At 48.3% G+C, this 70,863-nt stretch overlaps 1 protein-coding gene and 1 pseudogene across 1 annotated transcript; one reads left to right on the top strand and one right to left on the bottom strand.

Annotated features, from left to right (window-relative positions):
* The first annotated feature begins 24,924 nt into the window (after positions 1–24,924).
* Positions 24,925–27,860, top strand: LOC134413984 (serine/threonine-protein kinase PAK 3-like). Its single transcript, XM_063147989.1, has 4 exons — positions 24,925–25,039; positions 25,883–25,982; positions 26,428–26,483; positions 27,822–27,860. Exons 1-4 carry the CDS (start codon positions 24,953–24,955, stop codon positions 27,858–27,860), a joined length of 282 nt encoding a protein of 93 aa, XP_063004059.1. The 5' UTR covers positions 24,925–24,952.
* Positions 27,861–36,907: 9,047 nt separating this feature from the next.
* On the bottom strand, positions 36,908–37,726 carry LOC134413979 (cytochrome b-like; annotated as a pseudogene).
* Between the last annotated feature and the right edge of the window lie 33,137 nt (positions 37,727–70,863).

Raw genomic sequence — 70,863 nt, 5'->3', positions numbered from 1 at the left:
CCCTACTAATTCAGGAAAAGACTTCCCTCGAGAAAAGTGAAAAAACCCCAGTTTATTTAACAAGTAAAGTATTCACAAGCATGAAAAATGAGTAATATTAAATAAAACCTCTGACAGTGGTGGAGATGGCAAATTCAGAAAGTCCTTTTTGTGGGTTGTAGTTGGCTCACTCGGTCTCTCCTGAGTCCCTCTGGCGCTGGAATGCAGTGTCCCAGAGCTTGGTGGGCCACAGGTGTGAGCTGCTGCCGGTGTTTGTCTGGGTTTTCAGTCCAGAGCAGGTTTAAACAGTTCCAAGAAAAAGGAAAGCCACAGTCCAAGGAACTTCTCTTCCTAAGCTAGCTAAAACTAAATTGCTAGACCTGGGCTGTGAAGGCATCGGGAAATTTCCAAATCTGGGCACTGGCGGTCCCAGCAAACACCAGAGCTGGATGATGCTGGTGCCAGAACCTGCAGATTTCCAAACTCTGGCTTTCTGTGCCAGCAAATCCCCGTATTTGGGCTGTGCCAGCACCAGGAAGTTTTCACACATGGGCGCTGGCACTGCCAGCCAACACCAGATCTGGGTGGTGTCATTGCCAACGACAGAAATCTGCCAGATTTGGGCTATGCTGGCACTGAGAAATCTCCAAATCTGGGTTCTGGTGCAGGAAACACAAGATGTGGGGGTGGTGCCAGACCCAGTAGCAGGAAGCTGCCACAGGTTTTGGGTTTCTGTGCCAGCAAATTGCTGCACTTGGGCTGTGCCAGAATAGGGAAATTTCCAGATCTGGGCACTGGCAGTGCCAGCATACAGCCCATTTCAGGCTCCAGGCTCCAGGAAGGACTGGGTCTGGATGCCTTCCTCTTTTCTTTCCTTCTTTCCTTCCATCTTTCTTGGGATCCTGCTGCCAACAAACTCCAGATTGGGCGGTGCTGGCAAGGGGAAATTGCCAGGTTTTAGCTTTCTTTGCCTGCAAATTCTGGACATGGGTGGTGCCAGAAGAGGGAAATTGCCAGATGTGGGCACTGGCAGTGCCAGCGCACACCAGATCCGGGTGAGGGATGAGCCGGCACTGAGAAATTGCCAGATGCTAATTTTCTGTGCCAGCAAACTGCTGGAATTAGGCTGTGCAGGCATCTGAAACATTCCCGATCTGGGTACTGGTGGTGTCAGCAAATCTGAGATCGGGTTGCTGTAGGTACCAGGTCTTTGCTTGGTTTTGACTTTCTTTGCCAGCAAGTTGCTGCACTTGGGCTGTGCAAGAATAGGGAAATATCAAATTCTGGGAAATGGCAGTGCCAGCAAACACCACATTTCAGGAAGGATTGGATCTGGACCCGTTCCATCCCTGCCTCCCTCCCTCAACAAGGTGCCAGAGGGGCTGGAGAGCAGCCAGGCAGAAAGGAACCTGCAGGGACTGATGGACAGCAGGCTGGACATGAGCCAGCAGTGTGCCCAGGTGGCCAAGCAGGCCAATGGCTCCTGGCCTGGATCAGGAATGGTGTGGCCAGCAGGAGCAGGGCAGGGATTCTTCCCCTGCACTCAGCACTGCTTGGGCAGCACCTCGATTGCTGTTTGTAGTTCTGGTGCCCCCAATTTAGGAAGGACATGGAAGGGCTGGAGCGTATCCAGATATGGGTAACAAGGCTGGGGAGGGGTCTGGAGCACAAGAGCTGTGAGGAGTGGCTGAGAGAGCTGAGGTTGTTTATGCTGGAGGAGAGGAGGCTCAGGGGAGACAAGGTGGTGTCAGGGCATGGATTGGACTTGATGATCTCCACAGCCTGTTCCACCCTTGCTGATTCTGGGATTCTCTGAAACCACCCTTGGAGCAGTTGCAGGAGGAGCCCTGGGCCTCCTCTTCAGCAGCTCCAGCAGCCCAGGTCCCTCAGCTTCTCCTGCCAGCCCCAAAGCCCATCCTGTCAGTCCTGCAGAGCCTCTGCAGCCCCTCCTCACTGCCCAGAACAGGGAGCCCCAGAGCCAGACACAGCAGCCCAGATGTGCCCCCCTGGCCTGGGGTGCCGCTGGCAAAGGAGCAGCACCAGCCATTGCAGGAGCCTGCAGACAATTGATCTGAAGGCCAAAGCTCCTCAGCTCCTTCTGAAAGAGCAGGAACAGTTCCTCATTCCAGTGTGGTGGAATGCTGGGCACCACAGCTCCAGGTGAGGACTGGACACAAGTTTGCTCCCACTGAGTGCTGGGATGGGTTCTGCAGGAGCTCTGGGCTCCTGTGCTTGCCAGGCACAATGAGGAGAGAAGGAGCCAAGTGCACTGATGTGGGAAATGGATATCTAGAAATCTTTTAGGGCCTAGTAGAATGCCCACAGAGTATGAATCTGTATATAAACCTTGAAACAAGAAATGCTAACTTAAAAATGCCATGGAATAGGACAGATATTGTTGAGAGAGAAATGGAGGTGAAAAAAAGTTCCAAAAGATGGCCTTGCAAATAAGATTTTGGAAAAACAGAGCTATGAAAGATGCATTGTAGTAGGACCCACGAGGGGCAGTTTTAATAATTGGCTTTAAGGCATTCACAACGTGGCATGGCAAAAGGCTGATAGACCAAAAAAACTAATTATAATGTATTATAATTAGGAAATAGTTGGCTTCTGATTGTGATGGCGTGAATTATAACATCTGTATTGTCTCACCCTTCTCATAAGACTGAAAATTGAATAAAAGTTTTTAAAACACCTCTCAGTGTCCCCATCTCTAGGTCAAGAAAAGAGTATTATCCAACACACTGAAACACATTTGCCTCGAGCATAACCCAGCCTGGACCAAACACACTGCAAGGTTTCCCCTGTGGCCCATGTCTCGAAACATCAGGTCTGCTGTTTGACAACTCAGGTTGGTTTGGTGTCAAGGAGTTCCCTCAGAAATACTGGGTTTGTCTTCCTCTGTGCCTTCCCCTCAGCAGCCTTGGGGATGCTCCTGTGTGAAGCCATCTGTCTCACACAGTCTCAGACAACTTCAAACAGGATATCGTGCAATAAATCATTTCCTCTGAAGTGTTCCAACAGTCCATTTCCAGCAATAGGAAATTATTACTGATAGATGAAAGTGGAAAACCCCCAACAGTTTATTATCAAACAGAATCCCCCCATGACACGCGTTCCAAGAAGGCGCCGGGGTCTCTCTGGGAAGAACAGGAGCTGTCACGGAGCAGTTCCAGCAGCTGATGGAAGCTCGGGGACTCATCCGGTGTCGGCTTTCTCCCATGGCAGAGCTCCATGGAGCGGGCAGGGCAGTGAAGCAGCTGGGCTGGAGCCCTCGCTGCCTTGTCTCCCCGGCGTGGCTCAGCTCACAGACTCTCGGGCTGGGAGCGGGGCCGCTCCGCTCCTGCCGGCACCGTGTCCCTGGGCTTGGACAAACAGTTTCCTGCCAGGAGAGCCCTGCACACTGCTCCACAGATCTTTCATACAGGCCCAAACCAACTCCAAACACTCTGTCAGCTGCAGCAGCTTTTCACAAAGGGCTGCAGCAATCCAGGACAGCTGCAAGTGAGTGTCGGAAGGCTCTTGTCTTGTTCCTGACAGCAGAATTCTTGATGATCTTGTGCAGTTTTATTCAGATGTAACATGAGAGCTGAGGTTTTTTGTTAAAATATTTAATGCTGAGTAACAAGCCTTGGGAGCATGAGGTACAGGACTGATGTGTGAAAGCATGAGCATATCCTCCAAAGTGGCCAGTTTAATTGTCCATTTTATTACTCTTGTATTTACTCCACACTAATAAGGAAAACCAAGCTCTGCTTGGAGGCAAAACAGGCATGGGATACACTCTGGTCCCTCGCAGGCTCAGCAGGGCTGGCAGTGACACAGCAGGCAGTCTGCTTCATTGTGAACCACTACAGAGCTGCATCCCAATCTGGTTTAAGTAGTGTGGTATTATTAAGAGCTCCTTTTCTGCATGAGATACAAAAAGGAGATCCCAAATGATCTTCATGCAAGCATGCAGTAAAGAACTGGTGCTGCTATCCTAATGAAGCGTTTGCTTTGGCAATTACACTCTTCCCATTCATCTTTCGATGCAGACACTTCAGGTTTTCCCCCACACTCCTGCAAGGCTGGCAGTGGCTGTTTCCCAGTTCCTGTTCTTCCCTAGAGATGGTGCAGTGTCTGCTTTGAAACAAAGAGCCCTGAGATCTGAACAGCTTGAAGGAGCATGAAGTGCTAATTAAGTGCTCATATTGGTAACACCCAGGTCTGACCTTCCCAGAGCTCTGAAGCAGCAGCAGCAGGACCATGCATCATTCCTGTTGGTGGATGTTCACGTTTCTGATGTGCAAGAGCAATGACTTTGAGGAGGGACAAAAACGCCCCTCTTCAAAGAGTGGGTGTGCAAGGAGATGTGAAGTTTCACAGCCTTTCCTCGGATATTTTAGAAAGATCTAAGAGAATATTGTGGCATGGGGTAGGTCCCTAATTTTGTCTCCAGAGGAATCCCCACAGGGCACATTCACTCTGCTGCTGATGGCAACCCCATAAGCTCATGGACCAGTTTTCCCTGCAATGTGCCACCCTGCCTGGGCTTTACTAGGCCGGGACTGGACCCAGAGCCAAGCAAACACATGCAGCCAGGTGACATTGTGTAACATCAGAAGCTGGCAACCATGAGGACTTTGCTGTCAAAAGGTTACAGTTTGCACTGGGCCCAGAAGTGTTTTTCCCTAAGGCAAAGCAAATTGAAATGTGAAGTTTCAAAGCTTCAAATGACTATGAAAGGAAACTGCAGAATAATTTCTGGAAGGGCAGCATTGTCAATGATCATGCAGTCCACCAAGAGCTGGAGCTGAATCCAGAATTGCTTCTTCCAGCTGTGCAGGAATTCATTCCACTGGCAAGCACTGGTCCATGGGAACAAATGATCCCCTAGCTCTGGGCTGAATGGCACCCAGGCTGCAGCGCAGATTGGAGGAACCCTTGTCACTTGTTATTGGCCTCCCAGTGCACTCATCCTTCTGCAAACAAGGTGCAAACAACGCAGCTGGAGTGCTGTCCCGGGTAAATATACATACAGGTGATTTTGCCAAAGCAGTGCATCTTTTCCCAGTGAAATCCATGACCTCTTCTTACCTATGGAATTGTGATTGAAGACACCTGTGAGCCAGATCTGTGGGAGATTGCAAAGGAGCAAAGCTTTGGGATTTGGGCACACTTCTCTTGGTTTCTTTGCTCAGTCCTTTGGTGAGCACAGAACACACCTAGGTAGAAAACCTTTGACTAGACAGGATCTTTTGGATCCATTGTCCCTCAAACAGGTCAACAGGTGACTCTGTTGTAATGCTAAGTAACAAAGAGCAGCACAAATGACACAAAGAAACCATGGCCAAAGAGGAAGAGGAGAGGCCCAATGAGGAAAGGATGTGGTGAGACACTGGCACACCGAGTGTGCTGCACTCCCATAATCTCTAGGCTGGCAGGTCCTGGTCTCACTTTCTCCTCTTGGTTTTTTCACTTTTGTTTATTTATTTACTTTTTTTCATCATCAAAATTAAATATATAGAATTAAAAACATGTCATCAAAACTTAAAGACAGAATCAAAACACATTAATTCAAAACTACATCTAAAGATCAGAACATATGTACATCTGTAACTATGAAGCCTAATGCATCAATCCTATTCTTCAAACACTCTCCATACAGGCGGCAGCTTCTTCCTGAGCTTGGAGGACAGAGAGCTCTTCTGGATGGGAGGCGAGGACTTTGTGGGTGAGGGAACATCGGAAGTGTCCGGAGAAATCTTCTTGGTAGGACTGTAACCAGCCAGATCTGCAAAATGGAGACACAAAGTTTAACAGAGAGGCAAAGTTTAACAGAGGCCACCATGCAAACCTAAAGCATCTGAAGCTCCATAATTCCTGGGACACATTTCCTGGAAATGTCCAAACAGCTGCACAGGGAAACATGCTCCTGCTGGCAGACACTGAGGCAGGCCAGGGCAAACCCTGAGCCACTTGCCCAGAGCTGGCACAGGCACAGCCTGGCCTCTGGGCTGCCCTGGGACAGCAGGGAGCCCAGAGCCCTGTGCTCCCCAGGAATGGCTCAGCTGCACATGCACCCTCCTGCTCCTCTGCCTGCCCCACAGCTCAGCAGCCCCACAGCTCCAGGGGCACTGGCAGCAGCACAGCTCCTTGCAGGGGCACGTGCAGAGCACAGCTGTTCCCTGGCAATGTGCACAGCCTCTCTGGGCTGCCACAAGACCCTTCCTGCCAGCAGAGACTGGCCAAGCTCTCCCCTCACCTCTGTGTGAGGCTGAGCCATGATTGCCTTCACCTTGTCCTCAATCTGGAGCAGCTTCAGGACCCCCATGCCATGAGTAGGAAGGGCAATGGAGAGAACAGGGGCAGATGCACACCACAGAGACATGCAGCAGGACTGAGGATGTTTTCACCCATGTATCCCCAAATCTGCAGAACTTTGGAAAACAACAAATGCAGGGAAAACACGTGGTGGGCTGTGAAGTTGCAGAATATCCAGCAATGCAGCCTGTTTCTTCTGTGGGGCTTGGCAATGGATCCATCTGAATGTTTTACCCTATTGGAAAGCTGAGGAAAGGGTGGCAGGCAGTTTAGCCAGGCTGTCCTGTTCTAGAGAGTGTCTCTTGGGAACTATCAGGCCCAGCACCAACATTTAAGGCAGCATTTGCTCCAACTGTCCCATGGCAGTCAGCCTGTGAAGGTGCCTGTAAAGTGATTTATCATCTCAAGGTTAACATGAAACATCAGTTTGGATAGAAAGTAGAGCTCTAAGGCCATGACAGTCATACAAGACTCCTTTGGCAGGAGCTGCACCTGCTGTGCAGGCTGTGCCACACCCAGCAGATTGTCCCCCATGTGCTCCACGCCCCAGCAAGGACCCTCCTCATTTCTCAAGTTAATGGCATCATGAGGAGACATGGTTTTCCCTGGGCCTCTGTGGTTAGCACTGTGAAATACCAAACACTGCTCACAGCTGCAATTGCAATTGTCCCTCTGCTCACAAAAGCACAAGGCTCTATCCTTGGCCTTTGCAGGCACTTTCCCTTCCCCATCAGTCACCACATCTAGGAAAATCTGACAGGCTGGGAGAACTGCAGGAAGCAGCAGGAAGCTGAGTCAGAGGAGCTTTAGTTTGGATATCAGGAAAAAGGGTTTTTCACCCAGAGGGTGGCTGGGCACTGGAACAGGCTCCCCAGGGCAGTGGTCACAGCACCAAGCCTGACAGGGTTGAAGAAGCATTTGGACAACAATCTCAGGCACTTGGTGTGACCCTTGGGCTGTTCTGGGCAAGGGCAGGAGCTGGACTCCATGGTCCTGATGGGCCCCTTCCAACTTTCCCTATTCAACACTTCTGTAATTCTGAGAACTGATGGGCTGCAGGAGGGCAGAAATAGGTGACAAGAGGAGAGAAGTGAGGTTGGTTGGAGAATCAAGTCACTGAGTCCACAGAAGATGCAGGATACAGGACCCTTCCCTCCCAGCATTCCCATTCTCTGTCTCATCCCTTCTCCCTCCCCCACACACAAAGGTGAAGAACATCACTAAAAGAAGAAGAACCTACTTGACTCCCATGTCCATGAGAGCAGTCATTGCTCGTGCAGGAGTCACATTCTCCACCAGGATCCCCAGGGTCTGACTGCCTGCTTTCTGAACAAATTCTGGGGAGTTGGACACCATCTGGAGAAGGACCCGAGCAACCTCATCCACCTCAGAGTCCATGTCCTTCTTCAAGGTCACAGAGAGCTCTCCCAGAGTGACAATGTCAGAGCAGGACACCTTGGAACCGAGGTTAGTCACCTGGGGAAGCCATGAGGGGAAACATAAGAATCACCTTGGAAAGAAAACCAGTTGCCTTCAACAGAAGTCCCAGGAAATGACAACACTTCCCATTGTGTCCAGAGGAACATACAAGGACAGAAGAGCAGGAGAGCACAAGCACAGAAAGGCACTTACTCTGGCACCAATTTCTGGCTTCAGACCTGCTTACTGCAGGCGTAAATAAAAATTTCATTAAGTGTTCTATTTAACCCTTCTTAAATGTCCACATCTTTGTTTTTAGGCCCTTTTACTAGAAAATAAATAAAGAGCTGCTTTCAAATCATGAAGGCAAAAGTCATGAAGATAAAAGAGTCAGGTGCTCCTGTTCAAAAAAGCAACACCAGCAGCTGAAGCACTCAGCCAGGAAACAGAAAACACAGGCTCAGGTCTACAGAATAATTTGCAGCGTTGTATTATAGCTTGGGCAGAGACTGGGACTCTGGCAACTAACATCATTAGTGTCTCAGTTTCTGCATTTGCACATTGCATTATGAAGGCACCACACTCAAAGATGAGTGTCAGATACCCGAGCTGCCAGTAAATACAGCTGCATGTGCCCACAGATCCTACAGACAGCTGACAGACATTGGAAATATCAGGTCTAAAACCAGAAATTTAGGCAGACCCTGAGCACACATGGAGATGAGCAAGCACATACCTACTCTACACACTGTGTATGAAGTATGGGGGACAATTCAGAACAATGTTCTCACCTTGCTGGCAACTGCCAAGCAAACCTCACCAAGTCTACAAAGCAGGACCTCTGAATGGGACCCAGCCAGGTGTTTGATGGTGAAGAGTCCCTTCTCCTTAAGCTCCCTGAAAGGCAGAAGATTGATTTTTTTCTCCACCAAGGCAGCACCCTCTGAAATGACCAGGCTGGCAGCTCAGTTGAGCAATGGGAGGTGCTTTTCAAGGAGCGCTTAATGAAATCGTGGAACGCGTTGCCCCAGGATGCTGTGGCTGTCAAAAGCACACACAAACCCAAGAAGCGAAGAGAGGGGTTTCAGAGTGGCCATTTGAGAAGACAGCCTTTCTGAAATCTCTGGCACATGAGGCTCCTCTGTCGCTGCTTCCTAGGAGCTGTGAGACCAGGCCATGCTGCTGTTTGTTGTCACCTCCCTGTACCTGTCCCTGAGACACAGTGCCACCGGGCTGTTATTGGGGCATTTTCCTTCTTTGTCAGCCCCAGCAGGCATTCAGCAGGGAGAGTCTGCACTGCCACTCTGGAGCTGAGTTTCCACTCTATGATCTCGGCATCTCTGTCACCCGCTCCACTCCCCCTCACACATTCCCCAAAAAAGCAGCAGGATGTCTGCAGGAACCACCTCAGCCTGCAGGAAGGCCAAGTGGGTCCTGGCCTCTTCTTAGCCACAGCACAGCTTTCTTTCATCCCAGCATGGAAATATAAAAACTGTATTATCACATCACACAGAGGGCAAGGAGCTTTTTATTTTGGCTGCAAGTGTCCACAGGGCATTGGGGAAGAGGAGAAGAAGAGTGTTTTGCAGCAAGCAACCTGGCTACTTAGGCAGGATGGTAGAAAAAGTGTCTGGAAGCTGCTTTTTAGGACTTTGGTTGTTCTGCTGAAGCTTCTGACAGAGCTGATGGGCAGATCCCAGAGCTGTGGAGAGTTCCTGGGAAATTTGTCCTTGGATATGTCTACGAATGCTCTCCCAGCCATGAACTGCCATCTGTGTCCTGTCCATATGTTACTGCCTTGACTGTTGAGTGTCTGAGGTGCCTCTTGAGGCTGCTATGGACCTCCTTCACCAAGGAATGCATTGTGATACAACATCCCTTTCTGTTTATGTTTGGGCACTGACAGAGCCTGGACCACTCTGGCTGGAGCTTGGGCTCTGGCAAAGAAAGATTGCTGATGAGAGCAGCTCGTGGTCCTCAGCTCTTCCCTGCTGCTGGGACAGACAGACATGGCCATGGGGACAGAATGGAGCTGCCCCATCTGCCAGGTCACTAAGAAGGATGTAAATTTTTCTCTGCCCCGTCACCACCAGTTCTGCCTGGGCTGCATCCTGCAGTGGGCAAAGAGAAATCCATCATGCCCACTCTGCAGAAGAATGATAGAAGCTGTCAGGTTTTCTGAGTAGGATGAACAGGACTACATACAATTTGCCACCAGCTCCCCCAAACAATTGCTAGAGTCCAGCAGGGAGAGAGCCTGGCCACCTTGCTGAAAGCAGCCCCCGAGACCCTGTGATGGCTGCTCCATCTTCCCCACAGGGAACACTGTCCCCAGCTGAGCAGGGGCTGCAGGACCAGAGCCTGTGGACGGTCTCCTGCCCAAGGAGTGGGCCGAATTTTTCAAATAACAATGTCATCTACTGGACCAAAGGTGCCCCTGGCTGCAGCAGAAGCTGGAGGGAATATGCCAGCACCAGAGATGGCTGGTTAAGGAATCCATAGAGCAGCATCCTGCACGCCCTCTGTGCCTAGGGTCAAGTTGCCAAAATCTTGGTGCCAGTACTGTAGCTTCTCCTCTGTAGCAGTCTGAATTGCTGCTAGCACAGTCCAGGGTAGAGAAGCAAAAAGGACCTTTGCATAATCTCCACAGATGTTTTATTCAGCTGTGCAGGGAGATGTTCAGGTCCCAGCACCCACACACAGGGGGTCCCACTTTGTCTCCATAGGGGCCTGGGGGCTGACCCTGATCTCGGGGCAGTACAAAGATAAGGAGGCCGATCAGGGAATAGGGAAGGTGTGGCTCAGGAACGCAGGAACAGACAGGAAGATAGGAAAAGACAGATAGGAACAGGGGAAGGAGCCAATGGGGTCTAACAGCTTTTTGAGGGAAGCTTCTTGTGTCTCCCTAGACCAGGGAATGCCCCCCCAGGGTCTCCACAATTCCCCATGTTTTATATTATTAGGAAAGCTTCTCTGAAGGATCAACTGAATCAACACAAAATGACAAAAACAATCAAAAGCACTCATAAGAAAATTTTTCAAAATGCAAAGAGTTCTGAGTTCCCAATGTGCCCACAGATCTCTTGGAGTGTCTCAGATCTGGCAGGAGGGATGCAGGGTTTTCTTAGCACAGTTTATCAGGAAACTGAGTCACACATACTGAACCTCTGGTCCATGGCCTGCTCACTGCCATCGTGCAGCAAGGAGGCCCAGAGGCTGCTGTGCTCTGGGCCTGTCAGGGATGAACACAGCGGCTCTGTGGCCAGTGCCAGCTCCAGCTCCAGCAGCTCACAAGAGGAGACTCCTTCCAGAAGCTCTGCTGGCTCCAGTGTGGCAGACCAGCAGAGCCCACTGGAAGCCCCCCTCCATTGCAGCCGCCCCCAGCTGCGCCCATCATCGCTGCAGAGCAGGAGCTGCCCCAGAGGAGCCGCGGCAGGAGCTCATGGCAGTGGCAGGTCCCTGTGCCCAGGGCAGAGCCACAGAACCTCTGCTCCTGGCTGGCACAGGGGCTGCTCACCCCGGTGTCCCACCGAGAGGAGGGATCCTGGGCCCCAAACTCTGCCCAGCCCTGCCAAAGGCCACCCCGCCAGCAGTGCTAGCAAGGTTCCTGCAGCCATTTAGCCAAATCAGAGGAAAAAAATGTCTCTTCAGCTGACACAGCCTCTGCACACAGCTTTCTCCCCCTTCTCCTGGTGCCTTTCCCTGACTCCAGCAAGAGCTGCAGGAAATGCTGTGTGAGCCATGATGATGGAAGAGCTACTGATAAAAACACAGCGGTGATGCTTTCAGAGGAGTCATGAATGGAAGACTGACCAACCTTCCAGCCAATGGTGTGCCAAAAGTTTCCATTCTTTAAATAATTGAGTGCAATAAATTAGTAAAAAGAAAGATATGGAAACAAATTAAATCTCGCACAGCTGCTGGCTTTCCTCAGGCTCCATGGTCTATGTATTGCTAGACTCACTTCATTTAGGCAGAATATGAACTGCCCTGACTTGTTGGAGACTGACCACAAGGTCTCATCTGTGGTGGGGAGTCACTAAAATTAGCTCAGCAGAGGCATCTTCAGCTGTCCAAGTATAGCAGAAATACATATTCTCTGCTTCATGGCTGTGTGGCAGCAGCTGCTGGTGTGGATTTGTCAGCGTTGCTTCATGGATTACTCCTGGGAAGGAATTGTGTGCACAGGCACAGTATGATGGCTTCCATCTCCTCTAATTACTCCAATCGGATGATGGCCAGAACTTTTAGGCAAAAAGCATCATGACAGAATAATTTACAATATTCTCCAAACTACTCCTCCTGTTGTTTTGATTTTCTTACTGATTAGGTTCGGTGTCTGGCCTCAAGAAATCAGTCCAGAGAGAACAGGCAAACCTCAGCTTGCAAGTTAGAGTGCAAGTCTTTAATCTGCCGTTTTTGCAGCATCTACAAACTGCTTTTCAACATATTTGCAAAAAAATCTCTTAGTTCTTGCTATACCTATCCAGAACCTGACTCTCTCCTCGTTTTATTTTGATTTGAGATCTCAGCATGATTTTTGTCTGGACAGGGAAGTAAGAACCAGCTGCAAATACAGACTACAAGTGAATCTATACTGCAGGAACTGAGCTGTAGCTTGGAATTAAAGGCAAGAAGGGATGCCATGGTTAATGTGAATGTTTAGTGCTGGCATAGGAGCCTTCTGCGATGCTCCACCAACCCATGGTTCACACTGCTACAAACTCTGTTTCTGGTGTTACAAAGAATGTTGAAGAGCTGACTGTAAGTAAACAAAATAGCCAGAATGTTAATTTTTTTAATATGGCAAACAATGACTATCTAATAATTCAGAGCTCATAGAAGTGAGTATTCAGATTTCCACTTAGTACATGCTGGCAATTTTAATTTGAAATCAACAGTTTTATCCAAATCAAGTTATCCATAGGAATTAATTTTCTCTATGATCTACCTAAAAATGCCTCCTTGTCTGGTAAGTTTAGTAGAAATTTGCAAAGTCAACAGTCCACAGATTTGAATTTCTTGTTTAGTGGCTATTCTGCAGGAAAGCTTTTACAGACTAATCAGTTTGGATGCAATTAAAATGCCAATACATTTCATCTAGCCATTTTGGTATTAGAACAAACCCATATGACTGCACAGCCTTTTAAAAAATATTTTAAAATAAGTTTTCAAATCAACAGTCTGAGTAGGACTCAGAATATAAACTCTACCAAGCTTCAACTCCATTGGAAGATTCCCTTGTCACCCTGTGAATCAACTCTACATTCAGAAGATTAAAAGTCCCCATTATGGTGGTTTTGGTATGGTTAGGAATTGGGGAAGGATCTTCTTCCTTCTCAGCTCCATGCTGCAGTGCCTTTGGGATGTGGCCTGCTGGCCGTTGTTTGTGCAGCCCCGGTGTTTCTCCATGAGGCAGAAAGTGCAATTGCATTTCCAGCCCAGAGCCCGTGAGGAGTGGGGCGTGCAGAGCTGTGCCAGACCCAGGCCAGCAGCTGTGCCCCAGAGGGTTTTGGTTCCTGCCCAGGGCAGCTGGTGCATCTCTGCCGTGAGTGCCTCCCCTTGCCAGGTGCCCATGGACAGCAGGTGCAGGGTTCTGCACGGGGCATGGAACAGGGTGGGGATGTCTGCTGGCAACAGAGTGCAGCGGAGAGCAAACAGTCCAGGATGGTCCTGGAGTGTGTGACAGAGGACTCCTGACACAGCTGGTGACTGAGGCAGTGAGGGAAGGCGCTGCTGGGCCTGCTGTTTGTGAGGAGAGAAGGGCTGCTGGGTGACAGGAGGGCTGCAGGCGGCCTTGGGCTCAGTGATCACAAAATGCTTGTGTTTGATTCCCAGAGAAGGAACAGGAGACGTTGGGGAAGTGTTGACCTGCAACAAATTGATAATTTGTTAAGCTTTACCAGGCAGTGCTCAGTCGTACCTTCCCTCACACCAGTGGTTGGTGTGTGTAAGTGGATGTCTTAGCCTTGAGAATAAAGACAGTGGGCCTGCTGAGGAGGTAGCTGCAATGCATTCAAGCAGAAGAAGGCTCCTAACCGTGGGAGGAGAATTTGAGGAATGGGATGTTCACCACATGGCCAGCAGAGACCCTCAAGAGACCCCTACTCTAAATGTCAGTAATTTTTGGGAAGTGATTTAAAATTGTCAAACACTTTGTGAGAATGTTTAGCCTGTGAGTTTGAGCAAAGTAATGAATAACAGTAATGAAAGTAATGTCTTAGTTCCATGGATACCAACATGTGGGTGTGCATGTTTCAGGGCAGTGATTCCTCACACACCCAGCACTGAAATAAAGTAATGCCTCTTTTCTCACACTGAGCTGGCAGTGTGGATCGGCCCTGCTCGGTAACTTTCATTTTGGTCATTTCTATTGAAGCATAAAGAATGGTTGAAATGAAATCTTTTCCAGCTGTTTCCCTTTGGTTTACCTGTTTGAGGGTTAAAATTCTGTGCTGCAAGTGTCCTGGGTGTGTGCAGAGCAGTGCAGCCCGAGAAAGCCCTTGGCTTGCCCACAGGCGATCATGCCTTGTTGCCAGGTGCGCCCAGCTGTGGCAGGAGAAGGAGCCCGCAGCGCAGTGGGCACCGTGCCCTGCCCAGCCGGGGCTCTCTGGCACAGAGCAGCAGCAGCGCCAGCACCGTTCAACCCGCTCCTGCCTTGGCTCCCCCTGGCACACAGAAGCCTCTGGAAATCAGCAGCGCCAGTGGCGTTCCCAGCTGGGAGCAGCTGCTGCTGGCGGGCAGATGCTGCCAGTTCGACTGCTGCCAAAGGGGAAGAAGGAGCAGAGGAAGAGATGTACATACACAGCAGCCATGGAAACATCCTGTAAACATGCAGATATATGGGGTGATTTGTTAGGAATTACTTCAGCTGCTATGCCAATAGTGCTTTCTCTCCTGGTTCTGTACAATGCTTTGGGCCATTTTCTTGGTCTGGCTTCCTTTTCTTGTGTCCCATCTGAGTGCTCAGCTGGGGTACAGGCTGTAGGTACTTGGGGCACTCTTGGAGTTCCTCTTGGATCCCTGAACAACAGGGTTTGGCCCATGGGGGGAGTTTGTGCTGCTTTGTGTCAGAGGAGAACTTCCGAGGCCATTTTGTGTTTGCTGTAGGAAAGGCTGGTGATTGCTTTGCATAAATTCACAGACTAACATGCTTTGTGATGCTTTGCTTTGTCATACTTTGCTTTGTGATATCAGGGCATGGTTGCCACGTTGTCGTGGTGACATCAGAAGGTTGCCTTGGTGCACGGAAGGCCTCAGTGCCAGAGCAGTCCTAGGGGTTGCTCAGATCAGGAGCATCCTCCTGATTGTGGCATTTGTCAGCGTGCAGCTGCACACTGACGGAGTCTTGGTTGGAGTAAACTTGAAGCACAGTGCTACAATGATTGAGCAACTCACTGCTGCAGTTTGCACCATGTATGGCACTGTTTATTCCGCCTATTTCATTACCAGCCTGGCAAGTAAGTAGAGGTTTTAACTCTATTTAGGCTAGGGTGTAGCCTAACCCGGCTTTTGCATGTCTTCTCTCTCTTTCTTAGTGACTGAGTTGATTTTGAAAGAGAAAGTGCATTAGGATGCCTCTGGTTTGGTAAAGCTCCTGTCAAGAGGTTCAGCTAAAAAGGGGGTGTCTGTAGCCACAGGGGCAGCATTTGCAAGGGAACCTGCAGGGCTCCGTTCCCTCTACGGGAGAGTCTGTGGCAGCAGAGTCTGTCATTTCCTCAGTTTGCTGGGACAAGCAGGACAACTTCCAAAATGCAGACTGGGAGGCCTTCTCAGAAGGCCTTCTAAAGACTTTGTAGTTCTCCCCAGAACTCAGGGAAAGCTTCTTTTATTCTAAATTTTGTAATGAAAGGATTTGACTGTCCATTTTGACCCTTGACAGAGTGCTAAAAGAGTGATTCCCTTTGCAGTGAAGTGCAGCCGCCAAAGCAGTGAGTGTCTGCTCCTGAGCCTGGAGCTGCTGCTGTGCTGTTACACAATAGAACTGCCACAGCTCAGGGGGATTTGGGGGAAGCTTTTCTGGGTGACTGTTTTCAGCAACTTAATGGGAATTAGTGCATGCAACTTCTTTTTTGAAAAAAGTACCTGAAAGCCAAGAGAACAAAAGCTGCTTTACCTGTTGGACAGAACAGAAGCATTGAGTGTTGAAGAACAATTTGCATTTTCTTGATCATGTTTGTATTCATTTACTGACTAGACAGGCCAAAGTGTAGGCACAACCAAGATTATTGTCCTGATCTCTTGCTGGCTGTGTGAAAGAACTATGTCATGTGGAGGGATGTTGATAAAGAAAAATACTCTCTGTTTGGGTTGACTTCTGTGGGATTCAGCAGCCCAGGCAGTTTTCTCACAGCACTTGTTCATTTTCCCTTGCCCACTCCAGGTCACCTGAAGCGTGTATTCAGAGGTGCTGATACTGAGGTGAGTGAGAAAGGAACATTTCATGTTCCTGGTGCTTAAGAATTGTAGAACAAGCTGTGAGCTTGGCCTGTGGCAGTAGAGTGTGGAGGGCCAGCTGGGCAGGCTGCAAGAAAATCCATTTCCATGTCTGCAGCAGCAATAACAAAGGCATCGCTGGCTATTTCCTAATTTTCCATTTCAGAACTTTCAAGGAATGAAAAGCTCATTTTGCAGAGAGAATGTTGCTTCTTGATAGTAGCCAGGGCGAAATGTCTAATTCAGAACTATTAGCAATTCTGTTGAATTAGCCCATTTAAATTTAGTGTCAGTGACTTAGAATCCCATTGTTATCAAAGTTTCTGATTTGTTCTTAGCAGAGCTGGTTGTAGAAATAGAGCTGAATAGCATAAAGTGCTGAATAGAAATAAGGTTATAAATTATAGGTAACTTTCTGTCCCTCACACTGCTGTCTGTCCACAGATCACAGAACCAACAGCAGTCTCTCCCCTGGCTCCCTCTGCTCATGGAGAGGAGGCCGAAGAGGAGGCAAATGAGGTGGATGAGCGCCAGCCTCCAGCTGTGCTCACACCACAGCCTGAACATTCTGAGCCAGTAAGTGCCAGCTGTGTGTGCTGCTGTCTTCAGTGCAGGGCAGAGCTGCAAGTTTCACACCAGCCAGCACTTGCTGTTGCTGGCTGAGGATGCTGAGTGCTGGAGTCCTGCCAGGACCCAGTGATTGCCCCCAGCCTGTGACAGCTGGACAATGGGCTTTGGTCTCTCACGTTTAGGCACCAGCTTCCTGGCATGTTGATAGGGGCCAGCCTGAAGCACAAAGGCTCCCTGTTCCCAGAGCAGGGAGCATGTCAAAGACACTGTGCTCAGCCTTGTTGGATACACAGGGGACACTGTGGCGTGGACAGACCTGTCCCCCTGCACAGACTGGCCAAGTAGCTGCAGGCACAAAAAATGTTGATCTGACCACACAAGTTCTTTCTGGTGCTTTGTCTCCACAAACTTCTTGGGTGTGTTTACTTGGGAGTATTTCAGAGACACACTGGGGATGTAGAGTTGCTGCTTGAAGTCAGGGATTTTGGTGTCTTTGTTGCCAGGTTGCTCTTTTGCCTCTTCAGGCAGAGCAGCCAGTAGCAGAGCAGATAGGTGCTCTGAGTCTGCCTGTTTCTTGGTCTTTGATAAGCTGCAAGGAGATGACTGTGTTGTCCATGAAGCTGTGGGGGGGCATTCTTGTCAGGCGTGGCAAAAGAAACAAAGGGAGTAGTTCTGAATCCTTCTTGCGAGGCAAAAACCAGACACTGCATATGTCTGTTGATACCTTCTATTGTGTAGTCTGCTTTGAAAACCGCATTTGAAAACTGCATTGGAGCCTAGAGTGGGAGCAAAGCTGCAAGTCCTTGACTGATGTCTTGTATCGCTACACCCAGGATGTACGCCTTGCAATGATGCCTGCTGTATCTGAAGTGCAATGGGCACCTTTGTGGCTGGGGAGCTGCGTGGGCCCAAAGGACGCAGGGCTGGCGGCCGTGAGCAGCTGAAGATGAGGCAGCGTGGGGCCGGGGGGCCAAGAAGGCCAAGGGCACGGTGGCTGTGCCAGCAGCAGTGGGGCAGCAGGAGCAGGGCAGGGAGCGTGGCCTGTGCTGGGCAGCGCTGCGGCCACAGCTGGAGTGCTGTGTGCAGCTGTGGGCCCTGGGAAGCAGAAAGTCATGGAGGGGCTGCAGCGTGGGCACAGAGGGACAGGGGAGCTGGGCAAGGGGTGCAGCACAAGGCCAGGGAGGAGGTGCTGAGGGAGCTTTAGCCTGGACAATGGGGGCTCATGAGGGACCTTCAGGCAGACTGCCATTGATCCCTGCCTTGGATCCATAGAGCCAATGCTCAGCACGAGGGCTGTTTCCCTGCCAAACATCCCTTCACTGCATCCAAGTGCTTTAGACACTGGTGTAGGTAACACTTTCATATTTTGTTTATTTGTTTGTTTGCTAGAAGGAGAAGCCTTGTGCAATTTCTCCTTCTCCAGGGAGCAAGGGAGCCTTTTTCTCAATCTTTCCTGCCCTTTTACAGCACTGGCAGAAATTCTGCTAGAATTTTAGTGTTCAAGGGGGCAGTTCTGGACAATGCAGTATTTTTGCACAAGAACACATAGTTTGGGGCAGGGATGTTGGTGCAGAACGAGCTGTTCTGGTGCCAGACCAGCCAGTAGGGCTTGCCCATCATTTTCAAGTTAACGGCTCCCGTGTCTTTTGGCTGCCCAGGGAATCAGTGTGTGTTGTGTTTGGGAATTGAGTAGGAAATCAATGCCCTTGCATTCCAGCTGGTGCTCAGAGATCACAGGGGCTGGAAGGGGCTGGGCTGCATTTCTGATTCCAGCCACTTCAGCACCATCAGTGTGGGCGAGTCCAAGCGAAGAACTTGCCCGAGCACAGATGCACAAAGAGAGCCGTTCCCAGTGCAATGCTCTGGGTCTGATTGCATTCCATAAGGACCGACACGCTCCAGATTCCCCAAGAGTGTGGGTTACTGAAGCAACAGGAGAGCAAATTCAGGATGGCTGCTGATCGGGGCACTGCTGCCAAGTGCTGATGTGTGTAGTGACAGAAAGGACAGGATTGATTCAGGGTGACCCCCACGTGGGGAATAATGTGCTTTGGCTCTATGATTAAGAAGGTTAAACAAATGCTTTCTTAAGCTATCTTATATTACACTAGTACTATATTAAAACTATACTAAAGAGATACTTCACTAAAAAGCTACTAAAGAAAAACTCGTGACTGTCTCCAGGCAGTCTTTTATCTAATTAGCTAATCAATCTAAACAACTATCACTAAAATCCAACTAACAAATCACTTTCAGAAAACAATCACTATAACACATTCTTCATGTACTAAAAAACAAGAACAGCCAGTAGAGATTAGAATTGTTTTCTCTTCTTCTCTAAGTTTCTCACTACCTTCCCTTAAAAAAAACCTAGGAGAGAGAATTATATCTCTCTCCATTCAAAGAATGTAAATACCACAGTACAGTAAAGAGAGATTATAAAAGTGAGATCTGTCTGTCTATCTATCTATCTATTTAAATCTTCCTGACTCTGCTCCAAAGCAGTGGAAGATGCAAAGCTCACCTAAAGGCATCCCTTCAGGAGAGACAAACAGGACACGGCGGAAGCAGAGGGAGGCCCTCACCAGACCCTTGAGAAATGCCACCCCTTCCCTGTCAGCTGCCTGAGAGGCTGCTGGAGCTTCAGTCCCCAAAGGCCCCTGACTGTAGGGCCAGGGTCACTTTGGAATCTGTGCCTCCCCTCGGGCAGAGAAGGACCCAGGAGAGCAGCAGCACAGTGCTTTGGGAACGTGTGAGCCCAGCAGTCTGTGAGTCTTGGCCCACAAAGGGCGTATGGGAAGTTGAAACCCATCTTCTCTTGCTTTCTGTGCAGGTGCTTCTAGAGAAAGAGCAGGAGCACACTGCCTCATCTGAGCTGCCATGCCAGACTCAGGGAGAGCTGTTCCCTGCCCGAGGGCAGGAAGAGCAGCTCAGGCAGCAGGTGGAAAAGCCACAGGAGAATGGCCAGGTGAGCCTGACTGGCCAGGGCACAGAGGGAAGGGCAGGGAGAGGGGCATAAACCAGAGCTCCTGGGACTGAGGAGGCCAGGAGTCCCACAGGCACTGGAAGCACAGAGCCTTGCAATCTGCAGAGATCAGCACCAGCACAGGAGGGTTACAGTGGAAGCAGAGCTGGGTAGGGAAGCAGAAACAAGGGGCTGAATAAATGTGATTTTGAGGCTAAAAGAGGGAAAAGCTGAGCCTGATGGCAGCTCTCAGTCCCTTGCTCTGCTTTTGTGTGTACAGAACATCAAGGCAGAGCCACAAGCAGAGCTGCCTGAAGCTCAGAGTGCCATCATGGCGGTGAAGAGGAGGAATGAAGACATCCAAGAGGAGAAGAATCTCCCTATGCACAGGGGTAATCAAAAACAGGTGAATGAAGGAATGGCAGCCACTCCACTCATGAGAGAGAGTCCTTTCCATTGTTGTTTACAGAAAATTGACAAACAGATGAAGGCACAGCTGCAGGAAACTGAGGCTGGGATCAAGGCAATGAAGAAGAGGCTAGACGAAAAAATTAAAATCATCAAAGAGAAAATGAATCGCCTCCTTCAGGAGCAAAAGGCTCTAGAAAAGCAAGTGAGTGAAATAGCAATAGGCACTGCAGTCACCCAAGGGGTGGTTTCTGTCCTCCTTGCCTTTCCAGTGCAGAGCAGCAGGGGTGGGTGATGCCTCTGAGTGCCATCCTGATGAGGTCTCTGTCAGAGCTGCTTTCAAGGACACTTCCTGCTCTGCTGGATCTCAGCTGATGCTCTAGACAGTGGCATTACTCCTTTGGCCATTTAGCCAGCAGTCATCTGAATGAACTCCTGCTGGCTTCTTCCAGGTGACCTTGTTTCTTGAGGTGTTTTTGCAGGTGAACATGGTCACTCACACAGATTTGGAATACGAGCTACAGGCTCTCTGTATCCCTTGCAGATCTGCTCCTGTCCTTTTCTTTACTTTCTTCCCAGTCGATGACTCCTGGCTGATGGGGACAAGCTGTAGTCTCTGACTGCTTTGTTCTGTTTGACTTGAGGTGGAAGTGTCGCCATCCTACCCGGCAGCCTGCAGAGAGTTCCAGCAAATGACGGGCAACCAAGAGCCCCGAAGCTGGCATGAGGCCCAGGAACTGACCCACCCAGAGATGCTGCAGGATAAGCTCGTCCCTAGGAAGGTGCAGAAAAAGGGAATTTCGTAGCAGGAGGTAGAATATTAGAATGAGGAGCTGCAAATGTATCTGCAGACCTAGGAGGGGGAAAGGAGTCTTTGGGAGAAGTGGAGCAGTCATTGCTGCAGTCATCCTTTAGAACAAGAAACTGGCTATGAACTCGAGTAAAACCAGCCTTTGGTTTTGACCATTTGGTTTCACAAGGGGACATCCAAAGCAATCCAGTTGAAGAGCTCTGCATGTGGCTGACAGCAGCTTCCTAAGGGCTTGCATTTCAAATGGCAATCTCTCTTGCATTTCAGGGCAATCTCTGCCACACCTTCCTGACATCAACTCATTTCTTGTCTCAGATCTACACCGACTCTGACAGTGAAGCTGTTGCAGAAGCAGCAGTGCCATCCCAAGGAGCCTTTGCTCCCCAGCTGAAGAAGTGGAGCCTGAGCCCTTGGTTCACCTGCCGTGCTGACCCAGCTGCTGCTCAGCAACAGGAGACGGCAGGTGACTCCCTGGAGCAACAGAGTACGTCTGGCATCTTTCTCGTCTGAGGGACAGTGTGTTGTGTGCACGTGTCAGCACAGCTGTACCAAGGGTTCTGATCAGTTTAGTGTCACAGAAGTGCTGGCAGTGCTCCGAGGCAGCAAGAGAGAGTTCTGGGTGTTCCTGCTGCCTCTGAGGGCAGCTTAGACTGGCTGGAGTTTGCCTGAGCTTCCCTCTCTGCCGAAGGCAGAAGCAGGGATTGTTCCTGGATCAGCAGAAGGCTGTGACTGCTTGAGTCCTAGCCACTGGCAGAAGCCCTGCTGAGATCAGTCTCTAGGAGAACACATCAAGCCCTTTGTGATTCTGCAGCGCAACCCAATGAATCTGCTTCTTGCCCTTAACAGCTGCCAGTGCTGCGCTCTCAGATAAGATCTGGTAGGGTTTAGAATAGAGCCCAGTGGATTCTGTGTCTACCATCACCTGTTGGGACAAAAAGGGCACTGATCTGTGCCTGGGTGTGGCTGATCTCAAAGCCCATCCTGTTGTATCCTAAATGGGGGCAACAGCTTGTCCGGGGCTCAGGCTCACTCTGGCTTCTTCCCATCAGTGCCTGTCATGCTCATGCTTGGGCTTTGCCAGCCTTGTTTTGGTCGCTGCCCTGCCCCTGAGGGCTGGTGGGAATGCAGAGGCTGGAGCCTTCCTTAGCTGGGAGGGTCCCGCTGCTGCCCAGCTGCTGCAGCGCGGAGCTGCCTGAGGCAGCAGCCCCTGCTCTGGGCCGGCTTCTGCCTCGCACGGCCTGGACTCACAAGAGGGTCAGCATCTCCTCTGGGCAGCTCTCTGTGTCACAGGGACGCCTGAGGAGCTCTGCTGTCCTCTGTGCCCGTGCCCGCCGTGCCAAGTTGGGAAGATGGGGACGTGTGCGGTGCTGAGAGGGCGAGTGCAATGGGAGCGACTGATCCGCGCTGTCAGGGTGAAGAGAAGCGGCGCGGTTCTTCACGCGGGGCACGGGCAAGGGCGTCTTTGAGCTCAGCCTGCTCATAAAGGGTGAGGGTCCTGATGCTGAAAGCCCCGTGGGGATTGGTTCTAGCATGAGCTGCTCTGGTTTACAAACACAGAGGCATTCTTCTGGCAAACTGCTGCAAGGTGGAAAAGATGGAAACACTTGGCAATATTCCTCCTGTTCTGAACTTGGCATCTGTTCAGAGGAATTGATTCTAGATGTCCTGGTGCACTTAATCTTAGCAAGTAGGAAACCTTTTCTAAATCTCACAGTGTTTATTCCCAAGAAAACAAAGGCACTGTTAGTTCCAGCTCTCCTAAATGTTTCTAGATGACAAACTTACTTGCCTTCGTAGGTATTCTCTTCTGGTCTCAGTCTCCTCTGAATGTATCTCCCTGTGCTTCCCTGTGTGCCTGCTGTCAAGAGGTCTCTCACTTCAAAGGATGCTGGAAATCAGTCTCTGTGCCAGCCACTTGTGCTGTGGGCCTGCTGTTCTTTTCTTGTTGTTCCAGTTGCTGTTCCTGTTGTTGTTAGCCAGCTGTCCACAAAGGGAGGGCTCAGAGCTCCAGACAGTGGGGCTGCCTTTTGTATCTCCTAGAAGGTGAGATCTCTGCTTTGAAGTGAACATCTTGCATTTTGTTTCCCTCAGGGAGAATGGTGAAGTTGGAAAATCCTATTCTAAAATACATTGAACTGGAAAATATTGGCAGTGGGTGAGTCCAAGCAATGCTAATTTTACAAAACTATGCATCAGGTGTTTTAGTGGTGGAATAGGTATCAAGTGTGAAGTCAGACAAGCTGCAAATGTGTTCAGGCACTGGGCTTAGATGTTCAGTGCTGATCAGAATTTCTAAGTGTTCTCAGAAGGCATTGTCAAACACATCTCAATGCTTCCAGTGTCCTGCAGGTCTGCGGTATTTACAGCACAGATCACCTATGTGGGCTGGCTTTCACTGCAAGATCTAAATGGCTTCTCCTCTCTCTGCTTCTGTTTTGTTTCTAGAACTTTTGGAGATGTTTGTAAAGCACTTGACACTGCCACAGGAGGAGAGGTAAATGTCAACAGCCCCTGCAGTCTCTGCTGCACTTGAGGGCTTTCCCCTCGGGTGTGAGCTGTGGCTGGAGCTTTGGGCAGAGCTGTGCTGAAAAGGCACAAGAAGCACAGACTGGTGCCAGCCCACAAAACACATTTGGGACTTTGTCCTCCTCAGCTGCCGGAAGGAAGGCACGGAGGGCAGCGGCTCCTTTCAGAGAAGGACGCGCTCACTCGCTCTCCACTGCTAAAACAAAGGTGGTGCCTTCGAGCACCTCACTGCTCTTTGGGGCTACAGCTTCAGAGGCCTGAATTCTCATTTCTGGCTGCCAGCAAATCCATCTGAAAGTTACTGGTAGTTCCTTAGCCACCTGCAGTGCTGCACTTGGGAACTGCACATAGGGAGAGATCTCCAAGGCGTCCCTGAAAGCCCTAAGCCCTGCCCATATCACAAGATGTATGCACATATTATTAAGGCATGGATTACTTCTTCTGAGTCGCAGACAAAGCAGCAGAGAGTGTGGTCAGAGGTTTGGGGGTGATAACTGAGACACCGCTGTTACCAAGTGGTCAAGGCAAAATGTCAGTGGCCCCACGTGTCCTGTAACTGGCTCCCAAGGGAGCAGAGAAATGGGCTGTTGGAATGTCAGTTCCTAATTACTGCAGTGCCTAATCACAAGGCAGTTTGGCACAGCTCAGCTGTGTCATTGCAAAATCACTCGCTCCATGTGTCTTGTGGTCTCATGCCACCAACCTCTCAAGTTACTGATTTTCAATGTCGTTTTAGGTGGCCATCACGAAAATACAGCTTCAAGGACTGAGGAAGAAGGAATTAAAAGTCAACGAACTCATGGTCATGAAGGTGAATAGAAATCCCAACCTGGTCAACTGTTTAGACAGGTGAGTTGTGCTTTTGTCCCATGAATGTTTGTTTGCATGTTGCAAACATGCAAGGTAAAATCCCCCTTTGGTCACTGGCAGAAAATAGAGCTGTAATTATTGGCTAATTATTATTGCTCTTTTCATCTCCAGTGGATGGGAAGAGATTGCATTTTGTCTGCATGAGTCTTCGCTGGCACATGGTATTTGAAAATTGTTCAAAAACCCGGATGAGTTGTGTCTTACTAAATCAATGATCTCTATATCCACCACTTTGTTTTGGAGCTTGATTTTTTTCAAGTGTCTTCTTACGTCTAGGTAAACTAACAAGGATTTCCCTTGGATTGTTGCCACTGTTTTCCATTGCTATGCATGCCAGGAAGAGTAGGTGCTTTTTTTCCAGAAACACTATGCATGACAGGATTTTTTTATCTGGGCTGTTACAAAACTGCACATTTTGCTTGCTGCCCATCTAAGACATCTCCTTTTTTGCAGCTGTGCCTTTCTCCTTGAGACTGCACAGATGGCAAACAATGCACAGCCAAGAGGGAATGTCTCTTCCTTTATTTTGTCTTTGTCTCAAAGTGACCTGAAAAGAAGAACCAACCTGTCTTTTCCAAACAGCAACTAAGCCATGTACATTCATCTCCATGCCCTTGTTTCCTTCTTTCAGCTACCTTGTGGGTGAGGAACTGTCCCTGGTTATGGAGTACATGGATGGAGGCACTCTGAGCAATGTCATCAGCCAGACCTACCTGTCGGAAGATGAGATGGCAGCCATCAGTCGGGAGGTCAGCAATCCCATCTGTGTTTCCAGGGGCTTGGGCAGGATTGTCTGGGAAACAGGGCCTCAGAGCTGGAGTGATTTCCTGTGCCAAGCTTTGTTTCTGTGTTGCTGGTATGCTATGGGCAAGTAAAAGCATCTCAAGTGAAAGGCCTGCCATTGCCCCTTCACTCCCTGTACTCAGTGCCAGTACTCTTATCTCCTGCCGTTGTATTCTAGCTCTCTCTTGTATTTGTATTTGCTGTTCTCCACCTTGCCTCTCTAAATGTTTGCCTGGAGTCTGTCTTCACTGCATTCCTTGCCTGTAAAAGGAAAGGTGCTGGTGGCAGGATTTGAAATGACCAGAAAAGAAAAAAATACTCATTTCCCAGAGTCCTCAGCTGAAAAGGATAGAAGTGCAGCCAAAATGCTCTTTGTTTCCGCAAAGTGACTGGTGTGATACTTACACGCCTGTGCTGAGGCCAGCAAGAAAATCTTTTCCATGCAGCCTCCCACCCAAAAGTGATCCACTAAACACCAAAGGGAGGGACTTTTCCTTTCCAAACCCCTCCTTTGTCCTCTGCATGGAAAAAGCAGGTCCACTACAGCAGGAGTCATCCTGGCTGGTTTGCAGGGGACAGCCTACAACAGCAGGTGCTGTTGCTCTTTCAAAAGCTGATGTGCCTTTCCTCAGAAAGGTCCTGCTCTGCAAGTGTTGGAGCAGCAAGTTCTGCTTCTCAGTGGCCATTACTGTTCTGCCATTACTCCCCATTCCCCTGGAGAGGGAATCTTTTAGATTCTTTGTCTCCTTTCTTGTGTGATGAAATCACATCACTCATTTTTGCCCTCCTCTTTCTGTTTTCTCGCTCAGTGCCTGCAAGGACTGGATTTTCTTCATTCAAACCATGTCATCCACCAAGATGTGAAGAGCAGCAACATCCTTCTCAGAACTGACGGTTCTGTCAAGCTGTGTCAGTATATTCTTGGTCAGGTGCAGCGTTCCAGGGATGTGGGTGTGGGGCTGCTTCGTGTGACTGCCAGCTCCCCAAAAATGGTGCTGGTGGCAGTGCAGGGACCCCTGCTGCGAGCTGAGGGCACAGTTGCAACGTGCACAGAGGTAGAAGGAGTCACAAGCAGTCAAGAGTGGCCTTGCTCTGTGTGTGTCCCTTCCAGACAGAGGGATCTACAATCTAAAGCTTCAGGGGAATGAAGTCCACTGCTGTGAGCAGCATTAAGAAACCTGGGTTTTTTTGGAAGTGGCCAGTTCCATACTCCCTTGGCTAAAGCCCCAAGGAAATTGAGTGTGGACAGTTCTCCAGGAGATTCAACAGCACATTCTTAGCCTGAGAGTGGGGAATTCTTTTGCTTGGTTTCCTAATTGGAGCTGGCTTTCACGGTTTGTTTTTTTCTCCACAGCTGACTTTGGCCTCCTTGCTCAGCTCAGCCCTGAGCAGGGCAGATGGAGCTCCGTGGCCGGCGCTGCTGGGTGGCTGGCGCCTGAAGTGGTGACAGGTCAACCATGTGGCCCCAAAGTGGACATATGGTCTTTGGGAATTGTGGGCATCGAAATGGTGGAACGAGAAGTTCCTTCCTGGAATGCAACTCCTGTCTTGGTAAGGTGCAAATACTCACTGATCCCACTGTCTTTCTCACCTGTCCCATGTTCTGTGTGCCATTGGACAAAATCCCATTGCCATCTCCTGGCACCACTTCCACCAAGGTCCCCTTCTGAAAATGCCCCTGCAACACATCAGCATCTGCTGTAGCTTTGGTTGTATCAGAAAGGGAAGTGGCAGTTCAGAAACCTAACCAGTTCAGAAACCTGCCATTTTGGCCTCCAGCCGTGCCTGACATTTCTCACATGTTTTTTGAACAATGTTGGAACTCTGTTTCTGAAGGACAAGAATTTTTCAGTGGACAGGGTAGACATGTGATAAATATCCTGAGAAATAGAGGTTAGACCTTCCCAGTTTCAATTTTATAGAAAACATAGGAAAAAAGGAAAAAGAAAAGTAAACAAAAAAGGAAAAGAGAAAAAAACCTACTACCAAAGCAATGCCCAAGCAGTTCTGCTTGCTTTTTCATTTTTTAAATGCAGCTCTTCTCTTCCATTGTGTAGCATCTTTTCCAAATCCTGTGGCTGTTGAAACTTTCAGGCTTTTAAGTCATCTGTACATTCTTCAGTCACGTGTGTGAGTGGCCTGGATAAGTTTAGGATGTGTTTTTCTCCGACTGCAGTTAGAATTGTTTGCCAAACCCTTGGCTGTTTCTTGGTACTTTAACAAGTTGATGAGCTTGCAGGCAGGTGCCTGAGCTGGGATCCAGCGTGGGCAGTTGACACCAGTGCTTTATTTCTTTACCTCAGGAGCAGGGCCATCCCTGGCCTGCAGTGTTATAATGACAGGGAGGGCTCCAGCTCCCACCATGGCCAGTGGCTGAGCTCAGCTGAGAGTCAGGATAAAACCCTCTTTGTCACCTCTGGTGATGTGGGAAAAGGACAGAAAGCCGCATAAATTATTTGTACACAAGGGGAGTGCATTGCAATTTCTGGATTTGAAATTCTCCTTTGGGTTGAAGAGGATAATAGCAAAGTCTCTTTGGTCACCATCTATTTAAGTGCCACGAGCACAGAGTTATCATGACAGTGGTGGGCATTTTTATGGAGACTCCAAGGCCTCTTGCCATTGTTCTTTTTGTCTATTTGAGATGGATTCTGCAAGTTGAGGTTTGAATAGTTCCAAGTTGGTGTCTTATGTTTCTAAATACCATCTTGCAAAAGCAGAATGAGCTCTCTGCCTCTGACTTGTCAGCGTGTTAGAGCTTGGTTCCGCATGAACCACGCTGGATAAGGATCAGCTGATGTCTTGCCAATCTACACTGTAATTCCTTGGATTGAGGAGTATCGGAAAGCCCTGCTGAGCTCCATGGACACTGTCAGCTGCATGGAAGTGAGCATCCTTGGCCTTGCTGAAGAAACTGGAGCTCAGCTTAGGTTAGATGCTCTTGAGCAGGAGAAAGGCTGGAATCGTCAGGTGTTTCCAGAGGCCTGCGTGCCCAGAGGGACTGAGTTCTGGGGAGCAGCTGGATGTTTCTGCACATCATGGAAGGGGACTGCCAGACAGCTCAAGCCTCACCACAGGCAAACACTCCTCAGCTCTTCTCAGGCAACATTTGCTTTGGGTTTCAAGTTGTTCCCACTTGTCTGTGAAGATGCCCCTAAAACCACAAGGCAAGCCTCTCAGAAGTGGTGTTACATTTCCAGAAATGAAGAAAAGAAGCCCAAACACATGAAAGTTGCTAAGGCACTGGTTTTTAGGGAGGAACTTAACCCCCTGTGCAGTTTCTTCTCACTGGGAAACGTGCCTGAAACCCGGGCATGAGGGTATAAAGGCCACAGAGTCTCTTCTGCTTCTTGTGCAGTGCTGCTGAAACACTCAGTGACCGTGTTTCTCTCCCAGCCCAAGCCACATTCTGCCCGTCACAATGCCAGAGCCTGGTGATGTGGAGAGCCTGCCAAAACATCCCATCTGTTTCCTGGCACTTTCTGGGATGGGCCTACCATTCATGCATTGACTCGAGTAGCCAAATGAGTAGAGGGTGACCGTAGGGATGGAACCTCTCCTTCTGATTTGACCATGAAAGGTTTTTCTTTCCCATGTAAGGAAAGCAGAAATTTTCAGACTGCTGAGAAACAGAGCTGCAGGTGGCTCCTGTGTGTCCAAGCAGGCGTTTTCATCCCAGTACATTTGTGCATGGATCATAACGTGTCTGTGTTGAAGATGAGATTCCAAAGATTTGTTTCCTTACCTGAGGAATACCTGGTGGATTTCCTTTCTTTCCCTCCAATTCCCATTCTTTTCAAGAACAAAGCAAAAAGCTTGATTAGGTTTCTTTTGTGGCAGCGGTACTTAAGGGACCAAGAAGCACTGCAGAAATACTTTCCATGTACTAACCCTTGGATACAGTAGAGTTAGTATAGCAAAGTCCTTCTTCCAAAAAGCCTCTCAAGCTGGTATGAATCGTCAGGGAAGGAAATGTGCTTGTGCTGATGTAGTTCCCACTAACTAGGTCAGTCAATGAAATCAGCTGCCAAGGCAAGATCTGTGAGATGTTGGAGAGGCTGTGGCTGCATCGGGGTTTGGGTTTTTTGGTTGGTAAAGGAAAGTCATCTCTGGGTCTCTGCCAGGGCAGAAACTGCCACTGCAGAGTGGAACTTAATCAGTGGGATCTGGGAGAGCAGTGACAGATGGGAAAGAAGCAGGTGGAGCCTGGTGTCTCCTTTTTCCCCAGCCCCAACTCCTGATAGCCACAGGAGGAAGACAAAAGCTGCAGCAGCCCAACCTATTTTCATCCTGCCTGCGTGACTTCCTGAGCTGCTGCCTGCAGACAGACGAGGAGCAGCGCTGGTCTGCCAAGGAGCTCCTGCAGGTAAAATGTGAAGGGGCTGCAGGTGAAACAGGCTCTGAGGGATGGGCTCCTCCTCCACTCAAGTCCAAGGCAGCAGATGAGCTCCCTTCCTCCTCACCTCCACTCTTGGTGCTCTTCAAATGAAAACAGTGAGGGATCCTAGACTGGGCTGGGCTGGCAGGGTCCTGTAAAGGTCCTCTGGTGCAAGTGTCCTGCAATGAGCAGGGGCATCTTTAAAGACATCAAGTTTCTCAGAGCCCTTTCCCACTGGAGCCGGAATGGTTGCAGGGATGGGGCACCTACAATCTCTTGGGGCAAGCTGTGCCAGGGTCACACCATGCTCCGAGTAAACAAGTTCTGATTAGATCCTATTTGTGTTAAAAAATATTCACCCACATCCTATTGTAACTGGCCCTGTTAAAAAAGATGTCCTCCACTTTCCTCAAAGCCACTCTGAAGTTTTGGAAAGTGGTAATAAAGTCTCCCTGGGGCCTGTTCTTGACAAAACTGAGCAACCCCACCTCTCTCTGCATTTCCTGAGTCAGAGAGGTCCTCTGGCTGTTTCTGTCACCTTCTTTTGTAATTTGGTGGGGTGTTCAGTTTTATGTAATGGCAAAAGAATTTAAGTAGAGCAATGCAGGGTACAGAGACATGAAATAGTGGTGGAGGAACCCAAGGAAGCCAGTCCCAGCTGAGCAGTCAGAGATTTGGCTGTGGGCAGGAGGGGCTGTGGGGGGCTCACTGTGAGCCTCTGAGGGGCCCTGGTTTGTGCCCCCCAGCCCACCCTCAGAGGTTTCTGCCATGCAAACAGGGACAGCTGGGAGGGACTTGTCCCAGCCCCATCTGCTTCCTGGCACGCTCAAGCAGACGGGAACTGTGCCAGGGTTACTGCCAGGTTGTGTGGCAGAGAGGGAACTGCAGGGCCCAGTGCCACTGGGCTGGCCCTGCTGGGAAGGAAGGTGCCATCCAGCACACGAGGGGCAGGGCATGGAACGGTAGACACTGCTTTCTCTCCCTGTGGGAATCAGCACAGTGCCTGTCTTTCAAAGAGAGGGACCAATGAGAGGCTTTGGAGTTTCCTGAAAAGAAGAAACTCCAAGGACAGAAAGCACCATTTCTAGAGCACTGGCAGGGCTAAAATCTCAGCAAGATGAAGACACCTGTATAAATGAATGAGGGGGATTCTGGGCCAGGTTTGCCTGTGATGGCAAAGTCTGCACATAAAGATGGAGGTGTAGACAGCCCCATTGTTCCTCTTCCTGCATCCTTCTAGGAGCAGGAGGAATCCTGTGAAGCACTGAGCTTGGAAAGTCATGGTTCATTGTTTTTTGTTCATCTGGTTTTTTTCCCTTTGGGCAGCATCCATTTGTAAGATTTGCTGAGCCTGCGTCCAGCCTGGTGCCACTGATTGTTTCAGTGAAGAAGAGGAAGGAGACAAGAATGTGACAATCACATCAGGACCATTTATTCCTCAATCAGTTTAGAGTAGGATTGTAGGTTAGGATTAGGATTAGGATTAGGATTAGGATTAGGATTAGGATTAGATTAAGGATAAGGATAAAGATAAGGATAAGGATAAGCATAAGGATAAGGATAAGGATAAGGATAAGGATAAGGATAAGGATAAGGATAAGGATAAGGATAAGGATAAGGATAAGGATAAGGATAAGGATGAGGATGAGGATGAGGATAAGGATAAGGATAAGGATAAGGATAAGGATAAGGATAAGGATAAGGATAAGGATAAGGATAAGGATAAGGATTAGGATTAGGATGAGGATAAGGATAAGGATAAGGATAAGGATAAGGATAAGGATGAGGATAAGGATAAGGATAAGGATAAGGATAAGGATTAGGGTTAAGGTAAGGGTTAGGGTTAGAGTACAATTGTCTAATAGGACTGCAGAGTAGGATTGAAAATCAATAAATTTTCTGAAACCACAACTCACCTTGAAGATTCCCTTCCTTCTCACTCTGCGAATAAACTCGAGAATTCTTTCTGAATTGTCTGTTGTTTCTTAAAGGTGGAAAGTGAAACAGTGTCTTTGGCATGGTGTGAAAGTGGGGAAGGATGTTCTTCATTCATCCTCTCCAGACCACACTGCCTTTGGAATATGGCCCACTGGTCTGTTTTTGGCCATCTTTGGTACTTCTATTTTAGGCAGAAAGGGCAAGGGCATTTAAAGGCAAAAGCACAGGAAGAATGGGGCAGCCCAAACATCTTTTACAGATGCAGGCCTTCAGCTGTGACTGGAGAGCATTGGGGCTCCCTAAATGCAATAATCTCTTTGGCTGGAGGAGAGCCTTGCTCAAGTGAGAAAGCAGAAAGATCAGAGAGGGTGCTCGGAAAGGTCTCCTGTGGCGCAGAGCTGTCAGCGCCTGTGAGGTGAGAGCGGGCCCGGCCTTGCCCAGGCTGGAGCCCCAGCAGAGCCCCGGCAGAGGCCGGAGCAGCCTGAGCCCCGGCAGAGGCAGGCTGGAAGGAGGCCCTTGGAGCTGCAAGAGGCAGCAGCCGGGCCCTGGGTGCCTCTTGCTGGGAGCGGGCGAATCCTCCGCTCTCAGAGCCCAGGTGGCAGCTGGCTGCTGCCGAGGGGAAGCGCAGCCATGCTGGGCACAGCCCAGCCTGGAGGCATTGGCTGTCTGGAGTGTGCCCAGGAGCAGAGAAAGGCCAAGGGCAGCCACGGGCCGCTGGGCTGGCTGAGGATTCCTCCTCTTCTGCCGGCTGCCCTGCAACTCCTGGCAAAGGCCAGCAGTGTGTGAAGCACTCTGGGCACTGGGGCAGGGAGCCGGGCTGCTCGGCAGGCTGGAGCACAGGGCAGCCTCCTTCAGGCCCGGCACTTGTGCCAGGGAAGCGAGGCCAGCGTGAGGCAGGGACAGCTTGGCAGGGCCCATCTGCAGGAGCCAGCGCTTCACGCAGGTCTGGGAGGAAGCGCCTGCAATCCTGCAGTTCTGCACTGAGCCAGAGCAAAGGTGTGAGATGCAGAGTGTTTGGCAGAAATATTCAGGCCCACCAGGCCAGCCTGCTTTGTGCTCTCTGGCACACAGCAAGCGCTGTGCAATGCAGCTCTGAGCTGCTGGGAGAGAGGCACATCAGGGATGTGCCTGAGGCATGTGCTTGAGGAGTAAACTGATTTGGAAGGGGGCAGAAGGGTTTCAGCAGGCAATTTGCATTTTCTTCATTAATTTCTGAAAAAAAATCATAATGTGTTGCACACAGGTAGGGTTATTAGAAAAGAAAGGCCTTATAAAATAAGGCCTACCTATTGTTATGTTTGCCCAATTATCCCGTCATAAAAAAAACCCCAAACAATATTAAAAGTAGTAGCAATTTTAATTGAATATTTAAAATATAAAAATATAAAATTGGATAGAATAGAATTTGATTAAAATAAGGGATAATTTGTTTCTAATAATAGCGCATAAGCAACAGATAACTGCAGGGTATGGAGTGCAGGCCTCTGGGACCCTTGCCACATCACATACAAGCTTGCCAAGTGAATATTCGTCCTTATATGCCATGTGTCAATGCCGTCTCCTCCCATTTTCGATTCTTCACACTTCTACCTCTGCCCTCATCATCACCTTTACCATCCATATGCCACCACTTGGTTGGTGGTTGCACAAGTCTTTGGGGGTCCTCTGATGAAGATTTTGTAGTCCTCCTCTGTGTCCTTTAATTAACCTTTGGGTTACACCAAGCCAATACAATGTAAGCCAAAACTAACATAATTACTACATCTGAGTACTGTGGAGAGTTTTGTCAAAGAGTGGCTTGAGGAGAGAGGACACAGCCGAATTAATTTGGTAAAGATGTCCTAACTAGGGCAGAGGCCTTCTTGCAGGCAGGTGTCTGTTGGGAATTTAGCTGACTAGAGAATGGAAAAGTACAAGACCGTGGCTAATTCCAAATCTTGCACCTGCAAGATAACGTGTCCTTGGGCCTAGCTGAGTATGATAAAGAAATGGACAGCGAGACGTGAGAAGTAGAGAACGTAGGCCCAAAGGAATGAGGAAGAGCTGATGGTATAGTTTAACCAATAGATTGCTTGGCTTACAGAATATTCATAAGCTTGTTATTTGCTATATAAGTGTTTGATGCTTTCTTCAATAAACTGGACCTGTGATGAACCATCTGGTGTCCTGGTCTCCTTCCTTCGACAGAGTATCAAGGCAATAAATCCCTTATAATTAGCATTTTCCTGGGACACAACCAGAGAGTTCCTTCTTTGTTAATTTTTAGCAACCATTATCTCTTGCTTTCCTCCTGTTCCTGAACATCTGCGGGGGGGGGGGCATGGTGCCCCTCCTCTCCCTTTTTCTTCGGCATTACTAATTTTACCTGTTTTAATATTTACAAATATTAATTACTGTATCAATATTGATTCTTGTTTCAATTGTTATCAGCACGAATCATACCTATTTACCACACTGTGGTAAACTCCCAGCTGGCCTGTTCCATCTTCTACGTGCAGCCAGCTAACTTCCCATGGGAATAGTCATGAGTGCAGTTAGCACAAGCTATTGTGCTAAGAAAACTGTTTGCATCTGTAATAAACAAGAAACCTGTCCCATGAGCATCCACGAAAGAAAAATGTAATCACCTGAGTAACAGTGAGTCTTAAAAAGAGAGAGTCTTAACATGTACACACTAATACACCTTCTAAGCAATAAATTGTGTGGCAAGGAAACTACCAGCCAGTTGGAGTTGAACACAAGTCTGTGAAAACAGTATAAAAATGAGTTATGTGAATAAAGAATTGGCTTTTCCTGCGTGAGGAAACTGAGTCCCAGCTGCTTCATTGACACAGCAATGTGGCTTCACTCAGCAAGAGCACCTGCAGGGTGTATTGATGAAACACTGGTGTTTGATTCTCAGAATAGGAAGGAGAGGCATTTAGTCTAACAAACAGGGCATAGTCTTTTGAATTCCTTTAGCTTTAACAGGAGTGCTGAACCATGTATTCCCCCACTGCAGTGCTTACTGTGTGCAAGTGGCTATCTTGGCCTTGAGAATAAGGAGAGTGGTCCTGCTAAGAAGGTAGCTGGAATGCATTCAAAAGGAAGAATGTGTTTTAGGAGGCTCTTGACCACCAAAGGAGAGTTTGAGGAATGGGAATATTTCCCAAATGACTGTGTCAGGAACTGGAGTCGTGTCCCAGGCCCTGCCATATTTGATCCATGTTTGAGCAGGTTGACAAGACAGTGAAGAAAAGTGTCTTGTTTAGCAGGTGGGACCATGACCCTTGAAAGAGAAACAATGGATTGGTCAATGGGTGAGCAGTCAAGCTTTGAAAGGAGAACAATGCACAATGCAGCCCTTGGTGGCAGGGAGTCATGGAGTCATCCTGAGCCATCATGGCCTCATCTCACACGCCAGGCATGTGTGAGCTGCTGCTCTAACTCCTGCTGTAAAATTCCACTCCTAAGCAGGAGATACAAGGCCTAGTTCTGGGCTGAAGGGTTGAGAAGGATGAGATGCACAGCGTTTTGATCCAGGGGATGTCCTGGAAGTGCACTGCCTACCTGCCCCTGCTGCCGAGCACCGCGCTCCAACTCCTTCTACTGTTCAGTGGATTTTTGGGAATCCAGAGATCAGTATGTATTATATGCTACTGCAACTAATAGAATGAATTTGCTTTGCAAGCCCAGTTTTGTCCTGGGTTATTTTGTGCATGGGTCACCTGAACCTGTGACAATGACCAGCAGGGAGCTACAGGACACTCCTACTCTGATGTCAATAAATTCTGAGAAGTGATTGAAATATGTCAAAAAATTGGAGGTAATGTTTAGCCAGTAAGTTTCAGCAAAGTATTGAATATGTCTTAGTTCCATGGATACAAACTACTAGGTGAGATTGCTGGGTGTGCAGGGCTTAGGGAAGTGATTCCCTGTGCACCCAGCACTGAAATCAAGTAATGCCTCCTTTCTAACCCTGAGCTGGCAGCAGGGATCAGGCCTTGCTTGGTCACTTTCATTTTGACAACTTCTGTTAGCAACTAAGAAAGGTCCAAATGAAACCTCCTCCAGCTGTTTTCCTCTGGTTGATCTTTTTAGGCACCAAAGCTCTGTTCCACGGGTGGCCTGGGTGTGTACAGAGCAATGCAGCCCCCACAAAGCCCTTGGTTTCCCCACGAGTTGCCAGTTTGACTGCTTCCAAAGGGGAAGAAAGGCAGAGATGTACATCCACAGGAGTCCTGGCCATGTCCAATAAAGGTGCAAATATGTGGGGAGATTTGTTAGCAATGATTTCAGCTGTTATGCCAACCCAGTGCCTTCTCTCCTGCTTCTGTGCATTATAGGTGAGTAATGTAATAGTTGGCTCTCACAATTAAGAGATAGATATTATGTGGATAGATATTATGTTCAAATGTAAAGTGCTGTTATTGTAATATGTCCTCCCATAGTCCTCTTTCTTATCCCCCTTGTAATAGTCTTGGTAGTCAGGGCATTTGGGGAGGGCTGGCTTGTGACCAGCAGGCGGGGGGTAACAACAATTGACCTCCAATCAAGATGCAAGAAAGTAATCTCCACGACTGGACGGCAGAGAAAGAACTGACTGACAAAACATTGGGAGGGGCTAAAAGTAAAAAAGCAGAGTATCCCTTTTGTAGATTAGCATGTGGCTGCTAATCATGGAGACTTCCCAGTGCTGCAATCTTTCCTTTTACAGTCTTTTCTTAAGGTTTAATAAACCTTAAAGGTTGCCACCTTCTCGTAGTGACATCAGAAGGTTGCCTTGGTGCACGGAAGCCCTGAGTGCCAGAGCCCACTCCTATCTGCCTGACTGGGGTGTCCAGGGCACCTACACTGGAGCGCAGATACTTGCATGTATATACCTAGCTGCCCCTGTGGCTACAGACACCCCCTTTTTAGCTGAACGCCTTGACAGGAGCTTTACCAAACCAGTGGCATCCTAATGCTCTTTCTGTTTCAAAATCAGAAACTCAGTCACTAAGAAAGAGCAGGAAGACATACAAAAGCCAGGTAAGGATACACCCTAACCTAAGTAGAGAGGAAACATCTACTTACTTGTGAAATGTGTCATAAAATAGGCACCATAAGTAATGCCATAGGCAGAGAAAAGCAAAGGAGCAATTCACTCAATCATTTTAACACTGCCCTGCAAGTTTGCAGGCTGTGCTCACACAGTGGAAAAAGCAAGGCTCCTGTGAGTGTGCAACAGCCCACTGACAATTGCCTCAATCAGAGGGAAGAGAATTAGAATGATTGTGAAGTATGTGAATGAGGCTAGTTGGCCAATGATGATGAAGAGGTGTCCTACTGGCTGGCTGCCTACTCAGGTTAGGATGAGGACGTTGACGACTAGGGTTCAGAATAGGATTTGTGATAGGGGGCAGAAGGGTATTGATCATAGTTTTGATGTATGTAGTAGTGGGGTGAGGAATACGACCAGGATTGAGGCGGCTAGAGCTAGTACGCCTCCTAGTTTGTTTGGGATGGATCAGAGGATGGTGTAAGCAAATAGGAAAGATCACTCGGGTTTGATGTGAGGAGGGGTGACTAGTGGGTTGGCTGGGGTAAAGTTTTCTGGGTCACCTAGGAGGCTGGGGGAGAATAGGTCTAGTGAGATGAGTAGGGAGAGCATTAGTACGAATCCTAGGATGTCTTTGATGGTGTAGTATGGGTGGAAGGGGATCTTGTCACAGTCTGTGGGAATGCCTAGCAGGTTGTTTGAGGCTGTTTCGTGGAGAAAGGTGAGATGGACGAGAGTAAGGCCTACGATGATGAAGGGAAGGAGGAAGTGGAGAGCGAAGAATCGGGTCAGTGTGGGGTTGTTGACAGAGAACCCTCCTCAGGCTCATTTGACTAGTGTTCGCCCAATGTAAGGGATGGCAGAGAATAGGTTTGTGATTACAGTAGCTCTTCAGAATGATATTTGGCCTCATGGTAGGATGTATCCTACGAAGGCAGTTGCTATGAGGGTTAGGAGGAGGGTGACTCCAATGTTTCAAGTTTCTTTGTTTAGGTATGAGCCGTAGTAGAGTCCTTGGCTGATGTGCGGGTAGATGCAGATGAAGAAGAAGGAGGCTCCGTTTGCGTGGAGGTTGTGGATGAGTCAGCCGAATTGTACGTCTCGGCATATGTGAGCGACAGAGGAGAAGGCTGGATTGGTATCTGCTGTGTAGTGCATAGCTAGCAGAAGACCTGTGACGAGTTGAGTAATTAAGCAAACGCCTACTAGAGACCTGAAGTTTCATCATGTTGAGATGTTTGATGGCGCTGGGAGGTCGATTAGGGCGTTGTTGATGATTTTGAGGATTTGGTGGTTTTTACGAAGGTTGAGGGCCATTAGTTTTTTTTGTATGTGGCTACAAGGATGATGAGAATGGATAAGGTGAATGATCCTAAGTAAGCTTTGATTAGGCCTGAGTGGAGGTGGTGGCAGTTTTGGTTGCTGTAAGTTGTAGGCTGGCTAGCCCCTCTGGACCTACTATTTTGTATCAGGAGAGGTCAATTAGGTGGGATGCGATGTTCTGTCCTCCTTTGAGGAAGTTGGTTATACTTAGGCAGTGGGATAGGGGGTTAAAGTATCCTAGGGATGTTGAGAAGTTTGTGAAGGGGGCTTGTTTTGTGAGGATGAGAAAGCTTTAGCTTGGACAACAGGAGCAGGAGCCTCGTGAGGGAGCCTTCAGCATCTCCTCAGTGCATCCAAATATTTGAGCCACTTTTGGAAATTACTTTTCCCCCTTTTTTTTTCTTGGGTATATATATTTTTGTTTGTTTGTTTGTTTCTTTGCTTGGAGGAAGAGGCTGTTCATTTTCTTCTTCTCCCAGCTGAAGTTCTTTTCATCATTATTTTCTGCCCTTTTATAGCACTGGGACTGGGTCTGCTAGAATTTTAATTTCCAAGGTATCACTGCTGGAGAATGCAGAAGTTTTGCATGAGAACACATCATTCTGTGCAGGGACCTTGGTGCAGAAAGAACTGTTGTGGTTCCAGGCCAGCCAGTATGGCCTTACACATCACTTTGAGCTTAGTAGTACCCATGCCTTTTTGCAGCCCAGGGAATCAGTGTGTGTTGTGTTTGGGAATTCAGCAGGTCAACGCCCTTGCATTCCAGCTGCTCCTCAGAGGTCACAGGAGCTGGAAGGGGCTGGGCTGCGTTTCTGATTCCAGCCAGTTTAGCTCCACCAGTGTGGTCGAGTCCAAGAGAAGAACTTGCCCGAGCACAGATGCACAAAGAGTGCAATTCCCAGTGCAATGCTCTGGGTCTGATCCCTTTCTGTAAGGACCTACATGCTCCACATTCCCCAAGAGTGTGCTTTTTTGAAGCAACAGGAGAGCAATCTCAGGATTGTAGTTGAGTGTGGCACTGGCTACCAAGTTCTGATATCTGTAGCAACAGAGAGGACAGTAAAGAGAGATTTCAGTAACGAAATCTATCTATCTATCTATCTATCTATCTATCTATCTATCTATCTATCTATCTATCTATCTATCTATCTATCTATTTATCATTTACATAATTGAATCTTCCTGGCTCTGGTCCAAGGCAGTTGGAGGTGCAAAGCTCACCTAAAGCATCCCTTTCTGGAGAGGATTGAAGACATGTTCCCTCGACCAATTCTGAGCAGGCAGAGATGTTTTCCCCTCCAGATATGGTGGTTTTTTTTTCCCCTCAGAGTTGCTTCCCTCCTCCAGCCTCTTCTGCCCTCAAGTCCCCAGTTAATTCTTTAAATTTCTGCCTGTCCTAGAGAGGTGCAACAATTCCATGTTTAGGTGGTGTTTGGTGACTCTGGTCACACATGCATTATGTGACACATGGTTTCCTTCACTGGCATCCCCAGGGCTGTGTAAGTGCATTCGTTCATGGGGCCTTAGGAGAGTCTTCTCTTTCCCTCAGCAGCAGCAGCAGCAGGGAGCGGTGGCAGGGTCAGGACGAGGAGGAGGTGGCTGCCCTGGCCCTTTGCTCCCGGGCCCCAGGCCAGGAGGGCTCTGGCTGCAGCAGGGCGCTCTTTGGGCAGCCCCTGGCAGCCTCTGCACGGAGCACGGCACGCTGCCCCATCCTGCTGGTGCCACTTTTCTTCAGCAATACCCTAGCTCCTCTTCACAAGGAAAAAACTCCAGCAATCTAAAAAGAGATCATTCAAGTACAGTTCTACCTGCCTTTGCATTGTAGTTCAGGGCATGTGATTTTTTGTCTATAATTTCATGATTTTTATGAAAACATGCATTCATATCTGCACATTTTTGTGGTTTTAATTATTCATATACCTTAACACTCAGTTTTAAACCCTTGATTTAATTTTCAGGTAGTATATTTTAAAATGTCACAAAACAACACCTTTCGGGTAGTTTTTCTCACTCTTAAAAAAAACCCCATAAGCCATTTTAGTCTCTGTCTCTCCAAGTTGGTTCATATTGGTCTATTTTAAATCAGAGCTGCAATACTTTTATAGGATTTAGAGAGGTCCAATGAAATGCACACCAGTGATTCCTCTTGTGGAATATCATGGCCCTACCATAAAGCCTCTATTTACTTTTTTTTTCTCTCATTAGCTCAACTGCAAGCACATGTTTAGTTGCAAACTTACACAAGATGAGCAAAATCAAAATGATGTGATGAGCCTTTGGGAGCTCCTTGTTGATCTTTCTGCTTCTTCAGCTGAGCAAAGATCTGATCCAGGGAAAGAGATTGCACTTAGTGCTATACAACCATTTGGCTGGAACTCTGCTGATTTCTAGGAACAGCTGGAGGCCTCTATCTCCCCAGGATGTTTTGGCTGAGCCAAGCTTTGCTGGGTTTTGGCTGCAAATACCATTGCCCTTGCTTTCTTATATCCACAAGTACCATGGCTGGGCAAAAACTGCCACATGGGCCATCTTCCAAAGGCATTTTGGTCTGCTTCCAAAGCACATGAAAAAAATCATGAAAGAGAACCTCCCATCCTTAATGAACAACAGACAATTCACAAGTGGATCTAGAGCTTCTTTACGCAATGAAAAGGAAGGCAATCTTCCAATGGAGTTGTGCTTTCACGAGTTTTTCTTCTGACTCCCACTCCCAGCTGGCACTGGAAAAAGTCACATCTCTGCAAGCGTCAGTGTCTTCTGTCTGCCATCAGTTGTTTTGCTGCAACAATCAGAACAGGCATCAGGCTGGAGAGAGGCTCAGCTGATGCTAGCAACAGGAGCTGCCCCAAGGAGAAAAAAGACATGAACTTTTTCCTCACAAACCCATCTCCCCAGAGGCTCAAGCAGGATTCATCTGGTTCCCAGAAATACAAAGAAATAGGGCTGAGAAGACCCTTTGCAGCTATGTGTTCATGCCCAAGACTTTGCTGATGCCATTTGGGTTTTGCCTTTGTTCTTTTCTGTCTTTTCTGTATTCCTTGCACATCAATTTAGAGCTCTGTAGGCTACTCGATTTGTGACTACTTTTCCCAGTCCTCTTCCATGGCCTTTGCCGAAGCAGTAAGACAAATTTCCAGAGCTCCAAGCGCCAGGGGGTAAAAGGCCCCAGTGGTATCTTGGTTCTTCCTGAGACAGACCCCTGCAGGGAGCTGGTGGACTCACCATCCATGCAAGCCTTTAAAAGAAGACTGGATGGGGCACTCGGTGCCGTGCTTTAGTTGAGGTATTAGGCCATAGTTTGGACTCGATAATTTTTAAAGTGTCTGTCTTCTAAGCCAGTGATTCCGTGATTCTGTGACTGATGCAGCTTTTCCTGCAGCCCGGGAAAGGGCTGTGGGGGCCCTTGGCCAAGGACAGGGATCAGGGCTCATGGCAAAGAAGCAAAGGGCTCAAGGCGAAGGCTGACAGGGCAGAACTGCCCCAGCCCGGCCCAGAGCGAGCCTCACGTCCTCCTCCTCACCCTGCGCCCTCTGCGCTGCCCTTTGCGGCGCCGGCGGCTGCTCTCGCTGCGGGGCTCCAGGGAGTGCTGGGGGCCGGGCCCCTCGTCTTCGGGAAGCGCCGGAGCCTCGGAGGCGAGCGGCTGCTGCTGTGGCCGGCAGGGGAGAGCTGCGGCTGCAGCCCTGGGCACGGCGAGCTGCCGCTATGGCCGGCTCCTGCCGCGGCTCCTGCCTCTGCTCCGGCCTCTGCTCCTGCCCTGTGCGCACAGACACGGCCGAGGGCTGCCCGGCAGCTCCCTGCCGCTTCGCAGCAAGCCGGGCCGGGCTGCTGCTCTCTGCGGCCTCTGCCTGCCGCTGCCGGCCCCGCCGCGCTCCCGCCTGCCTCTGCCGCAGCCGGGCCCACACGGGAGGCAGCACATTGCGGCCGGCCCGGAAAAGCCCTGCCCGCAAACCGCCCGCCACGGCCTCGGCCTCAGGGCACAGGCTGCTGGCGTCCTCGCAGCTGAGAGCCGGCCCGGGCCGCCTGCCGGCCTCGGCCACAGTTCCCGCCTGTGTCTCCATGGCCGCGGCTGCTCGGCACAGCGGGCTGAGCACAGCCAGCGCCAGCAGCAGCTCCTCACGGGCCCAGGCTCTGGGCGCTCCGAGCCCGCCCAACACCGAATTCCAGCCCTGAGGGGCTTGGCGTCCCAATGCATCCCATGGGGACAGCAGGGTCGGCCGCTGAGCTCAGCCCATGGTGACACCACCAAGTGACCGATGGAAAATTCACCAAATCCTCATCAGAGACAAGAGAAAACTGCCATGGTGCCTGACACCCTGAAGCAACTGCCAATTCCAGATCACTCCATCCATGTACGAAGAGGCTTTTGCATTAAAGCAGAAAAGACTTAGCAAAAAGAAGGGCAGGAAGAAACATCAAAGTTATTTGGACTCATTCTTCTTGTGTCTGTTAGAAAGGCCAAGAAAATGCATTCCTTGCTCTCTCTGTTCACGATGTGCGGGCAGGGAGTGCTGATGATGTGCAGGAGCTGATGCAAGGCACAGGGACGAGGATGCAGCAGGCACAGTGCCAAGCTGACAGAGGGATGATCTCTGGCAGTGGCACTGAAGGAGAAGAGTTTGCAGGCAGCACAGAAAATGGCGCTTTGTTTCACCTCTTCTTTCAGTGCTGCTAAGAATGTAGCCTGGAGCAAGCTGGGAACACCAGAGCATGGAGCCCTTTCCAGGCAGGGCTGCATCAGACACAAACCAGCCGGGGACTGAGGAGCCCCTGGGGTGGCAGTGAGCAACCTTGGGCTCTGCTCACTGCTGCTGGCATTTTCTGTTGAACCATCTCCAAGGACTTCTGTTGTGCTCTGTATTTCTAAGGGTTTTCTCCCTTGGTTTTTTTTTGTTGTCTCCTGCACCTTTTTTTCTCCAAATTTTCCTACCCTGTCAGCAGCACCCCCTGTCCAGAACTTGGCTCTAAAGTATCAGCAAAGCAGCTAGGAACAACAATGGGTGGAATCCTGCGACTCGAGAATTCATATGCCAGAGCCCTACCTGTGCCTGTGCCTTATGTCAGGACTTCCTTCTCTGTGCAAGAACTAGGGATTAGTGGAGTTTTTTTGCCAAAGAGCTCCTGAGAAGCAAATGTTGTGCTAGGTTTCTCAGGAGTGTTTCCGTTAAGTTCATGGCTGGCAAAGAGAAAGTAAGGCCAGGGTAGCAGAGCAGCTGGGAGCTGGTCACTCCCTGCAAAAGGGCTGGTGTAGGATGTGAGAACACCACGTTCCGGGACGGGCGAGCAGGGTAAATGGGCTCAAGGTCCTGCAAATGAGGTTTGAGTTCACTCAGAGAGCAGTCAGGAGTGGTGAGCGCTGCAAGATCCAGCTGCAGTCCCCATCCATGTCCCTTTCAGTGCTGGCTTTAGGGTGTCTGCAGCCTGGATCCAGAGCGCCCTGGGGGGCTCCTGAGGCTGCCTTTGCACTCAGGGTGAGGATGTCCAGGAGCTCCTGAGGCTGCAGTGGGCACCAGGGCTGGGGCTTGTGGCCTGGCAGGTGTGGCTCTGGGGGCTGTGACATGCCAGGGCATGGGTCACTGTCACTGCCCTCCGCAGCCCTGGCTAGCTCTGTGATGCTCCAGGGACAATGGCAAGAGCGGGGAACTGGCTAGGTTAGGGTTTGCCTGAGCCAGAACCTCTAGGCCGAATGCCCAGCAGTAGAGACCCCTGGAGGACCGAGTGAAGGAAGCAGAGGAGACTCTTCTGCGGTGTAAAGGGCAGCAAATTCATCAGGAGAGGCGGGGGGAAGGCTCGGTAGGTGAGAATGCCCAAAGGGAACAGATGTTGAAAGAACCTCCAGCACCCTTGTGCATGGGTTTTTAAAATCTTTCAAAACAGGTGGTGGACACCATATGGTAAACAATAAACGACTCTTGGGGTGTGGTTTTGAGGGCTACAACAAATCAAATCAAGGGGAAGAGAGAGCGTTGGGATAGGGATTGGATCTTAGGGTGAGAGACAGGGAACTTTCTGGAACAAAGGGTAGGGTTGGGTTTGGGCTGAGGGATGGGGCAAAGGGGCCAGGTTGTCTTGACAGGGAAAAATCTGGTGAGGAGGGAGGGGATTCCTTGACGGACACTTGGGTAAGAGGGCATAACATAGGGGAGAGACTAACTGTAATAACGCGGGGAACACTTGAACATACAACTATATAACAGAACATTTGACTCAATAAACTAACACACTGCAACACAGAAATTCAGGCTTTCAGCAGCTGAGAGATGGCACTATTAGAACCCGCAGCAGCTGGTGAAAGCCATCTCTGTCTTTCAGGTTCTTGCTGTGTGGGAAGGTGCTGCGAGTTGCGGTGGCTGCACTGTCCCTTTGCTGGGAGGATGATCTGTACCAGGGCAGAGCAGAAAGCTGCCACGGTGAGCAGAACATGCTCGGAGCATTACAGTTCAGAGAACAGCACTGCCCCTGAAAGGCAAAAAGCCTGAAAGCATAGAATTCTGTGCGGAACCATTGCACAAATTTTCTCTTCCACAACATGCCCATTTTTGTATGCTGTAGATGAATACTCTGGGCTTTATAGATTACATGGGGGTTTTTTCTTAAGGTTTTTGGGACAACTCTCAAGTTTATTTCTGTTTGTATTTTACATCCAGATTTACATGCATACAGGTTTTTTTTAATTATTGTTTTTCTTTAGTAAATACTAAGGGAAAAAATACCTAAGCATTTTTTAATTCTTTGGGATATTGTGATTAATATTCTTAGAAAGAAAACCTTGTTGAACAAGTGTGAAAACACAGAGAGAGGGAAAATAGCATAGACATCTTTTAGAACAGGGCATGTAATAAGGACTGCAGAACTGAGTATTTCCTCCAAGTGTAGAATTAGCAAGATATATCACCAAGAGTAACTGCCAAGATACTTCCTTAAATCAAGGGAAATGTGACCTGCAGCCATACGAAGCACAGCCAAAGCAAATGAAAACCTTTGGAAAAGAGGGAATTTTGCCAGTGACATCTGTCTGTCCGGATAACTGAGGGATGCCCATCATTATTGCACTACATTTCTCAATATTTGCAATGTCTTTTCTCCCAATTTCTGTGAAATGAATAAGCTACAGTTGTTTACCATTAACTTAAGCTCTTAGGGGAATTACCAAGCACCATGTATGTTTTTCTGTAGCTGAGCAGGACTTGAATTTCCCAAATCTTCTACAAAGCAGAAGGGAATCACACAGTTACTTGTGCTAATGTTAATGAAGGGTTTCATGAAAGCAGGTGAAGGAGAGCATTGCATTGTAAAACTTCCACATGCAAGAAAACAGGAGTCCACTTAGAATAAAACATAGAAGGCTAGCATGACATCAGAACAGGATAAAATGAAATTGCTAGACAGGAACTGATGCATCAGAAATTAGATGTATCATTTCTGATACACTTGCATGCATTTGCAAGCTAAAACAGAAAAAGAAGGGCAGAGATAATAAGGAATGAAGATTTTAAAATTGCACTGTGCAGAAGAGACACACAAACCACCAGTGTGAACACAGCTGGGAGATCCAGCCTGGAGATGCATTAGAGTAGAATCCATTCACTGAAGGTCTCTGGTGCCCATGAGTGCAAAGACTGAGGAAAAAAGGAAAAAAGCTGAATTTCTGAAAGCTGTTTAGATTCCTGGAAGCATTGTCTAGAGATCTAAAAATCTAAAGACTCAGAGAATCTGAACCTAAAACATCCCCAAATGGATTGATCAGGTATGATGTGCACATCTCTGCTGTTTTCAGAGTCAATGACATTGACAATGAGTAGCTGGAAATTAGGAATGCCCACCCAGATTTTATCTCCATTACTTTAAGAACACCTTAATAAGGCACTTCAGGAACTGAACACTGACATTCTCACCCTGCTCTATTTACTTTACATTTGAATACAGGCTGGTAGAAGGAGAAATCAGGCTTTAATTTCTCCCCAAATTACCTGTTGCACTTTCAGGTTAGGAGTAGATGTAAAATTCAGCTAATCACTCTCTCTATCCATGAATATTCCACTAGTGAATTGACATACAGGACATCCTTTTTCTCTTTTGTACCTTCCTAAATGGTACCCAATGAACAGGATACTCGCATAAATCTCACAGAAAATCACCAAAATTGTGGAAATTAACACTCAATTCCATGATAAAAGCTTCTGAGGAAAGGCATGACAGGATCACTGAACAAACTGAAACTTGGAAGAGAAACACACATTTCAGCACTGATCAAGGGGAAAGGAAAAGAAATGCTGTAACAATTCCAAGTGGAAGGTAAGGAGAAACACAGAAAGCACAGAAAGAACAAGGCCCTGTCAGGTGACCTGTGCGAGGTAACTTTGTGCCCCAGCACTGTTAGAGGACATTCCCTGTCATTGGTGCAAGCAGCTGGAGACATAAATGCTGATTGATTTGGGGGCCACAGTCTTGGTAAGTGCAGAGGTGGTTCAATAACGTGACATGAGGGAGTTCCCTCAGAGCAACTGGGATGCCAGAAAGAAGTGAACAGCTCCCCACAGCCTGGCCCGCTTGGCTGCTTTTCCTTCTGACCCTCCTGGGGAGGCTCTGGTATTTCCTCTGCCCTGATGGAAGCGCAGCTGCTGCCAAGGGAAACGTCCCCACCCTCACTCAGTGTTCCCTGTGCTTGCCTGATGTCCCATCTGCTGTCCCTGCCCAGGAGAGCTGCTCTGCTCGGGAGGAGGAGACCGAGCGAGAGCCTGGGAACATCGGCGGCTGCAATCCCTCCTGATCTGGCGCTGTTTGTGGATGTGTAGTTAGATTTGGATGGTTACAAGTATAGGGATATTTACATACACTGACTGATATTTGTATAGGGATATTATGTGTGTGTATTGTTATACTGATGCGTGTATATTCATCTGTTTACATACTTATACAGCTCTGTAGCTGTGCATTTCTATAGCGAGGTCGTATGGATTTTTTTATTGGTCCATTGATATTTGTGCATTTATAGACAGGTTTGTTATATTTGTAGTATATAGTCATGTTATATGTCGTTAAATATGTAATGCATGTTTACATCTCTAAATTGTTATGTCTATATATGTATTTACTTCTATTTATTATGTATAGAGTTGTATATTTCTTAAATTCTATTTATTTAGTGCTGGATTTGAGATTCTTTAGAGAGGGATATTGATGTTTCTGTATTTGTATATGGGCTGTACGGTTGTAGTAATATGTAATGAATTTAATTGTTAAACTTCAATTCAGTAACTTCAATATTTGTGTACAGTGAGTTGTTGCAGAGGGTTGCAATAAAGTAATTTTTTTTCCACTGAATTTGATATCTATATATATTTACATATCACAATTCTCAGAATAAATTAGATTTTAATCATAAATTGATATTTTCTGTGTTTCTATATTGGTAGCAAAGCTGTTGCAATTTAAAATAAATTTCATATTTAAACATGAATTAATGTTTGTGTATTTGTGCATTAGTAGTGCGGGTGTAACTATCTGCAATAAATGCAATGTTTCAAGTGAAGTAAGTATAGATTTGTGCTACCCAAAGCCATGGGCAGATGTAAATGCTGGAGGATTTTGGCCATGCAAATCTCCAGCCATGCTCAGCACATGCCCGACCTGCACTCAGGCTGGGCAGGAGAAGCGCAGATTTGGGCTGGCAGCAGAGCCCCACGTTGGCTCAGAACTCGCTGCAGAGGCTGCTGAGAAAACTCCGGGGCTCCATGAGCACAGAATCCAAGCAGGAGCCACCCGGGGAGGACAAATCCCTCATCCCACGGGCAGCTCTTTAGGAAAGTGCTCCAAGTGTCCCCCTGAAGCTCATCCCAAAGACCAGAAGCCAGCAGGGATCCTGAGCCAGCTCTGCTGCCTTTGGCAGCACTTTGGCAAATGAGCTGCAGCAAGGGGGAGGCAGCAGCAACTGTGACTGCTGCAGGCTGGGGATGAAGGGAGGACCATGGACACAAGTGCTGAGATGCCCCAAAATCCAGAAGGAGGCTGGAGAGCTGAGAATCAACTTGGCATTTCAGTGCCAAGCTCTCACATGCACTGAAATGATGGAATCCCTTTGTGTAAAGTGACCTGGAAGAACTGACAGGGAGTTGCTGCTAGGATCAGCAGTAGCAGAAAGCAAAAATGTACAAACACTAGGAGATCATCTAATATCCCCCACAAGCAATGGCTTCAAAAATGATCTCATGTATATATTATATTATAATATATTATATATATTCTATTCTATTCTATTCTATTCTATTCTATTCTATTCTATTCTATTCTATTCCATTCTATTATATTATATTATACTATGTAAAGTTATTATTATATTAATCAAAATATATAATATATAATATGCATGAAACTTAATGCACATTTATTTTTGGACAATTTCATTTTTTGATATATATTTTCATTTAAGATATATATTTGAAATAGGTTTTCAGCTTGGGAAAGTGAATATTCACAACAGTGCCAAACCATCTGCCCACAGAGCAGTCAGCCCCTGGGTGTGTGCATGCACACCCACCCACTGTGCCTGCTCTTCTCAGCATCTCAGGGCTGCTGTTTGCACACAATTGGGATCAATTTAACTTAACAGAGCCACAAGTGGGGTGTCCAGCTTGTCATGAACACTCATGTGGCAACCAACAACAGAGAGCTGTCAAATCACATTATCACAGGTCATTTCATTCCTGCTGGGCACTGCCGAACTCTTAAAATACGCAGAAAAGGGGCGGAAAACATTGGCATCATGCTACTGCTGGTGTCCTCCTGGAGGAAAATCTGTTGGGTTTCTTAAGGTGGTAGCTTTCCAAAACCTAGGAAAACTGCTCAGCACTGGTAGCCCAATTGGGAATGGTTTTCTTGACATGGCAAAGGCTGGGGTGTAAACAATGGACTCTGTCCTTGGTCCAAATCACCTGCCCTCACCTGTAGACAAAAGCACCACCACCAGCAGCAGAAGCTACATCAGTCAATTTTCTCAAAAAGCTGTGTTAAATTTGGGAGAGGAAAGGAAAACACATCAGACACTGTGGATTAATGAGAAGACTCTGAGGAACAGATCCAAAGCAAAGGGCAGCAGCTTCTCTCTGGGCCACTCCTTGTGCCCCAAGGCAGCCGGGCTGCCCTGGCTGCCCAGGACCCTGCGCCCCGCGGGCTCTGCAGAGCTGCACAGCGGGGAGGCAGCTTCGGGCACCTCAGCCCCTGCGCAGGAGGGGCTGCTGGCTCTGCAGGGCTGCCTGTGGGCAAAGCAGGGTGCTGGCCTTCTGCTCTTGGCCCCAGCCTGGCCTTGCAGGGCTGATCCTGTTCCTGTCTCAAATGTGCTAAAGACAGACTTGTTTGTTTCCAGCTCTGCACAGGTGTGATTTGCACCACAAAATACTGAAGGACTAAGGCCTGAACAACAGACCCTGACTGAAGCCTCAACAACAGGACCTGAGCCAAAGCTGCCCTCTAGATCACCTTCCCAACCCAATGTTCTATGTACCTGCTCCTTAACCAAGTGTTATTATCAAAAGGATTGTTGCATCCATTCGCTGGTGAAACACGTCTTCACCTTTCTGCATGAGGAAAATGGACAAGGCCACACCTGGCCTTGGTTCCTCCTTGAGCCCTGGGCAGGCTCAGGGAGAAAACCAAGAGGAGAATGACACCAGCTGTGCCCCAGCAGAAGCTCTGGCACATTGCTTGTCCAGCACTGTCGGAGCCGGGCTACTCTCACAGCGCACTCGGGAGCCTCGTGGCCGCCAAAGGTGGAGGCACCGCAGGATTTCCCGGTTCCCGGCCGTGGCTCTGCAGGGCTGGGCTGGGACAGCTTCCCCCAGCTGATGTGCAGCTCTGCATGAAGGGGAAACCATTGGGGTACCTGGTGATGGATCTTCCTTAATCACCAGAGGCACCCTTTTGTAATAATGCTGAGGTGCATTGCTTAGCTTATCCTTTCCTGACTCTTTTTTGCACTTCTGCATTACAGGAAATCACACTGTTCCTTCAGCTGGTGTGTCTGCATCTCTGACCGTCTCCACCATCAAGACAAACACACAGCCAGTTCAGCAGGAGACCTGCCTCTCTGCCAGCCCATCTCTTGGCAAACACCCCTGGTGGCCATCTCCACAAATGAAATTCCCACTTTGCAACTTCCTTTCCTGCAGGCAGGTGAGAAAAGGAGCCACTCCCAGTTCTGGATACCTCCAGAAACCAGATGCTTTCAGCAGTCACAACCCTGAAATATCAACCTCCTTCCTTAACCTGCCACAGAGAGCTCCCACCAAGAGGCCTTTTGTCCAAGGATACCCACAGAAGAGCTGGAGAAGGGAGCAGTTTGAAACACCACTGCTTCTGAGTTTAAACCTGCCTTTATCAAATGAGCACACACCAACCTGTCCCAAAGGGAAAGCAGGCAGGAAAGAGAAGCTCCTCTCCCACAACAGCAAACTCTGTGCTTCCTTCTGTTCCAGCTGGAGAGTGGAGGCCATGGGCTGCACCTCACTTTGGGAAGGAGCCCTTAGAATTGGCCTGATCTGGGAGGGCAGCAAAAGGAATTCCCCAAAAAGTAAGAAAAGGTTCTCTGGAAGCATTAGATTATGACAGTATTTCTGGAAGAAAGCAAAAAATAAAAAAAAAGAATTGGGAACTTCAAGAAGTTCCCAGACTGAAATTTGTTTGCCAATACGACAACCCCAAAGTCTCTGTGGTGTGTCAGGAAGCTCAGGAATGTAGAGAGCATTTTCAGCAGACACTGGAGAGAAGCAATCTGCACAACCCTGCATACGTGCCTTAGAGCGGAAACATGCTGCCCTTGGGCAAACAATATAAAAAAGTTTGCCAAGATGTACCCACGGAAAAGAAATTTGAAGCAAGATGTTCTAGGGATGTGAAGAGAAGATATGGGGCAGAATGTTCTGCTGACACTTTTGCCAATCTATGTACCTGACCAAAGATATGTTAGCTCTTTGTCCTACACATAACACTTTGTAACCACTTGTAAGTATTCTCCCGTTGCTGAACCCTGCATTGCATATAAATGTACCCTGAGATTTGCAATAAACTGAGCATCGATCATTACCTCCATGAAGATTGATCTCTGCCTCCGGAGGGCTCCTTTCTCTATAACCCCTCTCCTTTTCCCCGTTTCTCTCCCATACACCTTGTTTCTCTACCTGGCGTCGATTTACTTTCTTTCTTTATCTGCAAGACTTGGATAAACACCACTGGTGTCCGTCCCCCAGAGCACGAGCAGCTCCCCAACAAGACTTCAAGACTAAGGGACAAAGCTTCCCCCTTCAGCTCTCCACAGCAGCTCTAGGGAGTCTCTCCCCACTGCCAGATCTCCTTTATCAGTCCACAGTGACAAGAGTTGGCTGCAGGAGGCATTTGCATTGGAGTTCTCCCCAAATGGGGGGAAAAAAAAGAAGAGGTGATTCCTGTGGAAATACAAAGGCAACGCTGCTTGGGAAGACACCAGTGTGAGTTTGCTACAGCTCTAGGCCAAAAATCCCTTGAAGAAAGCAACATCCATCCATGGGGAAGCACTTTGGCTTTGATATCAATGCTAACAAAATTGCTTCCCATTCCTGCTGCTGTAGCTGACTCCGAATCATGAGAAATGTGCCAACTCTGTCAAAGACAGGCAGACATAGTGAGATAAAACCAGCTAGTCTGTGGAAAAGGTGACCAAATGAATGTTTTCTAATCACCCCTTTTCATCCTTTCCTCAGCCAAAACAGAGCAATGTCCTTCCTCTCTGTCACCGATGGTGACCCAGGCACGGGATGCAGAGTGGGGATAACCTGCTGTGCTGTGCAGAGCCGAGCCGAGCCGAGCCGAGCCGAGCCGAGCCGAGCCGAGCCGAGCCGAGCCCGGCCAGCCCCGGAGCCGCCCCGCCCGCGCTGTGCCCGCAGCCCCGGCTCTGCCGCGCGCGGCCCCGCGGGCCCGAGCGCAGTGCTCCCCTCAGGCCGCGCGCCGCCGGCGCAGCCGCGGCCGTTGCGCTGCGGGCGTTGTGGCCACAGTCGGCGATCGATGCCATGGCGGAGCTGCCGCTGCCCGCCGGGCTCAGCGCCCGCACCTTCCCCGCCAAGCTCTGGCGCCTGGTGAACAGCCCCCGCGTCCGCTCCGTGCGCTGGGACAGCCGCGCCCAGGGGCTGCTCATCGACCGCTCCCTCTTGGAGCGAGAGCTGCTCAACTCGGGCCGCGCCCACAGGGGCCGTGGCCATGGGCCGGCCCCGGTCCCGCTCACCTTCAGGGCCACGCAGTTCCGCAGCTTCGTGCGGCAGCTCTACCGCTACGGCTTCCGCAAGGTGCCGGGCTGGCTCGGCTCGGCTGCGCCGGGCGATGCCGGGGCCTGGCTCCACTACAGCAACCCCTGCTTTCGCCGCGACCGCCCCGACCTCCTGCTCCGTATCAAGCGCCGGAGCGCAGCCAACAGGCAGCGGCCGGCGGCGGGCCGGGATGGCCGCAGGCGCCCGCCCCGCTACTCCCAGCACCTCCCCGGGGCGCGGCCGCTGCCGGACGGGCGGCACGGGCGCGGTCGCTTCACGCCGCTGCCCAGGGAGCGGCCGTCGCTGCCGGCCGGGCGCCCGCCCAGCGGCTTCCTCCTGCTGCACAGGGAGCGGACGCTGCCGGACGGGCGGGAGCTGCGCAGACCCCGGCCCGGCCGCCTCCAGCAGCACCCCGGGGAGCGGCCGCTGCTCGCCCGGCGCCCGCCCTGCAGCTTCCACCTGCTGCACAGGGAGCGGCCGCTGCCGGCCCGGCGGGAGGGGCCGAGCCGCTTCCAGGAGCTCTACGGGGAGCGGCCGCCGCCCGCCGAGCGGGCGGTGCTCGGCATCCCGCCCTGCCACTTGCTCGGGCTCCACGGGGAGCGGCCGCAGCCGCTCGGGCGGGAGGGGCCCCGCAGCCGCTCGCAGGAGCTCTACGGGGAGCAGCTGCCTCCGGCCGAGCGGGAGGTGCTCGCCATCCCGCCCTGCAGCTTCCAGCAGCTCCACAGGGAGCAGCAGCCCCCAGCCTACGACGCACGAGGTAAGAAAAGAGTTGTAACCTTGTTTTTCCAAAAGGTCCTGAAAAGTGACCGTTTGAAGTATTTTGCCGCAAGGCTCTGCCATTCTCGGCCAGAAGTTGTCAAGCCTACTAGGAAGGGGCACCTAGGAGGCCAAAAGATTCTCTGCCTGGTTTTGCTGTGTGCTTCCCGTGATGTTTGATCCACAGCAGTAGTAGAGCTCTGTGTCCCACAGCCACGTTGTGGAGCCTGACCAATGTGTTTGGATTTTTGCAGCCACCCTGGGCACTTCAGGGCCCAGCGCTCCACCCGGCAGTGCAGCCTGTGCAGCATGGATGGCCTCCAGCTCAGCACAGAACGCACTTGGGGAGAAGGAATGGCCACCAGCAGATCTGGGCCTTGCCGTAGAGAAAATGATTCGGGAGATCAGGAGGTCCCTGTCTGAAAGATCTCCCTCTGCTCAGGTAATTCCATTGGATGGGGATAAAAGGGGCTGGACTGAGAGCTTTTGAACCTTGTTACATGGTTGAGAAGCAAAGGCTTCTTGAATTGAACTTATTTCATTATTATTTAGTTATTGAATTATTCTTGGTATTGAATTATTCTTGGATTTCTAAAAGAGGGGATGAAAAAGAAATGAAGAAGAGGTTTTACTTGCTGGGAAAGAGGAGAAGAGTGTTTGGAGAAGTGGCACTGAAGGCCAAGTGTCCCGTGCAGGGAGGGGCATGCCAGAGGTGCCTCTGTTGCAGCTGCAGCAGATGTGGGCTGTGCCTCTTTTGGGTGGGAAGGCCAAGGCAAAGCAAGGGCTGGGCTGCAGCTGCTGCTGCTGTGTGAGCCCTGCCGAGCGTGTGGGCGCTCCCAGAGCCATGGCTGGGGCTGGGCTGCAGCTGCAGCTCTCTGTCCTTTGCAGATTATTACACTGTTGGCCAAAGAATGTCTGTCTTTCTGTTGATGTGCTGACCCATTGCCTGTAGTACATTTGTGATTATGACTCAAGGGTGAGAGTGGGATTTTTTGGATTTGCCAATGCCTTATTCTCAAGTGGCATGACTTTTGTCTTCTGTAAAGTCAAACATAGCAGCTTAGAGAAGCATTTTATTCCATAATAAAAGGAAACATTGCAGGCTTGGGACCATCTTCAGAATCTTTAGGGTTCTGATGGACGGGCTATGGCAGAAGAGATGAATGTTCTGAAACTGGTCATAGGGAGAATATCTTTGTGTCCAAAGGTAATTTGCTTCATTGTGGACGTTTGCTTCCTCAGTATAGAGTATAGGAATAGAAACACTACTTGGTTGTCTGGATTTTCCTGTCTTTTGGGTTGGGTTTTTTCCCCACCCTAACGATTTACAGATTTTTGCCACTGATCACAAATGTGATCCTGGAAATAGCCTGGGTGCATCAGTGTTTGCCTGGATGACACACGCGGGGCAGCAGCAGAGGGCTCGGAGAAGCAGCACCTTGTGATGGGTTGTGTGAGCGCTTGGCTGGGGGTGCTGAGACTGCCAGGCAGAAATGTGTGCTTTGCCTGTGGGTTTGCAGCACACAGCCCTGAGCAGGGCTGGGAGCCGTGCTGGCAGCAAGGAGAGCCCCTGGCTTTGTGCTGGCTGATTTCTCACAGCTCTGGGATAAGGCAGGGTCAGAGCGTGGGGGCATGTCCCCTCACTTGGTGTCTTCTGGTTTTCTGTGTTCATGTTTTGTCTCAAAGGTCATTTTTTGTGAGAGCTTCAGTTTTGCCTTGACTCCCTGAATCCTGAGTTTAAAAGGCTTGTCATGTGAACTGTGTGGGCAGTGTTCCCTCCTCTGTGCTCCATGTCCTTTGGGAGTGGAGAAGGACAGTTATTGTATCCCTGATATGATTCCAGCAAAATAGTGAGTGATCTTTGGGTTCCTTTCTTTCTGTTTTTCTGCTCAGGACAATGTTGGTGTTGCCCCTGATTCTTCAGGAGGGGAGCCTGTGAACAGAGCTGCAGCAGAGGAAGCTTCATCTGGCACCGAGAGCTGCAGGAACAGTTCCCAGGAGCCCGAGGAGCCTGGTAAGGACAGAGCCCCCACTGGTTTAGAGAGCTGTGAGATGGCTGCCCTGAGCAGGGTTGGTGCTTCCTGGTGCCTTTAGTTCAAATCCTGAACGGGCATAACCTCCCTGAGCCCTGCCCTCCAGGCTTCTCCAGAGGCTCTGACACAGAGTCCTCTGCTGGGGCAGAGAGCAGGGAATAAACCTGACCTTGTGCGAGTTGTGTCACCAAACCGGGTGTCCCAGTTTTGTGCTGAAGTTGGTGGATAAATTTACTGCAGGGTGCCAGGGGAGGCCAGGCTGAGCAACTCTTGAAGGAACAGGGGAAAAAAAGAGCAAAAATTCAGGGTAGAAGTCCAAATCACTGACTAAATGTAATTCCAGTGGTCCTGACCCACAAGAAAAACAAGTAGCACAACATCAGAGGCCAACCAATTGAAAAATCACGGTAACTCCAGTATCAGAAGGAAAAGCTTGAATGACCCTTGATTAGGGAGGCCTAAGAGGAGAGAGGGAGCACTTTGCATCCATCCCTTAGCCAAGCTGGTGCAGCCTGCAGACCTCGTAGGCAGCTCTGTCCCTCCCAGCCCTTCCTGCCAGAGCTGATGATCAAGTTGGAGCAGCTGCTGCTCACTGCAGAGGGCAGTTTGTAGATAGCAGGTAATGGAGCTGGTTCATGACTACGCTCCCAGCACCTTCAGCTTCAGCCATTTCAGTGATGACTGAGGTGTCTCTGTCAGCTCAGAGAAAGAACAAGGCTGGGCTTCCTTGTGGCAGCTGGGACTGTCTGTGTTTCAAGCTCTCCTGGGTGCCCTTTGCACTGCAGGGGCTGGGACTTTATCGAGATAATTCAATGCTTTGAAACACACTTTTGAACCCTTGGAATGATCCCTGTTCTTTTAAGGGCACATTGCTCCAAATTGCTAAGTGAGAGTCTGCCTTTCAGGCCATCTTTGAGAGCCCCTGGTAGAAGGACAATTGCTGCCCAAGGGAAAGGTGCAGAAGGGCCAATATTGACTGAGCGTTCCCTTTGCTTCCCAGATGCCATCTGACCAACATCTCCAGGAGGGCTGGAAGAGACAGGGGAGAGCCTGTGACCATCAGGCAGGTAGAACTCCTCTGCTTGTAGATATGTTTATAGATTTCTATGGTTATTTATTAGTGGTTATGGTTCCATTTATAGATGATAGTGTTCTATTTATATAGACATATATTGATAGATCTGTATAGTTAAATGTGGATATGTATATAGGTATAGATATGATATAATTATATTTTATAATATATTTACAATTGTAGATTTTCAGAGTTAGATTTTTCTATGTGTAGAGTAAAATATTTATATATATATATGAAGTTACATTTATGAATGTGTATAGTTATATAGTAAGAGGAATGTTTAGATGGAGACATTGATGGAAGGATTGCTGTTTGTGCAAGCCCAGGCTGCATTTGTAGCTCTTTCCCTCCTCGGCTGCCTTTTTCACCTCTTGCTTTTCCCCCTGTGCCCCCTGTGTCCCCTGTCCCTGTGCTGGGTCCGAGCTGGCGGCCGGGCCGGGTGGAGCAGCACTTCCAGCCCCGGCTGTCCCTGGAGCGGTGGGAGCTGCTGCTGGTCCCAGGCACTGTCCCTGAGGAGCTGCTGAAGGACGGTGAGACTGAGGGGGCTGAGGGGGCCGTGGCGCTGAAGGGACGGTGACCCTGAGCTGCTGCTGGGGCTGAGGGCTGTGGGGCAGCCGAGGGCCATGGTGGCACTGAGGTGACAGGGAAGTGGCACAGGCTGGCAGGGTGGTGGGTCTCAGGGGACGGGATGGCTCAGAAGGGACTGAGGCGGGTGAGAGGACTGTGAGGGGCTGAAGAAACTGAAGGGGGCTGGGGCTTCACCGAGAGCATGGCGGGGCTGAGGGGATGGAGGGGGCCAGCAGGGAGCACAGAGGGCTCCGGGGCTGCAGCTCTGCCAGGCCTTGGAAGCAATTCCAGAGCCTCCACTTTTGCCACAGCTGCCATGAAGACCTTGAGGACAGCTGGAGACTGACGGGAGCCAGCAGGGAGGAGCTGAAGGCCAGCAGCGAGAGAAGTGAACGGGGCCCTGCTGCTGCCAGCCTGGAGAGAGCCCGGCTGAGGCCACAGGCCCGGGGAGGCAGGTGGGGCTGAGGCTGCCGTGGGCTGTGGCCGTGGGCACTGCCCGGCGGGGCAGGAGCGGGCCCTGCCCGTGCTGGGGCTGCTCAGCGCAGCTGCCCCGGCTGGCACAGGGGCTGTCCTTGGGCAAGGCAGCTGTGCCGCAGGGCCCGGGAGCTGTGCCAGCTCTGCCGGGCTGCCGGGGCTGCGGGACAGTCCCGCCGCGGCTGCACTCACCACAGCCCGGCCCGCCCGGCTGCTTTCTCTTTCTGACCCCCTGGGGAAGCTCTGACATTTCCTCTGCCCTGATGGAAGTGCAGCTGCTGCCAAGGGAAACGTGCCCACACTCACTCAGTGTTCCCTTTGCTTGCCAGATGTCCCATCTTGCTGTCCCTGTCCCTGTCCAGGAGAGCTGCTCTGCACGGGAGGAGGAGACCGAGCGAGAGGCTTTGAAGATGGGGCAGCTGGGATCCCTCTGCTTTGAGTGTTCTTAACAGATACATGGACTTGAACATAGACAGGGATTATTACATTTGTATTTCTGTATGTGGGTTGCTATTTGTATGGATTTATTTCCATGTGTATATTCTTGTATTTATGTCTATTTTTTGTTATGAATGTATGCTATTTGTATATATACATATATGTTTGAAATTACATATATGTTTATCAATTTATCTATGTATACATGGATATTGTTATATCTGTTTTAATTTCTATTTCTTATGGGTACAGTGGTGTAGGTATCTCTTTTGATATGATTTTTGTTATATGGCTTTTAAAATAGGAATATTGGTATTTGTATAGGTATATAAGTCTATTTGTATGGGTATATTTATCTGTTTATGGATGTAATTATATGTAAATATTTACATATCTATGGACGTATTTTTGTATTCCTAGATGAGCTTAATCCTTGTAGTAATATGTAATAAATTAAGTTGTTAAACGCCTAATTGATCTTTGTGTATAGTGAGTTTTTGTAGAGATTGGCAAGAAACTAACTGAAGTTAGTTACAAATATTGTTACATACACAGGTTGTAATAATCTAATAAATTCCTGTTTTTAACCTAAATTGAGATTTGTATAGTTCTGTATTGTCAGCGTGGGTGTAGCACTTGGTAATAAATGACATTTTTCAACTGAAATTGATTCTTGTGTATTTGTGGATCAGCAGCGTGGCTGTAGCAATCTGCAAGAAATGCCATTTGTCAGCTATGATGGGTGTTCTGACATTTGTGCTACCCAAAGCCATGAGCAGATGTAAATGCTGGAGGATTTTGGCCATGCCAATCTCCGGCCATGCCCAGCACATGCCCCACCTGCACTCAGGCTGGGCAGGGGAAGCGCAGATTTGGGCTGGCAGCAGAGCCCCACGTTGGCTCAGAACGTGCTGCAGAGGCTGCTGAGAAAACTCCGGGGCTCCACTGAGAGTAGAACTCCAAGCAGGAGCAACCCTGGCAGGAGAAATCATTCACAATGAAAAAAAGAGAGAAAATGTGGCAAAGCAGATGTGGGGATACTCTGTGAGGCTGATAAAATGCTCTGAATCACCCCTGCCTAGACACGTGTTCTGCAAATAGGTTTTATTAAAAACTGAACACCTCCCATAAAATACAGATTGCTCTTTCCACTTCACTTACCTTGCTGTGTGAGTGGAGACACTCTCTCCTTATCACTGAGAATTTTTGCCCTTCAGCACCTCACATTTAATCAAAGATTATGTACTACCCTGGCACCATCAATGAAAACAGCCCTGCCCTCGTGGCAGTGTTTGCAAAGTCTTCCCACCTCCTGTCCCCACATGTGACAGACGGAACCATCCCCTTCTGTCCGAACTGTGCCTGAGCTGAGTGAGGGCTCCAGGAGCTCAGGAGGGTGCAAGAGCACCGCATGTGGGAAGGTTTAGCAAAGCTTCCTAAGCACCAGTAAACTCTGGGTTTGCCAGTCTTCCCCTGCAATATTGTCCTATTCAAGAATGATCTTGGAGAACACTGTGCCTCCAGCTCACTCAAGTAAAGTTTGTTTTCTTCAAGGCTTGAATAGAGGAAAATGAAAATTGTGGTTTTTAGAGTGAAATTCAGGGGTTGGTGATGGCTGGGTTTGCTCCACTATTTGCTGGGGAGAGTAGGGTAAAAGCTTTAAATTCCCAGCAGAAGCTGACTACCACCCAGACAGACCTGAATGAGGCCCAGGTGGGCTTGCTGCACGTTGGTCCAAGGGAAAAGCTGGAACAAAGTCCCCTTTTATTGCAGATGGAGCCTGTGCCGGTGTCTCCAGGGCTGTCTGTGGTAAGACACGGCAATCCAGCCAGAAACTGTGGATATGAGAGTTCCAACAGCAACCTGCTTCTCCAGGGTGAGGGACGAGGCCAGCCCAAAAGCCTGGAAGAAGGTGCTCTGGGCACTGGAGAAGGCCAGGCTGTCCTTGTGCAGGGATGGCCTTCAAAGGGGACCTCACACCTTGTGCTGCTGACCAAGGGCAGCTGGTGGCCTTCCACAAAATGCTTCTTTTGTCCAGCTCTTGGAAAAGTTCCAGCCAGCAACAATTCCTGCTGCTCACACCAGCCCTTTCCAAGCAGGAGGAATTTCAGCAGCAGCCTGACAGCTTAGTGGCAGGAGAATAAAATACTCAGCTGAGTGTTAACAACTCTCTGTCAGAAGCCACATCCTCAGCCCCTCATCTCCTCCAGTTGTCTCAGACGTGGAGGAAGCAGCAGGAAATCTCTGATCCTGGAAGGGAAAGCAGAAGGAGGAGAGGCGGTGTCCGGTCCCTGGGGCCTTGGGAGCAGTGAGAGCCATCCAAAACAGGATCTCTGCTGGGCTGTGGAGATAAGAGTGGCCAATCAGCAGTGCTCTGTGTGAGACTGGAGCCATCTGTGAACGTGAGCATGGAAATCTGACCTTGCAAAACAGAGGAAAAGGTGTCCTTGGGTATTTGCCAAAGCTTGCAGGGGCTCTGAGCCACCTGGTCTAGTGGAAGGTGTCCCTGCCCATGGCAGGGGGTTGGATCTAGATTGTCTTTAAGGTCCCTTCCAACTCAAGCCTTTCTGTGAGTCTGAATTACAAACCCACAATGACAAAGAGAACACAGCAAACCTGGCCTCCACTGCATTATTGGAGGTTGCTGCAGTCACTTGTGTCACCTGGAGACTGGTTTGGATCTGGAGAAATTTTCATGGTCCCACAGTATTTCAGTGTGACTTTCCTGGTTCAGCGCCCCAAAAGATTCCAGAACAGATTATCTGCAAGCACAGAATTGGTTTAGCTGCCTGTGAACCTGATGGAAGAAGTGTATTCATGTTATTGCAGCATTTACCCTGTACAGGTGATATTTGGTTTCCATTTTGAAGATGCAATGTTCTTGCACAATGCTTGTATATGAAGAAATACTGGCTTTAAATCCTAATTCCATCTTCACACAAGGATGTGTAATCCATCAGAAATGTTTAACACAGAGCCATATTAGCTTTGAGCTCGGCGGTATGGGTTGTTTAAAGTGTGTGATGAGTAATGGCAGCTCTTACAAATATCCCTCTTGTTAATTTGGGTCTGCCCTTTATCAGCCCTATTGCATAGAAATCACTTCTTTACAGCAGAGACTAAATGAAATTCCTTAATACAGATGAGAATTGTGCAATTCAGGCTGATTAAAGGGGAAGTTTTCTGTTACTGTGAAAGGACAATCTAGATAACCTGTTTGCTCTACATCCTGGAGGGGCTTTGCAGTTAAGAGTGAAAAGGAAAAGGACCTTTCTCTTAAGAAGTGTCTTGAAAGAGCTTTTTGTATTACCAGAAGCAGCTACATTGATAATGACCTCCACAAGTAGAAATGCACAACAACCACTTAGGTGACTTTATCTGGCCATGATTTTTAGCTGCAATGCTGAAATCTCATCAAATATGTTGCTATCCTTTAAACAAGGAAGGACAGCACAAATACCAATTCTCATCAGCCTTCTGGGTTGGAAAGACCATTTAATTTATGCTCCCTTACCTGTAAGCCTAAAGTCTACTGCGCAAACCTTAGGTCTATGTTGGACCTCATAAACTTCTTGAGCATCAACTTAGGTGCAAACCTGCTACAAAACCCTTCAGGTACCACACTGATTTAGAGTGGCAGGACTTCACTGTTCTAGCAGAGAATTTTATTTACTTGCTCCTGCAAATCATTTCCAGAGTGGAAGTGAAATCAGTGCCTTGCTATCTGGATGTGACAGGATTTTCCTCCTGTCCCAACAGACAATAGGGGAAAAGATTTGTTTCTATTATACCATTACATCTAAATCTTTGGTTTGAGAGCAAAAGGAAAATGCTCCTTTAAGAAGTTCTGCCTGGACTTTTTGGCATGAGGACAAACTGTGGTGTGCTGGCAGGAGCAGCACTGTCCCTGTGGGTGCAAACCCCCTGAAGGATGAACAGGCTGCTGTCACAGGGGCCACACCTGCAGCATGAAAAACCACCATGCCATTAACTCGATGCAAACTAAACACAAGTGACTCAGCTCTGCATCCTCAGCAAGGACTTGCCTCTGCAGAGATGTTACTGACAGACTCAGCTCTTGTTTGCAAGGGCTGTTAGATTGTCACACAAATCAACCACCCCTCCCTCTCTTGTCCTTTTTGGCATCCAGCTGCTGAGCTGCTGCTGAGAAAGAAGAGGCAGAGTCCTTCAGGGCAAATGGGGACTTTCCAATGGGCAGAAACTTCCTCCTTTGTTTTGTTTTCAGTGACAACAGAGGGGTTTGTCTTCAACCCCTGTGTCAGCAGGGAAATTGTGCCTGCCTGTCACACCTAGGATCTGAACAACCTGGATTTTTATTGGTGTAAAATCCACAGTGACCCGACCTTCTGCAGGAATATGGAGAGAAGAGTCAAAAGCGATTCCTGGAATGTTGCAATAAGCAGATAGTGGTAATAAACATACACAGATAAAAAGGCATAAAAGCTCATAAAAGCATATGGAACTGATGTAAATCTAATAAAAAGAAGCATTCTATTGTAATAAAGAGTGAGAGTTGCAGACCACAGTGTGAGAAATAGCTGCTCACTTTTCATAGTTTAGGAAGTTTTATTAAACCTTATCAAAATACAACAGAAGATTGAATGAAGAAAAAAGGTTACAGCACCGGGAGCAAAAGATTTTCCCCACCATGTTCTCAGGCCCCTCACAATGGAGGTTTTCTTTTTTTAACCCTTTAACCCCTCCTGAAGTTCTGTCCATCAACCCTTTCTTGACTGTCCACTGGTGGAGATCTCTTCCTCAAATCCTGACAGGGAGTCAGGTGTGGCCATAGTGCCAAGCCAGCCCTCCCAGATGTCCCAACCCCAGCTGTCCCTTGATAACCACGCGAGGGGTACAGCCCAACTATAAATCTATAAACTTTTCTTAACCTGTATACATTGTGAAAAATGCCCATCACTTGTTTTTAAAATTTCAAAAGTTCATTAGTAATAAAATTGTTATAAAAATAGAAATGCAATTAGAATAATTTGGACAAGCTGAATTAGGACAATATGAGACAATAGAGACAAAGAGTTGCAGATGTCCTTGTCGACGGAAGGGAACCAGGACATCAATTTGATCATCACAGGCCCAATTTTATTGATCAGTACGGCGGGTTAAATACAGTTAATAATGAGCTTCATACATATTGCAAAAGTTGAGCTCAGGATTGGTCAGTTACATATCAGCACCTACGCCTACTTCTGCATTCCTATGGTTCTACTTTTGATACTTTCTACATATTCTCAGGATATATTCAGGAATAATTTCTACTCCCTATCCTCATGTTGCAGCAAGGTCACTGCTGACCTTTCCTTTCAGCTTGCTGACTGCTGACTTTCCTCCTTCAGCTTAACCAGCGGCATTATGTCAGTATGGCCTTTCTCAGCTAACCAATTATTAATAAATCTCTCCACAGTCCGGGTACCTTTTTCTGGGCAGCAGGAGCCCGAAAAAGGACACACATTAACAAAGGACTAACCCTTAAAAGGAATGGCCCGTTGCATATTCATACACTTCATACATGATGCATAAATTCCATTCAAATACAGGATTCTGTCTGGTCATCATCAACTTCTTCCTTCTAATCCTAACAGTGCTTTCGAGGCAGGAAGAAGTTCGTTTCTTCTGATAAGAGGGCAATAAATTCTTTTCTCTGAAAGATTTAGGTTTCCTGTGGCTGCTATCGGGTGCGAGTGCCTCATTCCTTTCTTAAAAAAATCCCAGTGACATAGTTCTTATTTTAACTACAAAAGCTACCTTTTAATTACAAGACTACATTTATCATATTATTAAAATGTTAATACAGCACTACTAATCAATACATCAAAATACATATGGTAAATATCTGCATAGAGCCATATAATGTGCTCTTTTCACATACATTATATTTGTCTAATAATTGTGAGAGTCAATCATCACATGACTCATCTATCACAACCGGAAAAGAAGTTTCTGGTGGGAGGGACACTGGTTTTAAAGGTAGGACCTGTTCTTGAGGTTTGATTTGTTCCCTCTTTCAGATTACAAGGAAGTCATGGTGTTCCAGAGTAGAAGCTGGAGCCAAAAGTTTGAGAACAAGGTGTGATAAGATCACCAGAGTATTTTATCTATCTAGGAAGATAGATAGGAAGGTATCTAGGAAGAAGCCTTGCAGAGCTTCTTTTTGACTTTTCCTGAAAGTAGAAGTCCTGTTTTTACCAAGAATTTTGATGTCTTGGTGTTTTGGAGGAAGAAAAAGAAAACAACAAAGCACCTGAAGTCTGCATTGAGGTGAGGTGTATCACAGAAGGCTGAGGGCTCACCAAGGCAAGAGAGACCCTCCTGTGACCGTGGTCACAGGGGTTTTCAGGTGAAGGGAGAGACAAGAATATTGACTCCATGTTCAGAAGGCTTGATTTATTATTTTATGATATATATATTACATTATAACTGTACTAAAAAGAAAAAGAAGGTTTCCTCCTAGAAGCTAGCTAAGCTAAGAATAGAAAAGAATGATAACAAAAGGCAGCTCTCTCGGGCTTTGTCCGAGATAGCTCGGTCCTTGATTGACCACTCATTATAAACATCCAAGATGGGCCAATCACAGGTGGACCTGTTGCATTCCACAGCAGCAGATAATCATTGTTTACATTTTGTTGCTGAAACTGCAGCTTCTCAGGAGGAAAAATCCTAAGAAAGGATTTTTCATAAAAGATGTCTGCAACATGTCACCTTTTTTTATTTAGTTAAATTAAAAGAAAAATGCTTGTAATTTTCTCTGCTGGGCTCCTGCAGAGAAGAGGACCAACACTTGACAGGTTATCTGTTGCCAATCAAACATCACTCAAGTGCTTCTGTGGAATGAACAGGGAATTTCTTCACCTGTAGAACATAAAATTCTATCATATCACTAAAACAATTTTATAATATAAGATAAAGCAAAAACAATGCAAAGAAAATTCAAGTTCAAGGAGCAGAGTTTCAGGAAAAGTCCATGGACTGAAGATATTCCTCTTTGCCATCTCTGAAAGTCCCTTTTGGTTCTGAAACAGGCTTGCTACAGAAAGATCCATCAATAGTTATCAAAAGTCCATTGACAGTCATCAAACATAATGATTTTGAGCTGCTGCCAGCTCTTTCGACCCTTTTTTTTTTTTTCTTTTTTTTCTTTTTTTTTTTTTTTTTGTCTTTTTGTCTTTATCTGAAAGAGCAGCAGCAGCAGAGCAGCCAGAGAGGCTTTGGGGGACCCTGGCCCATGTGGACGGACAAGGAACCCCAGATCTGGCCCACAAAGCGGTGGCCCAGGACCAGAAGGGGAAGCAAAACCCCCAACCCCATCAGGAGGCCGGGAGGTTGTCCTGGCCCAGGGACCCGAGCCCAACAGCCCAGGCCCAGCCCACGAGGCAGGCTCGGCCTTGCCACAGGCCTGCACCCTGCTGCCAGTACAAAGGCTGAATGGGCCAAACGCTTCTTTTCCCCAAAATCACCAAGGCACACCGGCAGTGGGGGAATTGAAGATACCCCGAAGATCTCCATCTGAGGTCTGGAATGTTTGTTCGTCACAATTATTCTTTTTTTGCTTTTCTGCAGTAATATTGTCATCATCTATTCCTTCCAGACAATTTTTTCCTACTTTTGGGGGACTCCTTTTGCTGCCCTCCCAGATCAGCCTAATTTCCAGGGCTCCTTCCCAAAGTGAGGTGCAGCCCATCGCCTCCACTCTCCAGTTGGAACAGAAGGAAACACAGAGTTTGCTCATGTGGGAGAGGAGCTTCTCTTTCCTGCCTGCTTTTCGCTCTGGGACAGGTTGGTGTGTGCTCATTTGGTAAAGGCAGGTTTAAACTCAGAAGCAGTGGTGTTTCAAACTGCTCCCTTCTCCAGCTCTTCTGTGGGTATCCTTGGACAAAAGGCCTCTTGGTGGGAGCTCTCTGTGGCAGGTTAAGGAAGGAGGTTGATATTTCAGGGTTGTGACTGCTGAAAGCAGCTGGTTTCTGGAGGTGTCCAGAACTGGGAGTGGCTCCTTTTCTCACCTGCCTGCAGGAAAGGAAGTTGCAAAGTGGGAATTTCATTTGTGGAGATGGCCATCAGGGGTGTTTGCCAAGAGATTGGCTGGCAGAGAGGCAGGTCTCATGCTAAACTGCCTGTGTGTTTGTTTTGATGGTGGAGAGGGTCAGAGATGCAGACACAGACACCAGCTGAAGGAACAGTGTGATTTCCTGTAATGCAGAAGTGCAAAAAAGAGTCAGGAAAGGATAAGCTAAGCAATGCACCTCAGCATTATTACAAAAGGGTGCCTCTGGTGATTAAGGAAGATCTATCACCAGGTACCCCAATGGTTTCCCCTTCATGCAGAGCTGCACATCAGCTGGGGGAAGCTGTCCCAGCCCAGCCCTGCAGAGCCACGGCCGGGAACCGGGAAATCCTGCGGTGCCTCCACCTTTGGCGGCCACGAGGCTCCCAAGTGCGCTGTGAGAGTAGCCCGGCTCTGACAGTGCTGGACGAGCAATGTGCCAGAGCTTCTGCTGGGGGCACAGCTGGTGTCATTCTCCTCTTGGTTTTCTCCCCGAGCCTGCCCAGGGCTCAAGGAGGAACCAAGGCCAGGTGTGGCCTTGCCCATTTTCCTCATGCAGAAAGGTGAAGACGTGTTTCACCAGTGAATGGATGCAACAATCCTTTTGATAATAACACTTGGTTAAGGAGCAGATACCTAGAACATTGGGTTGGGAAGGTGATCTAGAGGGCAGCTTTCGCTCAGGTTCTGTTGTTGAGGCTTCAGTCAGGGTCTGTTGTTCAGGCCTTAGTCCTTAAGTATTTTGTGGTGCAAATCACACCAGTGCAGAGCTGGAAACAAACAAGTCTGTCTTCAGCACATTTGAGACAGGGAACAGGATTAGCCCTGCAAGGCCAGGCTGGGGCCAAGAGCAGAAGGCCAGCACCCTGCTTTTGCCAACAGGCAGCCCTGCAGAGCAAGCAGCCCCTCCTGCGCAGGGGCTGAGGTGCCCGAAGCTGCCTCCCCGCTGTGCAGCTCTGCAGAGCCCGCGGGGCGCAGGGTCCTGGGCAGCCAGGGCAGCCCGGCTGCCTTGGAGCACAAGGAGTGGCCCAGAGAGAAGCTGCTGCCCTTTGCTTTGGAACTGTTCCTCAGAGTCTTGTCAATAATCCACAGTGTCTGATGTGTTTTCCTTTCCTCTCCCAAATTTAACACAGCTTTTTGAGAAAACTGACTGATGTAGCTGGTGGTGGTGGTGGTGGTGCTTTTGTCTGCAGGTGAGGGCAGGTGATTTGGACCAAGGACAGAGTCCATTGTTTACACCCCAGCCTTTGCCCAGTCAAGAAAACCATTCACAATTGGGCTACCAGTGCTGAGCTGTTTTCCTAGGTTTTGGAAAGCTACCGCCTTAAGAAACCCAACAGATTTTCCTCCAGGAGGACACCAGCAGTAGCATGATGCCAATGTTTTCCACCCCTTTTCTGTGTGTTTTAAGAGTTCCGCAGTGCCCAGCAGGAATGAAATGACCTGTGATAATGTGATTTGACAGCTCTCTGTTGTTGGTTGCCACATGAGTGTTCATGACAAGCTGGACACCCCACTCGTGGCTCTGTCGAGTTAAATTCATCCCAATTGTGTGCAAACAGCAGCCCAGAGATGCTGAGAAGAGCAAGCACAGTGGGTGGGTGTGCATGCACACACCGGGGGGCTGACTGCTGTGTGGGCAGATGGTTTTGCACTGTTGTAAATCTTCACTCTCCCAAGCTGAAAGACTATTTCAAATATATATCTTAAATGAAAATATATATCAAAAAATAAAATTGTCCAAAAATACATGTGCATTAAATTTCATGCATATTATATATTATATATTTTGATTAATATAATAATAACATAACATAACATAACATAACATAACATAATATAATATAATATAATATAATATATTATAATATATATAATATATTACAATATAATATAATATAATATAATATAATATAATATAATATAATATAATATAATATAATATAATATAATATAATATAATATAATATAATATAATATAATATAATATAATATAATATAATATGATATAATATAATATAATATAATATAATATAATATAATATAATATAATATAATATAATATAATATATACATGAGATCATTTTTGAAGCCATTGCTTGTGGGGGATATTAGATGATCTCCTAGTGTTTGTACATTTTACTTTCTGCTACTGCTGATCCTAGCAGCAACTCCCTGTCAGTTCTTCCAGGTCACTTCACACAAAGGGATTCCATCATTTCAGTGCCTGTGAGAGCTTGGCACTGAAATGCCAAGATGATTCCCAGCTCTCCAGCCTCCCTCTGGATTTAGGGGCATCTCAGCACTTGTGTGCATGGCCCTTCCTTCATCCCCAGCCTGCAGCAGTCACAGTCGCTGCTGCCTCCCCCTTGCTGCAGCTCATTTGCCAAAGTGCTGCCAAAGGCAGCAGAGCTGGCTCAGGATCCCTGCTGGCTTCTGGTCTCTGGGATGAGCTTCAGGGGGACTCTTGGAGCCCTTTCCTAAAGAGCTGCCCGTGGGATGAGGGATTTGTCCTCCCCGGGTGGCTCCTGCTTGGATTCTGTGCTCATGGAGCCCCGGAGTTTTCTCAGCAGCCTCTGCAGTGAGTTCTGAGCCAACGTGGGGCTCTGCTGCCAGCCCAAATCTGCGCTTCCCCTGCCCAGCCTGAGTGCAGGTGGGGCAAGTGCTGGGCATGGCCGGAGATTTGCATGGCCAAAATCCTCCAGCATTTACATCTGCCCATGGCTTTGGGTAGCACAAATCTACACTTACTTCACTTGAAACACTGCATTTATTGTAGATAGTTACACCCGCACTACTAATGTACAAATACACGAACATTAACTTATGTTTAAAAATGAAATTTATTTTAAATTGCAACACCTGTGCTACCAATATAGAAACACAGAAATATCAATTTATGATTAAAATCTAATTTATTCTGAGAATTGTGCTATGTAAATATATACAGATATCAACTTCAGTGAAAAAAAATTACTTTATTGCAACCCTCTGCAACAACTCACTGTACACAAATATTGAAGTTACTGAATTGAAGTTTAACAATTAAATTTATTACATATTACTACAACCATACAGCCCATATACAAATACAGAAACATCAATATCCCTCTCTAAAGAATCCCAGATCCAGAACTAAAGAAATAGAATTTTAGATCTATACAACTCCATACATAATAAATAGAAGTAAATACCTATATAGGCATAACAATATAGAGATGTAAACATGCATTGCATATTTCATTACATATAACATGACAATATAATACAAACATAACAGACCTGTCTATAAATACACAAATATCAATGGACCAATAAAACAATCCAGACATCCCCAGCAAGAGAAATGCACAGCTACAGAGCTGTACAAGTATGTAAACAGATGAATAGATACACATCAATATAACAATATACACACATACTATCCCTATACAAATATCTATACAAATATACAAATATACAAATATCTATACACTATACAAATATCAGTCAATGCTTGTAAATATCCCTATAATTGTAACTATCCAAATCTAACTACACATCCATAAACAGCGCCAGATCAGGAGGGATTGCAGCCGCCGATGTTCCCAGGCTCTCGCTCGGTCTCCTCCTCCCGAGCAGAGCAGCTCTCCTGGACAGGGACAGCAGATGGGACATCTGGGAAGCAAAGGGAACACTGAGTGAGTGTAGGGACGTTTCCCTTGGCAGCAGCTGCACTTCCATCAGGGCAGAGGAAATGTCAGAGCCTCCCCAGGAGGGTCAGAAGGAAAAGCAGCCGAGCGGGCCAGGCTGTGGGGAGCTGTTCACTTCTTTCTGGCATCCCAGTTGCTCTGAGGGAACTCCCTCATGTCACGTTATTGAACCACCTCTGCACTTATCAAGACTGTGGCCCCCAAATCAATCAGCATTTATGTCTCCAGCTGCTTGCACCAATGACAGGGAATGTCCTCTAACAGTGCTGGGGCACAAAGTTACCTTGCACAGGTCATCTGACAGGGCCTTGTTCTTTCTGTGCTTCCTGTGTTTCTCCTTACCTTCCACTTGGAATTTTTACAGCATTTCTTTTTCTTTCCCCTTGATCAGTGCTGAAATGCGTGTTTCTCTTCCAAGTTTCAGTTTGTTCAGTGATTCTGTCAAGCCTTTCCTTAGAAGCTTTTATCAGGGAATTGAGTGTTAATTTCAGCAATTTTGGTAATTTTTTGTGAGATTTATGCAAGAGTCCTGTTCATTGGGCACTATTTAGGAAGGTACAAAAGAGAAAAAGGATGTTCTGTGTGTCAGTTCACTAGTGGAATATTCATGCATAGAGAGAGTGATTAGCTGAATTTTACATCTACTCCTAACCTGAAAGTGTAACAGGTAATTTGGGGAGAAATTTAAGCCCGATTTCTGCTTCTACCAGCCTGTATTCAAATGTAAAGTAAATAGAGCAGGGTGAGAATGTCAGTGCTCAGTTCCTGAAGTGCCTTATTAAGGTGTTCTTAAAGTAATGGAGATAAAATCTGGGTGGCATTCCTAATTTCCAGACACTCATTGTCAATTTCATTGACTCTGAAAACAGCAGAGATGTGCACATCATACCTGATCAATCCATTTGGGGATGTTTTAGGTTCAGATTCTCTGAGGCTTTAGATTTTTAGGTCTCTAGACAATGCTTCCAGCAATCTAAATTGCTTTCAGAAATTAAACTTTTCTTCTTTTTTCCTCAGTCTTTGCACTCATGTGCACCAGAGACCTTCAGTGAATGGATTCCACTTTAATCCATCTCCAAGCTGAATCTCCCAGCTGTGTTCACACTGGTGGTTTGTGTCTCTTCTGCACAATGCAATTTTAAAATCTTCGTTCCTTATTATCTCTGCCCTTCCTTTTCTGTTTTAGCTTGCAAATGCATGCAGATGTATCAGAAATGATACACCTAATTTCTGATGCATCAGTTCCTATCTAGCAATTTCATTTTATCCTGTTCTGATGTTCTGCTAGCCTTATATGTTTTATTCTAAGTGGACTCCTGTTTTCTTGCATGTGGAAGTTTTACAATGCAATGCTCTCCTTCACCTGCTTTCATGAAACCCTTCATTAACATTAGCACAAGTAACTGTGTGATTCCCTTCTGCTTTGTAGAAGATTTGGGAAACTCAAGTCCTGCTCGGCTACAGAAAAACATACATGGTGCTTGATCATTCCTTTAAGAGCTTAAGTTAATGGTAAACAACTGCAGCTTATTCATTTCACAGAAATTGGGAGAAAAGACATTGCAAATATTGAGGAGTGTAGTGCAATAATGATGGGCATCCCTCAGTTATCCAGACAGACTGATGTCACTGACAAAATTCCCTATTTTCCAAAGGCTTTCATTTGCTTTGGCTGTACTTTGTATGGCTGCAGGTCACATTTCCCTTGATTTAAGGAAGTATCTTGGCAGGTATTCTTGGTGATATATCTTG

Source organism: Melospiza melodia, unplaced genomic scaffold (assembly GCF_035770615.1).
Source record: "Melospiza melodia melodia isolate bMelMel2 unplaced genomic scaffold, bMelMel2.pri scaffold_70, whole genome shotgun sequence".
Lineage (NCBI taxonomy): Eukaryota > Metazoa > Chordata > Aves > Passeriformes > Passerellidae > Melospiza > Melospiza melodia.
This window is presented reverse-complemented; position numbering and strand designations above follow the sequence as displayed.

Coding starts and splice junctions, on each gene's coding strand:
- LOC134413984 (XM_063147989.1), top strand. CDS start 24,953: ATGGAGTACATGGATGGAGGCACTCTGAGCAATGTCATCAGCCAGACC. Junction 25,040..25,882: donor TGGCAGCCATCAGTCGGGAG/GTCAGCAATCCC, acceptor TTTCTCGCTCAG/TGCCTGCAAGGACTGGATTT. Junction 25,983..26,427: donor TGACGGTTCTGTCAAGCTGT/GTCAGTATATTC, acceptor TTTTCTCCACAG/CTGACTTTGGCCTCCTTGCT.